The 72089-nt window shown below is 46.8% G+C and overlaps 1 protein-coding gene across 1 annotated transcript; it reads right to left on the bottom strand.

Moving 5' to 3' along the window:
- Positions 1-14847: 14847 nt before the first annotated feature.
- On the bottom strand, positions 14848-20434 carry LOC144892728 (uncharacterized). Its single transcript, XM_078781050.1, has 3 exons — positions 20404-20434; positions 15980-16056; positions 14848-15841 (listed from the first exon to the last, which is right to left on the bottom strand). The coding sequence occupies exons 1-3, from the start codon at positions 20432-20434 to the stop codon at positions 14993-14995; spliced, it is 957 nt and encodes a 318-aa protein (XP_078637176.1). The 3' UTR covers positions 14848-14992.
- Between the last annotated feature and the right edge of the window lie 51655 nt (positions 20435-72089).

The following is a 72089-nucleotide window of genomic DNA, read 5'->3' as shown; positions in this document are numbered from 1 at the left end:
AACGAAAAGGGCTACCACAGCATTCAATATCTTGCGTTTGAAAATTGTATGTAATATCTATAACTGTAAACTGTGAAATAAAAATCTCAATGAAAATGTATGTAAAAACAGTAAACGTGTCTGTAAGAAAACAAACAAACCTAAACTGATATCTAGCATCAGGTCGGTGATGCTTGCCTATAATCAAAAAGCTTGTATTTATTATACTATTCCACCCACTCACTACGGGAGCGGCAGGGCCATTGCTCTTTGGGGTAATTAGATTACAGTAGATATATGGTCGGGTTTCAAGAACAAAGGATGTGTGTTCATTTACCAATTTTTTCGTGGAGAGATCACCAAGTGGTTTAAGCATTCGAGCAAGCACTCCATTCAAAACCATTAAGGAACGGCTGGCTTGGCAAGCACTAGCTAGCTGCTTGGCAAAGGAGCACAACCTGGACTTCCTCCCTTTCAGTTTCATGTTAAACAGCAGGAGCGAGTTTCAAAAATTTGCTTCGAAAAACGCAACGGTAGGGGTGGGAAGGGTCATATTATTAACTCCATGGAGTTTGCTTGCATGGAGTCATTATTATTAACTCCATCACAATGGAGTTTGCCCACTCCTCCATGCAGAATTCTTTCAGCTGTGCGATGTTTGAGGGGTTTCTTGCATGCACAGCTCGTTTCAAATCCCCCTCACAACATCTCGATGGGATTTAGATCCGGGCTTTGACTTGGCCATTCCAGAACCCTCCATTTATTTCTTTTCAGCCATTCCTTGGTGGATTTACTGGTATGTTTAAGGTCATTGTCATGTTGCAAGGTGTACCTTTGGTTGAGCTTCAACTTTCCGACAGATCGCCTCACGTTATCCTCAAGCACCCTCTGGTAAAATGAAGAATTCATAGTGGATTCTATGATGGTGAACTGCCCAGGCCCTGATGCAGCAAAGCTGCCCCAAACCATAATATTTCCACCATCATGCTTTACAGTTGGTATCAGATTATTGTGGTTAAATGCTGTCTTTGGTTTTCGCCAAAAATGTCTTCTGGTACTGTGGCCAAATAGCTCTACCTTTGATTCATCTGTCCAGAGCACATTGTTCCAGAAGTGCTGGTCTTTGCCTCGGTGTTCATTGCCAAACTTTAGTCTTGCCCTGATGTTCTTTCTGGGCAGCAAAGGTTTCCTCCTGGCACACCTCCCATGTAGATCAAATTTGTGCACCCTCTTTCTAATTGTAGACTCGTGCACTTTGACATAAACAGTGGCAAGAGCTACCTGTAGGTCCCGTGATGACATTCTTGGGTTCTTAGAGACTTCTTTCAGCATCTTGCGGTCTGCTCTCGGGCTGAACTTGCTGGGGCGGGCTGGCCTGAACAAGTTGGCAGTTGTTTGGAATCTTCTCCACTTGTAAATGATCTTCCGGACAGTCGAATGATTGATTTCAAATTGTTTGGAGGTCTTTTTAAATCCCTTCCCAGACTTGTAGGCATCTTTAATCTTCTTTCTGAAGGCCTCAGAGAGCTCTTTTGATCTAGGCATGGTGACGCTGCACACTTCAACAACAAAGAGCAAACCAAACTAAATGTCTGAGGTTTAAATAAGACAGGTTCCTCCAAGATGCTCTCTAACGATGTTCTAATCATTTGCACCTGAGCTGGTGCACCTGATTCTAATTTAAGGTATTTGAAGTAGTGATAAATGTAGGGGTGTACTCACTTTTTTCACATGCGAAATTTGCATTTATGTTTATTTAAATTATACAATGGACTACAAAATGTAAATGTTTCATGATATTTGTTATATTATATCACCTTTATCTATCAATATTGTTGAAATTAAGATCAAATAGCTGTATGTTGAAAAATGTTGAAAAAGCCAAAACTTTACATGGGGTGTACTTACTTTTTCACGTGACTGTATATACACACACACATACCGAACATCTAGCACCTCTTAACTGAATGACCATGAACTCTTCTGCCACACCAGAACTTAGTGTGAGGATCCTGACCAAGAGGGGTGAGCTGTTGCAGATACACCCTGCCCAGGCACCCGATACACAGTTAATCATGAATATATATATATACGTATTCATGATTTTTATAAAGCTTCTGATGTATCGTCCTTCATTCTATTTGTTGATGATTACAGCCTTTTTTTCTTGATTTGTTGATGATTACGGTTTGAGAAAGGTTCACGTACGGGTTTGAAAGATGGTCAACAATGTTTCCAACTTCTTCTTCCTCATTCTGGCCCCTTTCTTGTATAATTTCTCAGATGGATGAGCTGCCTATGTTGTGTAGTTATAAGGTCAAATGCATTAAGCGTTATTTTGAGTGTCAGGGGCTAAGACTCTTTCTTGTGTGACACTCAATCTCCTGTAAATACGTGCCTTTCAACAGAGACCTGTTATTTCCAATACTGCTCAGTGTCTAATTTCCCCATTGCTTCGACATAGTATGGCATTAGTAGATGGGAGGTTGTACCACATTAATTTGCTTTGGTCAGACTCAGCGATCTCCTACTTACTGTTTCTCTCAACTGTACCTAATTGATAGATAAAGGTGGTGCGTTGAGAGCACCGTTCCCCATCTGGGATAACTAAATCAGTGTGATTGTGATTAAATATGAAGAAGATTCGATGGAATGGCCCTGAGAAAATAATATAACGGGTTGTAGAGTAAAGGAGGAGTTTTTTTTTCGTATCTCTCTTTTGTGAGCGGACGCTCGACAAAGGTATGACTGGGAATGAATTATTTGCTTGCTTATCGGTAATGAAATGCTGGTAAAATAAATGAATTATTATTATTATTATAATATTATTCTTTATCCTGTGCTTATAGAGTAAGTGGAGATCGATTTCAATAAAGCCTCATATCTGGGAAACGAGGTCTCGGCTTGATTTCATAACAGTGATTGTAATGAGAGATTTGGGCGCTGATACCCTACCAGGTTTAGTCACCTTAGACTGCGTCCGTGGTTGCTTAGGTTGGGAAATGGGTCCGAGAGAGGCTCAGCGTGACCTGGCCGGCTGGCATACCCATAACAATAGAATTCAAAATGGTACCTAGTGGTAGGTGCATCTAATCAGTGATTTTTAAAAGGTGGTGAAAGCTTTACCATGGTCATCAATAGTTGATGTATGGTATTCGATACGAGTCAGTTATATACTCTTAGGCAGGTATATCTCAATGTTGCTGAACGGTAATAATGAATGGACATACCAGGCAGAGCTAAAAGCATGCCCATAACTTCTATAAACAGCACACAGTCCACGTTAGTTTGCTTTCTCATATTCACACAATGCTTTATACCGCACGTCCATTTGAGTGTTCCTGTATTCCACCTTCTCATTCTTCCTGACAATCTTCATCCGGAGTTGTTCTCCTTGTTTGGAGAAACGTGCGTGTAACGAGATACAGAAATGGCACGAAATGGCACCCGGATTACAAGAGGGAAAATCCGAAACACCTGCACATCTCCTTCCCTGGAAAATTGGGCCTGAGAGTGAATTACCATAAATCCAGGCATTGTGGAATAAGTGGGAATTCAGCGAAACTGCTATAACGGCTCAAACAAATGGGTTAAAGCCTATACATTGGACAAAGATTTATTCTCACGAATACAGCATTAGAATTTGATCTCTTCCAAGTTGTACGAATTACAGGAGATTTTCCTTGTATAGAAATGAGAGATCTCGGTTTAAATCGGTGGGAATTGATTGCACGTGCTGTTTGAGATGCTGTTTTTAATAAATTTTTACTTCATTGGAGGCAAAGAGAGCAATATCAGGTCGGTAATCAAATTCAGATGGTGTAAAGACATCAGAGGTTTTCCAGTATACTTGAGCAATATACGTTATAACGATGTGAGCAGAAAATAGGAATTATTAGTATTGTGTGGATTATGATATGATTGACGCACATATTACTATTACGGGGGATAATTGATGATGGATTTTGAACGAACCAAAGTTTCGGATATTTATTTGATTTTTCTAACTGACTCGATGGAAACAACAGTGCTCGATGATGTAATTTCTATTATTGTGTTGAATAATTACAGAGCTCGTTCTTTCTATCTATTCTATAAGAGAGCTATTTGTTTGTCTGTTTGTGTGTCTGTGTCGCCATTTTTCTCAGAGATGGCTGAACGGATCTTCGTCAAACTTTCAGAGGTTCATCAGTGGATGCTGCAGGGTGTTTTGGACAATAAAAAATGGGAAAAAAAGTTTGATTTTTTTTTTAAGGGGATTTCCCCTCCTTTTTAAATCGCTATATACTGCCTAAACCTTTTTGATTAATGACAGTTATATTCAAGTGTACATAAGTATAGATAAATACAAAGTAATTACAAGACATTAAAACACAAATAGACCTCTTATGGAGGTAGTCGAGATTGGTGGTACATCTTCTTATTCATGAATGACACCATAATTATAGATCTGCAAAACCTAACCCAGAAACATCAAGAGCACATTCACCAGCATCTATTCCATGAATCTATACGAAAAGAGAGCCGTCCGTCTGTCTGTCTGTCTAACTGCTTGTCGCCATTTTTCCTGGCTTTTCGAAATTGCTGAACTGCTTTTCGTCAAACTTTTAGAGGTTTATCAATGATTGCCGGGGAATGTTTCAGGCAAAAAGAAATTGAAAATTTAAGTTCGATTTTTTTTTGTGGGAGTAATATATATATATATATATATATATATATATATATATATATATATATATATATATAACTGTAAGAAATAGTAGAAACTCCAAAGTACGAGCAGGGCGTCTCATTTGTATTGAATAAATAATCGTTAGATTAAATAAGACGCGGACGTAGCTTCAGGACGTCGATCTTTAATTGTCGACAAGCTTTCGACCAACAAAGGTCTTCTTCTGAGTCAGCCCCAAGTTCAACGGAAGGATATATATATATATATATATATATATATATATATATATATATATATATATATATAAAAATATATACATATACAGTGTATATATATATATATATATATATATATATATATATATATATATATATATATATATATATATATATATATATATATATATATATATATGTTTCTTTTTTTTAAAGGTTAAAAAAATTGTTTTTTTAATATAAAAAAGATTTTAACAAAATTTGGGGGGGGGGGGGGGAAATAAAAAAATTGGCTCTATGGTGCCTGAGCCTTTGTAGATATGTGAAAGGTGATATTAAATTATCCCCCGTGTCAGCCGTGTGTGTGTCTGTCTGTCTGTGTGTGTGTGTGTGTGTGTGTGTGCGTGCGCGTGTGTATATGTGTGTGTTTGTGTTCGATATAATAATAATAATAATAATTCATTTATTTTGTATAGCGCTTTTCCAGAAGCCCAAAGGCGCTTTGACAGAGTGGAAAACATAATGCATAACAATACATGAAAACAACAATTGCAAAAAGACAAGAATCAAGAAAACAAACAGCAGCGATATACGGCATATATATAAGACAAGAATCAAAAAGACAAGACAAGAATCAATAGGGAAATATTTAAAGTCTTTTTTAAAGTCTTTTAAAGTCTTTAAAGATATAACAGTCTTTTCCCATTATTCAAAGAAAAATGTAGAGATGGTTTCTAATTATCATTTCTTATGATACTCCCTACCTTGTGTACATACTTTTTGGAGTAACATCCCTACATCCCTTTACGTTTAAAAAAAAAAACGTTTTTATTAAATATATATATTGTTGCGGATATGAGGATTGTTTTTTTTTTGTTGTTGTTGTAGTGTAAATTGTTGTAAAGATCACCCTTTGTAAATGTAATGATTCCTTGTAAATACCTCCGTAGTGTAAAGGTCAAAGGGCGTCTCGGTAGTTATTCCAAAAACACCACATTGCAGGACCCGATAAAACCCTTGTTCAGTAGCTTATATCTTATTATGTGTCTTAGGGTAAGGCTGTGTCTCCCATTAATTTAAATACTCCATTGCACCAAGTGAAATAAGAATAGGTCCCCTTTCATTTCATTTCAATGGCCAACTGCATTTTGGGCGGTTTTCTTCAACCACCATTGGCCACGAGGCAGGGTTGGGGAAGAAAGGCGTGTCTCCACCTCGTCATAGAGGGGAGGAGTGAGCCAGCCCCGAACAACCAACCGAGCACAAGGGGTTTGGTTTGAGAGGGCGGAGGAAGAGCGTTTGGGGGAGGTTCGCAAAGGTTGAGGGGCGGGGCCTATATAACCCGCCGCGGGGGCGTTCCCCAGGCAGATGAGCTTTTACAGAGGAGAGACGAGTACAAAGGAAAGAGCTGGGTCGTCAGAGCAAGAGTGAAAAGAGAGGTCCATGACAAGAGCTGAGTTGGTCGTCAGGGGTGGTCAGTGGTTGCGTTGAGTGGTTGCGTTGGAGAAAGAGTGGTTGGACAAAAGAAAGAGAGAGGAGAGAACCCGTCACGCCAGACCCCCCACCAGCGCGTCGGCTCTGACCGTGATCCGACCCGTGATCCCGCGCACATGACAGGATCGGTGGCATCAGCGGCCGTCGAGGTCCAGCCCGACGTCCCGTGCGGGATCAAGCTCCAGCCAGCTCCGTGCCGTCCTCCCCCTCCAGCCACACACCTCCTTCCAGCCAATCCACTCTGCAATTCCCCGTGTGAGTCGTCTTTGTTTGTTCTGTCCTGGGTAGGTAATTATATTAAGCTTGTATAAGGAATTCACTGTGTCACCTGCATCTCATGTCCCTGTACATAATCGTGACTGCTCCTTTTTGCTTGTGTGTGTAAATAGTAATAAATCCCGTTACTCTTCTGTACGTCTTCTTCCTCTTTGCATTCGGTCGCTTTCGAGTTTTCCAGATTGAGTAGCTGTGGCGCGATACGGCCAACGTTCAGGGTGAATCGGGTTTTAGTCGGGGAATAACTGTTCGGCCGCGGTTACACCACCGCTCGGTAAAAATAACATCTAATCCGCGGACCGTAACAATATATATATATATATATATTTATATGTATTTATATATTTTTATACATACACATGTATATCGCATATTAATATAACTGGCAGGATATCCAAGAGGTCCACACACACTTGCACTAAGCTGTCAATCCTGGGTTTGAATCTCGCCCCACCTATAAACTGTCTTCTCGTTTTGTACAAACAGAGTAATTCATCAATTTGTGCGCAGTCCCTTGGTGGATGTTAAACGGGCATCTCGTCTGCTAGCATTTAGTTGGTGGATGATAAAAATCGAATTTGTTGCCTTAGTGAAGAGTCGGAAAGCCATCACTGGCATCATGGTCAAATTCCAAATCCTGCCCTAATTTCTGCTGGGAAGGCAATGGTAAACACTGGCAAGAAGCTGCTTTGGCAGCAATGACACTCTTTGACTGACTGAACCATCAGTTTATGATAAAGGAACAGCTTATTTAAATGGGATGTTATATTTTGAACAGATCGGGAACATGTATCGAAAGACAAGACTTGTACTTTGTCTCTGAATTAATCCCGACCACACATGCACAGAGAGGAGTGAGATAATTTTTTCCGACCCTCTGGCTGCCTTGCAGTCAAACAAAATAGAAAATCATTCCAAACAGGAAACTTCCTATTTTGAAGGATGTCATAATGGACAAATAGAACAGGCTCAGATAACTAATGTAATGTGTTCGATGAGGTGATGCAATAGACACTGGGTAAAACGGCGGTATCTATATATATAAAACACAGTTTGTGTGTGTGTGTGTGTGTGTGTGTGTAATGTTACCGATAGACTCCTAAACGGAGAGGCTCACGTGCTTGATATTTGGCATAGACATGACCATTGAGCCTGGGAAGAACATGGCCGACCTAAAAAAAAATATTTCATAATATTTGTTTACCATATTTTTACCTCAGCGCATTTCAGCGAGGAATATTATGCACGGAATCTGAGGTGGTGGCAGAGCAGCGCGCTGATTCGCTCAGAGCGATCACGTGATGTTCCTTGCCGCCGCAGTTACGCGTTCGCACGTATTTCAGAGCGAAAAGCGATTGCGTTTTTTCACATTTCAGCGAGGAAAATTGCCATTCACACCACATCGGTTTTTTTTTCTTTCATCTTTACGAGATCCATATTTTTTATTCATATTTACCTCAGCGCATTTCAGCGAGAAATATTACACACGGAATCTGAGCAGGTGGCAGAGCAGCGCGCTGATTCGCTAAGAGCGATCATGTGATGTTCCTTGCCGCCATAAACTCACAGTTACGCGTTCGCACGTAATTCACATGTTCAAAACAAACGAGATCCGCGAAGCGAGTTGGTCGAGTCGTGCTAACGAAGATGGCGACATGGCGGCTTCACTTTTCACGGAGTATGAGCGTTCTATATATTTTCAATTCAGTGCGCCCGACTCGCTCACGTACTTGATTTGTGGCATAGACATGTCCATTGGGCCTTCACGGTGTAATTTGTGCCAGGCTTTTGTCCGAGTGAGCTTGAGTCGAGAGGGTGAATGTACGGGTTGGGAATGTACGGGTCTCCCTTCCCCCGCCCGGCAACGCCGGTACTGGAGGGCGTCACAGGATCGGTGAGTCTCCAAAATCCGCTTCGTGCTGTTGCGAAGATGCAGGACGATGTCGCGATTGTTGTGCTGCTCTCCGACCATGAGAACTGCAACGTCATTGTTGACTGGCCCTCCCCTTCCCTCCCTCTTCCCCCTCCCCCCTCCCCCCTCCCCTCCCCCTCCCTTCCCCCTCCACCCTACCCCTCCCCTTCCTTTTCCCCCTCCCCTCTCCCCTACCCCTTTCCCTTCCCCCCTTCCCCGCCCCCCTCCCCCTCCCCCTCCCACTCCCCCTACCCCCTCCCCCCTCACTGATGCGTGAGCACTTCTCCACCTTCATTGAAAATCTCTGCTGGAATTCCAAAAGCTACTGCTGCTTCGTTGCTCTTCAGACTTTTAATTGCCTTCTTGACCTTGTTCATGGTGGGAAGCTCTCTAAGGGGTGCCTAGACTGGATGTTTGTGGATGGAATTTAGGGCATCTCCATCAACTATTGTATCGCAATCTAGAAGTTCTGGGAAGTCCTCTTCCCATTGAGCATTGATGGAATTCTGGCCATGAAGGGAAATCTGCCTAAATCTACCCAAAGGAAATCTGCCCTTCTTCCAAAGGATTTTATTTGTGCTTTATGCTGGGCAGCCTTAAACAGCTTTTTTCTCTTTTAAGCCACATGCCTCATGCATATCGGCAAAAAGCTGTATCTCATTCGCCTTGTCTGACCACCACTCGTTCTTTAAGTTTATTGTTGTTGTACTCAGGAATGGTTACTACGCCAAGGTAAAATCCACCTTCCGACTTCAACAAGGATAATAATACTATCATTTTTGCCATTATTTTCAGGTTCAACCTCAACCACCATTACTACTGAGACTAGAGAGCTCGTAGAACACCTTACCCAGCACAGTCCTGAGAAACAGGGACATGGGCAGGGTTTGTGAACGGCAAATTTGATTGGTCAGGATGACGTAAAATTTGTGTCATATTTTGTTGTAAGACTGCTAAACAGAAAGGTTTGCCAAAAGTGCCAAAAAGGTGACTTGTGTTCTCTAGTGTTTGAAAATCTAATATTCTAATTCAATTGAAATAAATTATAGTCTTAAAAGGTTGTATAATCTTCTTTTTTTTTGGAAGTTTACCGCCATCTTTTACTCCATCTTATTTAAGACGTTACAATAATTATTATCCATGCCTGCGGTTTGTGTCCTTTATGACGTCCTTAAAAACATTAGGTTTCGTGTTTGGAATGACTTCCAATTTTGTTGGAATGCCAGACAGGTGGACAGAGTAAAAAGGGTTATATCACTCCCTTCAATCCCACTCCTCCCTCCAGGTCTTTAAAACAGCTGTTCACCACCATCTCTTATCTTCCCCCATCCAAAACCTTGATCTTTTCTACCCCCGTTAAAACACCCCAAATCTGCCTCTTTATTAATTTGTGCTTTATGCTGGGCAGCCTTAAACAGCTTTTTTCTCTTTTAAGCCACATGCCTCATGCATATCGGCAAAAAGCTGTATCTCATTTTAGCCCAACTTCTTTCCTGAAATTCCTCGCAGTGTTCATGTGTTTGGTTTACCTCTCCCACCCCACCTCCATCCCACGCCTCCTCCCCCCAAGCCCTCTCCCTCCCACAGATCTCCCGATGTCCCTGCTCTCAAATATTGTACTTGTGTGCTTCACCCTCTCTCCCCATCTTGTCTCCCGCTCCCTTTATTTCGTCTTATGTATCCGTTTGTTTTTTTGTGATTAATGTTAGCTCTTCCACGAGCCTCGATCTTGTATACGAAAAAAAGAAGAAAAAAGTCACTCCTCTATGCATGCGCGAACAGGACAAATACAGAGCCAAAATACTGCTATTATGTTCCGATTAGTGTTCAAAATATAACATTCAATTAAATTAAAGTTGTTCCTTTATCATAAACTGACGCTTGAAGACAGACAGACAAACTGAACAATTGTTTAACCTCACTTTTCGCCTCATGTGCGTAAGGTAATAAAAGTGGTATTCGGTTATTTGAAGCAATATATTTTGAAGAAATGTCATTTTCTTATCGATCCCTCGTCAATGGCCACTCAATTTCTTGACTCAAACCACTTTGCAGCTGTTTCCAATATTCTCCCAATATTTCATGAAACTCACACACTCATCTGAATTGTTGAAGTCAACCCTGCCTCCCATTAATGACGTCATATGCGTTTCAGTCATCGAACCGACTATCCACCACACACGTTACCGAGTCACAGCGTTCTTTAGCCAGTCGGTCTCTACTGAAGGCTTGAGAGAATGTTCACACATTGTCCACCCCTTGTTGATCCTGCATAATTGTAACTGTAGTAAGAGCTGCCATCTTTTTTCCTAACTCACAATCCCTGCCAGTAGTTATGACAGGTCTCTCTCGAGACGAGTCCCCAATCCAGCTCGAGATTCGCGATTGATCAAGGAAAGAAAACTCAGTCAATGACATTGTCTGTATCACTTTTACATGCCTTTCTCCAGGTCTTCCAACTATACATTTATCTCATGCATTTTACTCGTTCAGGAAAGCTTAATGTGTTTCTACTTCGTCTTAGACTTTGATGCAAGACTAAACGGTTGGACCTAGGCCACACGTCATCAAATAACACTACTTTGAAAGGAGTCCAAAAAGCCATCATCTTACGAAATACAATCCGCTTCCACAAACTCAGTTTTGTTGACTGTCTTGACATTCACCTCACTTTCATGAATGTGTGTGTGTGTGTGTGTGTGTGTGTGTGTGTGTGTGTGTGTGTGTGTGTGTGTGTGTGTGTGTGTGTGTGTACATACACATATAAACATAATAAAATAAGATAAATTAAAAATATTTTATAAAATCAAAAAGTTTTAAATAAGTTTATATATTAAAAATATTTTTTTATAAGATTGGGGCGGTTGTGATTATGAATGTTCCAAAAGAAAGAGGCACATCAACCAAAAAAGTAACTCAATCTATTCTGCGAATCAAGTAATAAGCAAAAGCAGATCCGGTTTCACCCGCATCCCAGTAGGCTTCCTCAGGCCACTGTGTCAGCTTCCAAAGTCAATGCAATTAAAGAAATATAACAAGCTTAGTTCGAGGAGTCCTACTTGACATTGTGAATAGTAAATGGATATTCCAAACCGAAAATAATCAAAAATGGCAGAGCGGAAGGAGGCAGACACGCTTGGGCAATGTGTGCTGCCTTATTACCCGGGACTTTCAAGATAATATTCTTACGGACGCGGTTAAAGATGTTATATTTGCCGAGCGGAGGCTCCGCGACCGAACAGTTATTCCCCGTTTCTAAAACCCGATTTACCCCCAAACTTTGGCCGGATCGCGCCACCGCTATTCAATCGGGAAAACTCTAAAGCGACCGAATGCAAAGAGGAAGAAGACGTACAGAAGAGTAACTGGGTTTATTATTTACACATATAAGCAAGAAGAAAGCAGTCACGTTTATTTACAGGCACATGAGACGCAGGTGACACAGTGAAATGTTTAGCTTATACAAGCTTAATTACCTACCCAGGACAGAACAAACAAAGACGACTCACACGGGGAATGATGACAGGAATTGGCTGGAAGGAGAGGAAAGTCCACTGGGTCCGGCAGCACGATCCGCACGTTGGGCAGCCACCGTTCCTTCACGGCCCTGCTCCGAACTGCCGTCCAGGTCCCTAAGCGGTTGGCGAGCATTGTTGCTGCTGCTGCTGTAGACGCTGCCGCTCGCGAGCAAGGTGACGAATAGCAGGCTTGGTGCTTCCTTGGATGATCTCTGCTTGTTGGACCTCACAACTCAGCTCTTTCTTGGACCCTCTCTCTTCTCAGCTCATCTGCCTTGGACCTTTTTGCGACTCTCCTAAAAGCTCCTCTCCTTTCTCAGCCCATCTCATGTCTCTCCCTCCTTGTCTCAACTGCTTGGACTCCCTCTCGTCTGCCTTGGGAACGCCCCGCCGGCGGGTTATATAGGCCCCGCCCCTCAACCTTTTCGAACCTCCCCCAAACGTTCTCTCTCCGCCCTCTCAAGCCAAACCCCTGGCTCCTGGTTGGTCGAGTGGGGCTGGCTCACTCCTCCCCTCTATGACGAGGTGGAGACACGCCTTTCTTCTCCGACCCTGCCTCGTGGTCAATGGCGGCAATTGGAGGGGAGGTAATTGCCAATCGACGAAAGGGGGAATGGAGGTTTTGGGAATGGGAATGAAGGGAATCTATCTCTTTCACTGGTGCAATGGAGTATTTCAATTAATGGGAGACACAGCCTTACCCTAAAACACATAAAAAGATATAACTATCGAACAGGGGTATTCTATGATTGGCTGACGTGTATGCTTTTGGACTAACTAGGGCATGCCCGTACTATTATTCACAACACCGGCTTCGCCGGCTATTAAGTTAGCTTTATCGTGGCGTTTATCCAAAGAAGAAGATTTATCGTGGCGTTTTTCCAAAGACGCTTTGAATAACAAAATTAATGCTAATCGCATATTATTAATGTTATGACAAACCAATATTAATACAATATTAATAATGTCCCACTTACGCCAAGGCGTTTTTCCTGCAGTGAAAACGTGTATAAATCTATAATCAGATACAATCGAGACAGTAAGTCGGCACTTTCGTAAGGCCGGAAGTGAAGTCTTCACTGTCCGGAAGTTCGCATATCGCAGTGACGATTATTCGCCATTTAGTGTTAATGCCCAAGTATTCAATTAGCGCCAACGTATTTTGGCTTTTTGCAATTTAATCGCAAGGAAAAGTAGAAAGAGAAGAGAGAAAAAAATGAAAAGGCAAAACATTCCAAACCGCGAGGGAAAACACCACGGCACGTCGACACAACAACGTGTCCTGTGATTGGCCGTACGTGGCTGCCAGTAGCTGTCCAAAAAAAAAAACTTTCACCGTCCGGCGACTGAATTTTAGGGGAAAAATAAAACGCTCTTCACTTTCACGTGATCGTGCGTGGGGGAAAAAACAACGCCCTTCGCTCTGACTGAATTGGGACAATGTTTTTATCTCGCTCGCTCTCGCTATCTCGCTCGCTCTCTCGCTCGCTGCTCTCTGATTGGTTGAATCGTTTTTTGGACATAGCTCGGTAACTACTTGTCCGATTAATTTCAAACCTTGAAAAGGCACATCCTCGGGTCCCCAGCAATATACCTGGCAAGTTTCAAGTATATCGGACTGGTAGTTGTCGAGAAACAGCGGTCACAGACAAACACACAGACATACACACATACACACACACACACACACACACAGAGAGATTACTGGAATTATAGATAGATTATGGGACGCCCTTTGACCTTTACACAACTCCGGAGGCAGGAGGCGCAGAATAAACAATAATAATAATAAAGCACACAATAAAAAAAATACAGTCCTCATATCCGCAACAATATTTTGGCAAGATAGTACACAGTGTACGGATTGGTGTAACATACAAGCCTCTACGCACCATCCTTAATGTCATTTCAATTACCTAAAGACAGGATATCAACTGATGATAGATCAGTAATTTACCATTCATCATGGAGAGACTGTGACCAACTTTACATGCACATGATACAGCAATTTGGTTTGGGAAGGAGACCTAAATGGTGGTAGGACGTCATTGCCTGAAATCTGGCCAAAAATTAGACTTGGATGGGACCCGTGACCAAGACATGACGTCCAACAAACTACATTGATTTTTACAAGAGGCATGGCACGTCAAGAACCAAGAGGGTGGCCCTAGCTGGGGAGACTGTGGCAAAAGCTTGTTGGTGTAAATGGAAAAACCTGTTGGTGCAAAAACTGGATGCTGAACAAGGTGAATAAAAAGTAACAATGCTTAATCCCCAACACCAGCACACACTTACAGAACTCAACTGAACCTCAACAAATCATGCAAGTCACACGTCACCAGGTCTAACCTGGACATGAAGAGAGCCATGTACATACCCCAGGAACAAAAACAAGAATGAACACACATTTTTACACACCCTAATTAGTCTAGTAGGAAGACTAGGTCCCCCTGCACCCCCCGGAGATATACTTCTAATCAGTGTTTCTAGATTGGAAAAAATGTGTAGAAAATGACTAGCTATGGCCCCAAGCTGAAAAAATGTCCCACATACCATTTTTATGCAAATTACTGCTGCCATTATCAAAAAAACGATTTTTGACATATCTCAGCCAATATTGCAGATAATTGAAAAATGAAGGTGTCTAGACCCATGTTTTGAAGGGCATAGATCATGATAGAACTATTCATAACATGATTACATGTGTCTATGGTATACTAGTATGCTAATTAGTGCTTTATTTACAAAATAATCACAGTTTTACGAAATAATAGACTCATATTAAGGTCCGTCTACACAGACGTTAACACAAAGTTTTATTTTTCTAAATATTACAACTGTCAAAATAGTCCTAGCACTCAATGTGACCACTCTTCTCTTGCTTGTTTTAGATAAACATCATTAGCATTAGTGATTCTACACTGAGTCAGTCATCATCATTTTCATCGAAATCGTCAGAGTCAAACTCTTCTTCTCCTTCCTCTTCCTCCTCCTCTTCGTGCTCTCCTGTGTTCAGAAGATCCACCAGTGAGGTTGGTAGGATGGGACCACTGGACCACATTGGTTTCAACAGTCCTTCATCAGTCCTTATCCATCCTTGCTCCTCATAAGGTTTTGGCTTTTCGATGATAGGTTGATCGGCTCTTTTGTACAATGCTACGCGGTGGTTCACACGCTGGATGTGCGGCTTCAGGGCAGACTGGCATGGAGGAAGGCGAGCCAGATCAACCTTGGACTTGGATGTGAGGGTCTTGTCCTCTCCCACCATTTTTCGTAGCAGCTTGGCACGGACAATGTCCACTGATGACTCGCGACTCTGGCCGTACATCACACAGGTGAATTTTTCTAACTGCCTCTCCACCTCAGGGTTGGCATCCCAGTTGTCACCCAGTTCACCGAATGCCCTGTGAAACCTGGGATTCTTCTCCAGCTTTTTCAAGGGCCCGACTTTTCCCTTCCCTTTGAAGGCACTGGTGCAGTCTTCTCCGCTGAACACATAGTACCCCAGGAGAGTGGCACAGTAGTCCTCTCCCAGGGATTCTGCCAGCTCAGAGACGTTGACAAGTTGGCGATGCTTCCCTGACCCTGTATCCAGGTACACCGTCAGCTTGATGTTGTGGGCATGGTGGAGCAGGATCAGGAGGATGTCTGTGTCCGGTGTTCTGACTACAGCGTTCTTGTATCCGATGGTAGCAGCATGATGGAGGTACAGAACCACCCTGGTATCAGTCTCTTCCTGGTTGCTGTAGATCGTGGGGAGTTCACGTACCTCGACCTGAAACACAAAAAGGCACCGCATTTCAATCACCAGTCACTGCCAGTTTCAGATCTAGACAAACATCACAGGTAATCACCTTTTTTTCAGGAAAAATTACAAATTGAATCGCCATTCACGAAGGGCTTTCAATTTTACCTTGCCATTCGTTGAGGCAAGTTGGTGGGCCTTCCCCTCCACGATCAGCACAGGTAACTTCCATTTTCCATCTGACACTGCACGGCACAGATCTTGTCCAATGGAGAAGACCAGACGCTTCACCTTTTCTGTCTCGATGCCCTCCTTGCCAGTCATTAGCACGCTGAGAAAGCGGACAAGGTCTGGAGGTAGGATGTCTTCAGGATTGAGCTCCATGTCTTCAGCTGTTGGTGGCCATGGTTGGTCTTTACACTCTCTGAAAGCCTGTAGAATACCCTGGCGAAGTTGGAGGGCAACATTTTGGTTCTTGTTTGTGCTTCCGAGTGTGAATGCTCGTGCGAGAGCATTGGAAACTGTTATGTTTGAGCTGTGCACAAGCCAGAAAGAAATGACATCACATTTGTCATGATCAACCTTCGTGAAGTGGATATGCTCCTTGATTGGGTCATTCTGTAGGCGTTTCAGTAGTTTCTCTGACCGATAATTTGAGTTCTCATATCCATTCAGTTTCAGTTCCTCGACATAGAGCAAGCGCAAGGAAGAAAGCTGTAGAACTTTATTCTGCTGGATGACCTGGGTTTGAATGTGTTCCAGTACTGAGTTGAATGCCTTTTCATGGGCGGCTGACATGCAAGCCTGCTCCTTTGGTGCTTCGGCTCTGTGAATCGCACGCTCATAGTTGTAGAATGCTGTGCGGAAAGCTTTAAAACATGACGGATGGTGTTTGGCCTCACATGCAAAGAGGTCTTTGTTTTTCACCTTTCGATGGAGTCGATAGAGACCCATTTTCTCAGCCCGTGTTTCGATTTGCTCCCATGCATTTTCTTTGTTTTTAAAGGATGGGAAGGTTGTAGGCCTCTCAGTATTGCGATGAGCATCTTTGGTCTCAACTTTCTCACAAAATATACACTCTGGCGGGAAGATGGGTTCAGCAGAACCTCCTGGTTTACGAGGAGAGTGATGCCATGATGAGGTTGATGGCCCTGGTTCTGTATCATCTCCCAGACGATGAAAGTGGCGGACAAAGTGCTTATAACACTTGCTGTGATATCCTACTCTTTCTAGGTCATCAGGAAGAGTTGCCGGGATCTGATCACATACTGATTGCATACGACATGGGGAGTCATGCGGTTGGTTGAGACGTCTATCCCGGATCTTTTGAAGCAGTTGCAGTTTTTCTGAAGCAGATCCTTTAATTTTACGGAGGGGCGTGAAATCCCCATGATCAGACATGGATGGTACATGAAGGATGCATGTAGGAGGAGAGCTTTGGGCTGCAGGTTCTACACTCCGTTTTCTTTTGGGCATGCTTGCTGTCGATGTCTACCATCACTGTTAAATGACAAATAAGAAATCACGAATGATGTTAAAAGTGCCTGTGAAAGGAGGCTCTGAGTTTTCAGTGAGGTAACAGAGGTTCTGAGTCATGTTCTACACTAGGGTACTTTTTAGCTGACTAAACCATGTTTAGTGGCATCAAAAGTGCTAATAGCTAAAACATCTAAATTCTTCCACACTAACGTTAGCTATCTAGGCCAATGAAACATTGTGCTAAGTTACTGTAGCTAGCTCAGCTGTCGTGCCTCTTTCTGGTTCAATTCATATACAGAAGTCAACAGATATGTCTCATGTTTGGCATTAACAAAAGTTTAAGTTACACCGACATTAGGAACATACTGTACATAGATGAGGCTAGCTTTAACGTTAGCTAACATGGTGCTAGCTGGCTCAGCTGTTATTCTGCCTGTTTATGATTTCATGCAGAAACTGAAGTCAAGAGTGTGAGTAACATTATAGTTAGCATCTTACCTGGCTAGATTGGAGGATGAATACCAAGAACAACACACAGATGGAATGGAAGACTGAACTTTCAACTGAGGTATTCAATAACATCAACGTTACCAATTGATACGAGCGCGCGACATTACCAATTGATACGAGCGCGCGAGCGCGCATGTTACATGGATGGAAATGTAAAATGGCAGCTATAGCAGCACTAATTTGGATCTCTAGTCTGTCATTTCTGCACTGTGATTGGATAACATAAAAAAATATGTTTGGGAGTTAACAGCAGGAGTTGGTAGATTTTACGTGGGCTGGGTGAGAAACCTTTAAATAAGCAAGTGAAAATCTCTCGCAATACAAAGTCAATGGTGGGAAGAAAAGTTGAGTGGTACCAATGTTACTGCCAATGTCCCGCCCCTATGCAAGACTCAGGAGCATCTTGTTGACATTTAACCTTGAAAATACCTGGGTTTAGACCCCTTATGTACCATGTTAAGTTATCTGCAGTATTAACGTATCCTTATCATTTGTAAAACTGATTATTTTGTAATTACAGCATTAATATGCATACTAGTATACCATAGACACATGTAATCATGTTATGAATAGTTCTATCATGATCTATGCCCTTCAAAACATGGGTCTAGACACCTTCATTTTTCAATTATCTGCAATATTGGCTGAGATATGTCAAAAATCGTTTTTTTGATAATGGCAGCAGTAATTTGCATAAAAATGGTATGTGGGACATTTTTTCAGCTTGGGGCCATAGCTAGTCATTTTCTACACATTTTTTCCAATCTAGAAACACTGATTAGAAGTATATCTCCGGGGGGTGCAGGGGGACCTAGTCTTCCTACTAGACTAAATACAAATAACACCAGATCATAAGTGAATAAAAAGAACAGAACGGAACAGAACAAAAAGAACATATTGATGATGTGATTGCCATTTTTGTTTAAGGTTGGCATGACAAAAAAAAATCCTCAAATGACCCTTCACATCGGCACAGGACTGGACACAAGCTGCACACCTCACAAATAAAAGGGGGACATATGCTGAGGCTTGGGGTCTATTGGCCTGAGTAAGCCCATTGGGAAGCGGATTAAATGTTGCCTGACACTGGATCTGCTCTTGACAGATATACAGTCGTTCTTTTATGTTGGATGCACCTTTTTATTTTCTTTAAAATCAATACATATATATATATTGTTGCGGATCTGCCGCCGCCCTTCTCCGCTTACCAAGGGGGGATTAGTCCCCTTGTCTTTGACTGACCTGGCGCGACCCAGGACCAAATACGTCCCTTCTGGACAGCGCGAAATAGGGTTTCAGGACCAAACTGGCTGTTACCTAAGTACTCGCGCTGCCCTGGAAGCGAGGAAATAAGCCCCGCACGAACCACGTTTGTTGGTGATACGCCGAGCGGTTGCGTACACGTGATTCGCGCTATTATTAATTACTAGACCCCAATTCAAGCGGTTCTTATTCGTACCACGCTTAGTCAATGGAGAAATCACAGGTACGATTGAATCAGAAGGAAGAACACAATTTATTTACACTATAAATCGAAGAAGAAAAGGGGACACAGCGCAGCCTTATTTAATACCCAGGACAAACGGGCCAGTCTCACACACACACTCACACGGGGATTGCTGGTGGGCAGGTTGATGTTCACCAGCGCATCCAGGGATGGCTTCCGTGCAGCTCACTCTCCGGTCCCCGTCCCTTGGAGATGGAAGTAGGTGAAGGCAGGAGCTCGCCGCGTGTCGTCTGAATGGAGCGGGTTATCACGGGGCGAATGGTAGGGAGCGGACTTTGGCGCGGCTGGCGGTTATTCACTTGCGGCTATGGCCACGCTTACTCGCGTGGCTGGAAATGCACTATATGCGTTACCGGCACGTCTGGCTGCGCCCGCGTACTTTGTACAGTTCAACGCCTCTTCTTCTCTCTCTCTGCACAAGTCCTCAAACAACGCGTGTATCCTCTGCAAGTCCTTCGCAAACAAGTGTTCCCGCGCTAGTCCTTTACGAGCAAGTCCCTCCCAACAAGTCCTTTAGCTCCCTCTCTGCAAGTCCTTTAACGCTCTCCACTTGCAAGTCCTTTAATGCTCTCCACTTGCGAGTCTTTTAACGCTCTCCACTTGCGAGTCCTTTAACGCTCTCCACTTGCGAGTCCTTTAACGCTCTCCACTTGCGAGTCCTTTGCAATCAAGTGTTCCCGCACTGGTCGCCTCGAACCATGCCGATCGCCTTTCCCGCCAAGGCGCGGCACCGACCATACAGGGCGGGGACCGGCACGAATCGTGCACGCCACCGCGGCAACGATCCCCGCCGGTCCCCGCAGCACACAAAGAACACCATGCACCGAGGGCTCGTGTCGGCTATACGTCGCACTACGCGCTAACCCCCCAGTCTGGGTCGATGCCCGAGTCGCATTTTCACACCCACACGCGACCCGCTCCTCTCTCGCACAACGCGGAACTCCAGTGCCTCTCATACATTCCCTGCATTCCGTTACTGCACTCGCTCGTGCATTCTGTTCTCTTGCACACTCAGGTGCGCACCACTCAGGTGCACTCAAGCCGTTCACACACTCCATTATCACACACCCTCACGCACATCCTGGCGCTCTCATACCACTCGCACACTCCATTACACACTCGGCCATTGCACACCCTCAAGTACACCCCTCCGTTACGTACTCCGTAACAACCACGGGTGTGCACTCTCTTGGTACACACCCAATCACACGCTCTCGTGTACATCCTCTCTCACTCTCGGCCATCGCACACTCAGTTTCACACTCGGTTTCACACTCTTCCCACATACACTCCGTTATACACTCGCGCTTCGGTGCCGTTCGCACACGCGCGCCATTCACTCTCACACATCGCACCACGGACCTTACACGAGCGCCCGGGTTACGTCGCGATCCCTAGCGCGCCAAAAATCTTTTCGCGCCAAACATTTTCGTGCCATACACGCTCCTACTCACCTTAAGGACCTTCTTCTCCGGCTTTCCCACCAACACCTGTAAACTCTCATTGGGGTTAGGGAGCACGACATCACGATACAAATCCAGACTTTGAGTGCATTCCATCTCAATCTCCGATTTAATTTCTGATTCTGTCTTAGTGGGGCAGCTTAGGTAGTGGATGGGGACATGCCGGATAAAAGCACCAACATTTTATCAGGCAATCTTCAGGGTCCCAGCTATGATTCTATAACCGGTGCCAAGCGATACGACCACTGTTATTTGAAATCTTTTAATATTTTTGAATTTTATTTTTGAAAATTTTGGGAAAATTTTATTTTGGGGTTTTTGTAAAAGAAATGTTTTTATTGCAGAAATGAGAATCTTTTCCGAACATTTTGGTGTAATTGTTTTTAAAATCGAACATCTAGAAGTATTTTAAAACAATATTTGTAAATTAGGTGTCTCGGGTGCAATTCCTCAGCATCTAAGCTTCAATTCTAGAACCGGCGCCAAACGATCCGAACAGCAAGATGCATGCACAATAGACATTTATATATTTATATTTAATTACATGCATATTATATTAAATCTGCTATATGTTGAAATTATATCTGCTATATGTTGCAGGGCAAAAGAAGAGGTGGTCAAGGGAGATTGTATAGCCTGGTCCGCCTACCATGCCTCGTTTCAAAACAGTCCTGCTCAAGAAGTAGAAGCTGCCATCACTCAACTTCTGCCTCTCTTCAATGAGAAGGCAGCCACACCTGCAATGATCAAGCATGGATGGATGTCATCCGTGAATCTACACAGTTCCTGAACCCTGGACAGATTCCAATAATAGCAATGGATGCTCCGCTGTATGCGCTTGCCAAGTTCATTCAGTGGCACTGGCCTACCACACACGGTGAAGACCAGTATGTTGTCATGTTCGGCGGTCTCCACCTGGAGATGGCGGTGTGGAAGACACTTGGAGACTACCTAGACGGATCTGGATGGGCGACAGCAATAAACCAGGCAGGCATAGCCTCTGCTGGCACAGCTGAATCCTTCCTGAAGGCATCACACCTGACGAGAACCAGGCATGCCCACCAAGTCAGCGCTCTAGCACTCTCCAAGCTGCAAAATTATGCCTACCTGAAGGGAGCTGCTGGTGCAGCAACTGAAGATAGGACAGAAGAGGACTGGAAACAAAGCATGATCACGAAGAGTCCAACCTTTCAGTACTGGGACACCATCCTGAGGATTGAGCTCCTGGGACTCACCTTCGTTCGCGCTCACAGAGAAAGAGACTTTCCCCTGTATGTCGAGTCTCTGAAAGCCCTGGCACCATGGTTCTTCGCACTTGACCACCATAATTATGCCAGATGGGTCCCGATCCACATCCGCGACATGGAGAGCCTCCCTCCAACAATCGAAGAGGAGTTTATTGTCAGAGGCAACTGGGTTGTTCAGAAGACAGCCAGAAGGTTCTCCAGCATTCCGATCGACCAAGCCCATGAACAAAATAATGAGCTTGTGAAGGGCCCTGGAGGAGCAGTCGGCCTCACTGAAAACCCACCAGCCTTCAAGAAGTGGATGATCGCCGGACCTGCGCAGGCACGCATTCTCACTGAGTTTGAGCGGGAGTACACTGCCATCTCAGAAGATGAACGCCAGCACCACGAAGAAGGTTTGTCTGCGCAGAAGACATTTCACGAGCAAACACTGGGCCTTATTCAAGTTATCAACGAGATGAGCAACCCCTTCCTAGATGAAGGAAGCGAGCTGATTGCACTCGACACGCGGGATGTGATTGAAGAATCTGTGGCCAACACTGTGCATACCATAGAAGAAGTGGGAAAGGCTCAGTACGACAGCTACAACAAGGCTATCATCACTGAACGAAGGCAGTCCATCCATGAGCCTGTGAAGAGGAAGTCATTGCCTCTCTTCAGGTCACCATCCAAGGGGAAGAGGAAGCAGTCAGAGGATGTTTCCCTGTTGAAAGATGTGTGTCCCTCTTCTCTCGTCTGAACATAGTTGCTCAGAACAGGGATACAGATATGGGAACCTTCTTCCAGCATGAAAATCATCCGCACCCCCCTTCTCTATCTGAAAGAGGAAAACTGCGCCAAGGAAAGAAGTCAGACCTCATTGGTATCCTTGTGCAAGAACCACAAAACTCTGCAAGAACCATTTCCAAATTCAGGAAATGCACCCGAGACACCTAATTTTCAAATATTGTTTTAAAATACTTCTAGATGTTCGATTTTAAAAACAATTACACCAAAATGTTCGGAAAAGATTCTCATTTCTGCAATAAAAACATTTCTTTTCCAAAAAGCCCCAAAAATTTCAAAAACAAATTTCACAAATAATAAAAATTTTCAAATAAGAGTGGTCGTATCGCTTTGCGCCGGTTATAGAATCATAGCTGGGACCCTGACGATTGCCTGATAAAATTTTGGTGCTTTTATCCGGCATGTCCCCATCCCTTTGAAATTCGGTGCTAAGCTGCCCCACTATCTCTGCCGTCTCTTCGGCCCCAATTTCAAATATAATCATTTCATTGTCCTCGACGACCGCCGGCGCCAATAAAATTCCATTTTCCAACTCGGCGACCGTCGGCTTTTCCACACCCCGAGTCGCGATTTATATCCCCTCAGTCAACTTGGCTGCGCTCTGCCCAAGCTCGCTTTCCCTGTGATCCTCACACCACGTTACTTTGTCGCGTCCCTTTGTGACCTCTTCGCTCAACTTGCGTCTTATGTCCTTCCCTGCCTCTTTTATTTCCTTTTTCGACGCCACCCTCATTTTTCTCAATTCGTTCTTTTGGGTGTCCATTTTGCTTTCCAGCCCCTTTTTCACACCTTCCAATTCCCAGGTGGATTTGTCCCCCATTTCTTTCAATTGGTCCCCCATTTCTTTCAATTGGCCACCCATTTTTTCCCTCTCCTGGGTGGATTTGTCACACTGGGCATCCAATTTGTTTTCCAACCGCTCGCCCATTGCATCCATTTTATGCTCCGCCTTGATCATATAGGCCCTCATTTGTGCCATAAATAATTGGAAGTCCCCTGGCCCCGTGGGCTCGGCACTGGCCACCACGTGCGAGGCACCGCCATTTTCTTCCCGTACGGCCGGCCCCTCATCAATGTGCTCCCCTTCTTCCCATTCTTCCCGGGGGTCCTGGGTTATCGATTCTAACTCCTCAACAGATACCTCCTCTTCTACGGCCACAGGCATCCGATCGCTTTGGCTAGCCATGGCACGAATTAAATTTGGACCTTAAAAACTAAATTTTGGTCGCTCGTAATTTGGAGTGCGTTAAGCGCACTTCGGGCCCTATCCCACTCCTGACACCAATTGTTGTGGCCAATTTTACAATTGGTGTCCAAAATCTGGTCCAAAAACTTTCGTCCCAGGTTCCAAATCCCACTCCTGACACCAATTGTTGCAGAACTGTCGCCGACCTTCTCCCCTTACCAAGGGGGGATTAGTCCCCTTGTCTTTGACTGACCTGGCGCGACCCGGGACCTATTACGTCCCTTCCGGACAGTGCGAAATAGGGTTTCAGGACCAAATTCGCTGTTACTTAAGTACTCACGCTGCCCTGGAAGTGAGGAAATAAGCCCCACACGAACCACGTGTGTTGGTGATATGCCGAGCAGGTGCATACACGTGATTCACGCTATTATTAATTACTAGAGCCCGATTCAAGCGGTTCTTATTCGTACCACGCTTAGTCAATGGATAAATCACAGGTACGATCGAATCAGAAGGAAGAAAAGAATTTATTTACACTATACAATGGTAGAAGAAAAGGGGACACAGAGCAGCCTTATACAGTCTTACTTAATACCCAGGACAAATGGGCCCGTCTCACACACACACTCACACGGGGATTGCTGGTGGGCAGGTTGATGGTCACCAGCGCATCCAGGGATGGCTTCTGTGCAGCTCACTCTCCGGTCCCCGGCACGTCCCTTGGAGATGGAAGTAGGTGAAGGCAGGAGCTCGCCACGTGTCGTCTGTACAGAGCGGGTTATCACGGGGCGAATGGTGGGGAGCGGACTTTGGCGCGGCTGGCAGTTATTCTCTTGCGGCTATGGCCGCGCTTACTCACGTGGCTGGAAATGCGCTATATGCGTAACCGGCGAGTCTGGCTGCGCCCGCGTACTTTGTACAGTTCAACGCCTCTTCTTCTCTCTCTCTGCGCAAGCCCTCAAACAACACGCGTATCCTCTGCAAGTCCTTCCCAATCAAGTATTCCCGCGCTTGTCCTTTATGAGCAGGTCCCTCCCAACAAGTCCTTTAGCTCCCTCTCTGCAAGTCCTTTAACGCTCTCCACTTGGGAGTCCTTTAACGCTCTCCACTTGCGAGTCTTTTAACGCTCTCCACTTGCGAGTCCTTTGCAATCAAGTGTTCCCGCGCTATTCCTTTAATGCTCTCCACTTGCGAGTATATTGCAACGCGCTTATCCTCTGCCAGTCCTTTACGAGCAAGTCCCTCCCAACAAGTTCTTTGCAAAAACCCTTCAAGTCCTTTTGAGGGCTTTTCGCATGGGCTTTTATAGACCCGCCCTGCGAACCCTCTGGAACTCACCAGACGCTCTTCACCACGCCCTCTCACGCCATCCGCTCGAGCTCTGATTGGCTGGTGGCTCTTACTGTCAACGCCTCGCCACTCCCGACCTCAACGCCACCCCCACCTTTTTAGGCCTACTTCGTGTTACTCGACTCGTGGTCAGCCGAATGGGACGCGGGCTCGATTACGCCCATAGAGGTAGAATTGGAGGTTGGACGCAAAATGAATGTAATGGCCTAAAAATCTCAAAACCGCAGCAATATATATATATATATAAATACATATCTCCTTTCCAAACTATATATATATATATATATATATATATATATATACATATATATATTGTTACAGACGCGGCTTTTAGATGTTATATGGACCGAGCGGTGGTGTATTTAACCGCGTCCGAACAGTTACTCCCCGATTAAAACCCGATTTCACCCGACGTTGACCAGATCGCCCCACGGATATTCAATCGGGAAATCTCTAAAGCGATCGCAAGAGAATGAAAAAGAAGAAGAAGAATACGGAGGAAGAACAGATTTATTATACACACACAAGCAATATTTTAGAGCGACCAATATTATTTACGGCAATAGATGGAAAAGAGCAGTCACACAGTGCATTGTTAACTTATTCTATTTCATTTACTTAATCCCCAAGACAAACGAGTAGGACAGGACGTTCACACTCACACGGTGGATATTGCAGGAAGGAATAGCTGAGGTGGACGCGTGGAGGAAGGCAAGGTCGGAGGCCGCAGCACCCCTCGCGGTTTTGGCGGGAAAACCTCCGTCGCGTATCCGCGGCCGTCACGCGCTGGCTCGGCACACCTGCTCCTCTTCCTGGGGTGGAGCCGTCTCCCTCCGTTCAGCGCGTCTCTCCAACGACAGGGGGGTTTTGCAGGCAGGCAGGTAGGTAGGTAGGTAGGGCTTGCGGTGGATTGCGCTCCTCTTCCAGGTCATCCCCCAGCGTATCTCTCAAGGCCTCTCTCCAGTCATCTCTCATCTGCTAAAGCAGTCCCCTGCAGTCGCTTTTATCACCTCCAGCGAAATCAAGCCGCCGACTCCGAGGGCGCGCCTACCGGGTCACTCACCGCGGTGTTGATTGGCTGTTAGGGCTGGTTCACTCCTTGCTTCTTATGACGAGGTGGAGACACGCCTTTCTTCCCCAACCTTACCTCGTGGCCAATGGTGGTTTGAAGAAAACCAGCCAAAATGCGGAAGGCAATTGGAAGGGAGGTTTTGGGGAAATTGGAAGGGCCTACGCTTATTTTGTTTGATACAATGCAAAGTCAATCTAGTGGAAAACACATACTTAGCCTACATGGAATAAGGAAATACACTATTTAAAAGATATATCGTGACCTGCGTGTATGTTCTATGAAATTAATTAGGAGGACGGCTGCGACCATTATTTACATTACCAGGATGTTACCATACCAAAACCATACTCTTCACATCCGTTACCCTTCCTCCAAAATTGTTACACTCCTCAAACCCCGTTACACTTCTCAAAACCCGTTACACTTCTCAAAATCGTTACACTGCACCCTCCTTTCTTCAGGCACGTCCTCGGGCCTACTAGACTTAACTGAGTGTGACATGTAGGTGTAATTCCCTCTACAATTAACCTGACCCTGAGTGTGACAATTTTAAAACACAAATAAGTATGTCCCCCTATTGCATTGCATCCTGTCTAACTGACTCAAGCCCACAGCTAACCGAATTACGGAATTATTCTGAAACTATACATTTACGGTGGGGAGCATTATTTACAATGACGTGATTTCTTATTTACAACGCAACCCAGGACCTGTGTTTTTCTCTTTTTTTTTTTTTTCTTTTTAGGGAACAAGAAAAAGAAATTCCTGTTGGGAGGGAGGAGACAGCACGCATTGCATCGATGCACCAGTACCAATACCACCAAAGCACCCAAAAGCACCCAAACACCACAAAGCACCCAAAAACACCATCCGGTGCGGTTACCATGGTTCATAATAAACACAACAAAACAACTGGTGGTGGTCTTCTCTTTCTCTGCTGGGCCGATGTTCTTCCCGACGTCTTCAGGCTTCATGCGGCCTATTTGGACATAATAAAAAGCACAACTTGTGTCCATTTTTATTTAGGGCCTCAGGGGCCAACTAAGGGTGGTCCACCTCTTTGGCATAGGTGCCACCTTACCGAGGTCCGCAAGCAAGATTCCCTGGCCACTATGGCCGGTTTCCAACAGAGGTGCCCTGCCCCAGAACCTGGAGTCCATCAAGTGGTACTTGGCCGCAGAACAGCGGTCCATAAAGTGGTACATCAACGCAATGCATGCTGGTTCTGGGAATCTCGGGCGCACAATGGCCACCTCACGCACGCTCCCATCGGCACCCAATGGCGCACAGGTCATGTGGGAGACAAAAGAAAGACAATTGAGCGAGGGGTAAGGTCACAAGGGTACACGTCAATAAGGCAATGCAAGGTGAAATGCGTACGGAGGCCGAAGTGAGAAAGCTCGTCCCTACCGTACGTCACCCCCCTGTCACCTACCCTACCCTTGTTCCCACCCCATATGTACAAAAATCTACACATTTACAAATTCGTCACTACTGTCACGTCTTCCCCATATTTCCCCTATACCAAATTCGTCTCCACAATCCCGTTACTTCAAAATTTGCCATCACCAATTCATCATCAATCCTCATAAGGAGGGAGAGATGGAATCACGCACAATGTCACACCCACGTCATGATGCGTCTCACAATCCAAACATTTGCATCATAAAAAATAATCAAAACATGGCATGGTGTGGAGTACCTGTCACCTCAGGTGAGTGGATGCAGATGGTGTGAGGAGATCCTTCATCCTAACTATCCTCTAAATGATTTTAACACACTTTACACTACCCGGGGTCTTTCCCTGCCAATTCATTGGCCAACTTACACTATGGGTTCTAATAACCAATTCCCATTGGCCAAACTGTGGTGCTCCTCAATTTTTGGGGTCTCACTCCCCCGATTCATCTCCCGGTGCTCTAGCACAATTTCTGGGCTGCGACGTGTACCTCTCCCAACAGGTCTACCCACCTGCACACCTCCACCACTGTAGTTGCCACCCGAGCTTACCTAGCTCCTCACCCTAACCTATCTAACTGGGGGCAGCCCCTCTCCTGGCTCTGTCACCCCTTGGTGCCCTCTGGCACTGGGCTACCCGGGTCCGTCCTCCGGATCCTCGGGCCCCATCCACACAACTACTACCGGCTCCCAGAGCCCACCTGCGGCCTCACCTGGCCGACATCCTTACAGTGGTGGAGTGCCCAAACCAACTACACACACTAACAGGCTACACGCCCAGCCATTTCCACAACACCAACGCACCCATCCACATACCATTCTGTCACCCGCACCACAGATGCCAATATCCAACTACAATTTACCTATACCCTCTACCTAACACTTACACTACCCGCCCCGGGTATCCGTGATGGGGGTCCACTCTTCCCCCATTCACACCTTCGCACCATCCACTCCACTCCACAATTTCCACCATACTCACTCCACGACCATCCATTCCAATACTCCATACCATTTATTCCATACACCTGCCCTCCATTCACCTGTCGTTGCACACCTGTGCAATCTCACCTGGTGCCACCTGCACCCTCCTTTCTTCCTGGACCACTTGGTCATCACAATACACAATCACCATCACTCACTCATACACTGCTCCATCCACCTGTTCAGTTGCACACCTGTGCAATCACACCTGTTCAATCACTCCCACACACGGCATCATCTCAGCTAACTCCTCCCCTCTGAAACTTGCGCTTCCCAGTCGTCCCTTTAAACTATTGCGCTCCCACGTCATTATCAACCACACTAACCTACCTGCGTCCCCACTACAGGTATCAGTCACTAACTAACCTTATCGTTACCTAAGGTCATCTTCGCTAGATCCCTATCATTATCCAAGCCCTCCCTGGCTCGTTTTCACTGCCATAAACCCCATAATCTATAGCGCATTTGCCCCACTGGTGAGGGATGACAGAGTTGCCATCCCCCCCCCAGCGGGGCATCTCCTACTACCATCCCCCCAGTCCTCTGACGCTACGAGCCCCCGTCGCAAGAGGTACTGGGTCCTGCCTCGGCATCTAGAGCCGAGGCGATCCATGAGGGCGCCTGCTCGCCGGCATAAGGTCTTATCCGGTCGGCATGGACGATCCGAGGGGGGGTCCGTGGCCCCATTTTGATCTTAATGACCACGTCACAGATTTGCGACAGGACGACTCCTGGGCCTTGCCAGGGGGAGGTGAGTTTTGGGCACCTTCCCTTCCGCCTCCGGGGATTAAAGAACCAAATCTTCATCCCCGGAGCGTATTGACTCCCCTGGCTCCGGTCGTCGTACCTGCGCTTCATCTTGGCCCCCGCCAGATGGAGCTGGCGGCGGGCGAAGGCATGGACCCGCTCCATGCCTTCCTCCAGGTGACGTGCGTACCCCTCCCTCGGCGGTGTATCCGTGGTGTCTGGCACGGGACCGCATAGCAAGTCGGCGGGAGCCCGTAACTCCCGCCCATACATAAGCAACGCTGGACTGCATGCGGTGGCCCCGTGCTGGCTAGTTCGGTAGGCCATCAACAGGTACGGGAGATGTTCGTCCCAGTCATCCTGACGGGTGGTGGTGAACAATGCCAGTTGTTGGATCAATGTTCGATTGAACCTTTCCACCATCCCGTCAGATTGTGGCCGCAAGGGCGTGGTCCTGGTTTTCCGAATTGACAGGAGTCTGCACACATCTTTTAGCAATTGGCTTTCAAAATTTCGACCCTGATCGGTGTGCAGCTCCTGTGGAATCCCGTGCCGACATACAAATCCTTCTACGAAGGCCTGTGCTACCACCCCTGCTTCTTGGTTGGGGAGGGCATAGGCCTCCGGCCACTTGGTGAAATAGTCCATTACAACGAGGATATACTTATTACCTTGGCGGGTGCGGGGCAGCGGTCCTAGAATATCCATAGCCACCCGCTCAAGGGGGGCCCCCACCTGATGTAATTGAAGGGGGGCCCTCATCCTCCGTGCTGGTCCCTTTTTGGCAGAACAGGCGTCGCATCTCCGACACCAGTCCTGTATGTCACGCCCCATATTCACCCAATAGAACCTCCGGCGGACCCGAGATATTGTCTTTGTCCTGCCCAAATGGCCGCCGGAGCGGGTACCATGCACCTGTTGCAATATGACGTTCTTGAATTTGTCAGGGACTATCACCAGCCAGGAAGTTCTATCAGAGGGAACCTCCACCCACTTGCGATATAAGATGTTGCCTTTCAACTCCAGGGTCTGCCACTGAGCCCAATATGCCTTTGTTTGCGCCCCGAGGGGGGTGACCTCTTCCCCCTTTGGCCTTTGCCCCAATTTGACCCATTGGAACACCGGCCCCAGAACAGGATCCTCCTGCTGGGCCGTGCTCCAAGCCAACTCTCCAAATTCCTCGTCCGCGGTTAGTGGCAAAATTGGCCCTCTCACCCGGGTTGCCCGGACGACGAGAATCGGGGCGGAATCGCCCAATTGCTCCCTCTCCTCGTGTCTCGCACAAAATTTACAGTTTTCCCCCAGACAAGGACGCCGAGAGAGTGCGTCCGCATTACCATGGGCCTTCCCGGCCCTATGGGCCACATCAAAATCGTACTGCTGCAACTTTTCCAACCACCTTGCAATTTGGCCCTCCGGTTCCTTGAACCGAAGGAGCCATTGCAAGGAGGAATGGTCAGTTCTAACCAAAAATTTCCGCCCGTACAGGTACGGGTGGAAATGGTTCATGGCAGCCAGCATGGCCAATAACTCTTTGCGAGTGACGCAATAATTTCGCTCGGGCCTACTTAAGGCCCGACTATAGTAACCAATCACTCTCTCCACGCCCTCCTGTGTCTGGGACAAAACTGCGCCCAATCCTTCCTGGCTCGCATCCGTGTCCAGGGTAAATGCCCCGTTACTAGTGGGGTAAGCTAGAAGGGGTGCGGATGTTAGACACCCCTTCAATTTCTGGAAGGCCTCGTGGCACTCCGGTGTCCAATTAAATCGCGTCCCCTTCTCCGTAAGCCGGTGGAGGGGACGGGCCAACTCCGCAAATTTCGCCACAAAGCGCCGGTAGTAGGAGCAGAGTCCCAAAAATCCCCGCACCTCTTTGATGGTACATGGTGCGGGCCACTCCTCTACCGCTTTAATTTTGTCTGGGTCCGTTTTTACCCCCTCGCGGCCGATCACGTGACCTAGATAGGCCACCTCTCTTGCAAACAAAGTGCACTTACTCGGGTTCAGCTTCAACCCTGCCTGTCTGAGGCACCCGAACACCTGGTCCAAATTCGCTACTGCCTGGGGGAACGTTTGGGCATGTACCAGGACGTCATCCAGGTACACCAGGCATGATTGCCATGGCATGCCGCCTAGTACATGCTCCATCAATCTTTCAAAGGTGGCGGGGGCGTTACACAAACCAAACGGCATCACAGTAAACTGGTACAGTCCCTTACCTGTGGAAAATGCCGTTTTCTCCTTCCCTGCCCTATCCATCTCCACCTGCCAATACCCACTCTTGAGGTCCAAAGTTGTGAACCAATTTGAGCCCGCAACGGCATCGAGGGTGTCATCAATCCTTGGCAGGGGATATGAGTCCTTGAGTGTCACGTTGTTTAGCTGGCGATAGTCCACGCAGAACCGCGTGGTCCCATCCTTCTTTTTGACCAGCACAACAGGTGACATCCAAGGACTTCCCGAGGGCTCGATCACGCCTGCGTCGAGCATTTTTTCAACCTGCTCGTCAGCTTCCGCCCTCTTGCTCCAAGGGAGCCGTCGGGCGGCCTGACGAATAGGCCGGGCCTCACCGGTGTGGATCTGATGTTTCACCAGGCCCGTACGTCCAATATCCTCGGTGGACAGGGAGAAGAGGTCCAAATGGGACCCAACCAGTTTGTGTAAGGCCTCCCTCTGGGTACCTCCCAACTCTATGCTACTACGATTTACCATCTCGCAAATGGAATCGGGCCAATTCCTAGAACTTATTGAAGGCTCCCCCTGGGGCCGGCTCGGCTGGACGTTCTCGCCCCTCACTGACGCGACTTCTCTAACTGGGGTGCAGCCAGCTACCTTCGTGCCCCTCACTATAGTGCGTGGTTCTGTGCTAATATTAATTACTCGGACGGCCACCACCGGCCCGTCCGTTTTTACAAGGGTACGGCCCACGATTAAACCAGGTACGGATAGCGCTGCCACCGGTTCGACCAGGCCGCAGGATTCCTGCCATGTCGGGCGAGCTGACCATCGGGCCGGCACTACGGCCTCGGCCCCCGGAGGGATGGTCACGGCCTCAGGAGCCTCCAGCTCCACCCTCTCGGCCGTGCTCACCCCCTCCAATGGTAGCTCTTCCACTCCCCATCGCAGGATCCCCCGACTCAAGTCGATTTTACAACCGCTGGCAGTCAACAAATCCAACCCTATTAAGCATGGGTCGCACACCTCCGCCACCCAAACCTCTATCTCTTGCTTTACCGATCCCAACTTGAGGGTCACAAAACCACGCCCTATGATCGGAGCCGTTGCCCCGGTAGCCAACTGCAAACTATGATTTTCCAGACGCTGGATTTTACCCCAGCCGTCTGCACTCGAATTAAGGACCACGGGGCTGATGATCGTGGCGCTGGCTCCCGTGTCCACCACGGCGTCTACCCCCACGCCGGCAATTTTGCACCGAATTGTCAAACTACCCGTCCCAATTTGGCCACAATGAATGACCTGTCGCGTCAACGAGGGCTTCTCTCCATCCCCTACTGCCGAACACCGCCCTGCATGCCCGGCACGTTCTAGTTTCCCGGGCCCTGGCGGGGGGGTGTCTGTGGTCGGCTAGGCCGATCGATACTAGGCGGAGTTGAGGGCATCGGTTGGCGGGAAACGTCCCGGCGCGGAGCTCGACACTCCCACGCACGGTGACCCATCCGAGCACAGTTATAGCACCTCACCTGGTAAGGTGCTTGCCTCCGGTATTCCAAATTCCCCCCCCTGTATGTCCGAATTGGGGTACTCTGTCGGGGACTACCGGGTGCCACCGCTGGGGCCGCCTGCCATGGTCCAGGTCCCGCCAGGCGCCGATCCACTAACCTCTGGACCATGCTTTCCAGATCAGGGCCCCCGTCGGGGGCGGGCCCCCTTGGGGGGCCGCCCCCCATCACGGGCCCCATCTGACGCACCGCCACTGCATGGCGCTCGCCTCCCCGGGCCAGGGGCCTCGCTGCTTCCCAACGGGCTGCAGCGTCGGCCGCCTGACTCATGGTCTGCGGGCGCCACATGGCGAGCTGTTGTCGGAGCTCCAGATCCGGAAGGGCCTGAATAAAATGATCCAGCGCCAGGCTTTCCTGGGAACTCGCTGCCATGTCTGCGTGTGCAATCCCTACTGCGCGGCGAATATCGTGAGCAAGTTCCCCGATGGTCTCCTGGGGCTTGCGTTTACGCTGCGCAAGTTGAGCTTTAACAAGCTCGCTTTGCTGCTCGATACCGAAACGGTTAATTAAAGCCGCACGGAGAGCTGGCAGGGTGAGAGCACCCGGTGGTAAAGCTGTCAGCACCTCCGCCGCCGCACCGCGCAGTGCCCCCACCAGGTGTACTCCACCTTCGTCCGGATTCCAACCGTTGCCTTTACACACATACTCAAACTGCGCCAGGTACGCCCTCAAATCACTCTTGCCGTCATACGGCGCGAGTGGGACCTTGTGGGCGCCCGAAGGTCGGACCCCGCGCGTCACTCCTTGCGGGATCAACGCGGGACCAAACCGCTCGGGCTCCCACAGTACGCTATTCCCGGGGGGCTCCCGCGCATCCCCCGTCCCTCCAAACACTACCCCTCCCGGTGTCGATGCCTGGGTCGCCCCTCCGCAACCCGCTACCCATGCCATACCCCCACAGCCTTGCTCACCAGCACCCCCCTCACTTCCCATAGCCAAACCTCCTTGCACACCTCTTCTGTCCATACACTCCGGACCAGTCATACATCTTACCATTGGTCCCTCACGAACACCCGGGTCTACACCACCCCCCAAGCCGACTGAATCTCCCCTCACATCATGTACATTGCCACTCACCTCCGTACCTCGTCGCACCTCCTCTGCCACCTGCAAACTTTTTATTTGGTTAGTGAGCACCGCATCATGATTTGAACACAGACCTTGTACATATTCCATGACTTCCTCCTTTATCTCCCTCTTAGCTTCCCTCCGTCTCTTCTTAATTTCACTCACCCCTTCTTCCACCTCCTCTAATTTTTCCTTTACCTCTTTCAGCTCCCGGTGCGCCCCCTCGATTTCTTCCTCCATTGCTACTTTAACCGTTTCTATGTGCGTCCTTACCTCCCGGTCCTTCGTCTCCATTACTTCTGTCACCTCTTCCAACCTCTTCGTCAATCCCTCATGTACCATTTGACATTCCTTTTGTGTCGCTATTAATTCATTTTTAATGTCCTTTTGTGTTGCTTTTAAACCCCCGATGATTGCAGTGTTCTTTTCCACTTGGTCCGCTAGTTCTTTTTGTCCCACCGTCAGCTGTTCTACTCCTTTCGTCAGGTCTTCTATTCCCCCCTGTAACTTTACCGTATTATTTCTCACCTCTTTCTCGATACGCTTTTCGCCTCGCTTTACCTCCTCGCGTAGCCCCGAGACCTCCTCACTCACCCCTCGTCGTATTTCCTCCATCTGGTTCCCCATCTGTTCGATTTCCCGGGCGGATTGTTCCCCTATTTCCCGCAATTTGTCCTCCATCCTATTTTCTAACCCCATTAACCCATTTTTCACCCCCTCTAACTGATTCTCTTGAGCGGCCATTCTGTTTTCTACCCCCATTAACCCATTTTTCACCCCTTCTATCCCGTTGTCTAACCCCCCAAATTTCTTGTCTAACTCCTCAAAATTATTGTCTAACTTCCCAAATTTAGCTTCTAGCCGTTCCCCCATTTCCCCCATTTTGCCCCCCATTGCCCCCATTTGGCCCTCTAATCGCTCACTATTAGCCCTCGCTTCGTCCCTCATTTTGTCCATAAGGGCCCCCATTTTTCTGCTTTCCATTTTCTCACTATCGTTATTTTTCTGCATTTCCACCATGAATTGGGTCATGAAGGCTTGCATTTGGGTCGCGCTCATTGGTTCCGCGACCGTGGCCTCCTCAACCACGTGCGCGAGGGCGCCATTTTGTGCGTCTGAAACCTCCGCAACCACATTGCCATTTTTCTCCTCCTCCCTTTCCTCCACATACATTTCCCCGAGGTCCTGGGTCGATTCCACCCTGTCTATCTCTCCCACCGACATCCGATCGCCTTGATTGTCCATGGCGCGATCTCCAACTTCGGGTTTTGCTTTATAAAACAAAATAAATTTCGGCAGCTTGTAATTTTGAGCGCGTTAAGCGCGCTTCGGGTCCGATCTCCCTCCTCGACACCAATTGTTACTCTAATAGTACAATTGGTGTTCCAAAATTTGGGCCTAACAAATTTAGTCCCAGGTTCGAATCCAACTCCTCGACACCAATTGTTACAGACGCGGCTTTTAGATGTTATATGGACCGAGCGGTGGTGTATTTAACCGCGTCCGAACAGTTACTCCCCGATTAAAACCCGATTTCACCCGACGTTGACCAGATCGCCCCACGGATATTCAATCGGGAAATCTCTAAAGCGATCGCAAGAGAATGAAAAAGAAGAAGAAGAATACGGAGGAAGAACAGATTTATTATACACACACAAGCAATATTTTAGAGCGACCAATATTATTTACGGCAATAGATGGAAAAGAGCAGTCACACAGTGCATTGTTAACTTATTCTATTTCATTTACTTAATCCCCAAGACAAACGAGTAGGACAGGACGTTCACACTCACACGGTGGATATTGCAGGAAGGAATAGCTGAGGTGGACGCGTGGAGGAAGGCAAGGTCGGAGGCCGCAGCACCCCTCGCGGTTTTGGCGGGAAAACCTCCGTCGCGTATCCGCGGCCGTCACGCGCTGGCTCGGCACACCTGCTCCTCTTCCTGGGGTGGAGCCGTCTCCCTCCGTTCAGCGCGTCTCTCCAACGACAGGGGGGTTTTGCAGGCAGGCAGGTAGGTAGGTAGGTAGGGCTTGCGGTGGATTGCGCTCCTCTTCCAGGTCATCCCCCAGCGTATCTCTCAAGGCCTCTCTCCAGTCATCTCTCATCTGCTAAAGCAGTCCCCTGCAGTCGCTTTTATCACCTCCAGCGAAATCAAGCCGCCGACTCCGAGGGCGCGCCTACCGGGTCACTCACCGCGGTGTTGATTGGCTGTTAGGGCTGGTTCACTCCTTGCTTCTTATGACGAGGTGGAGACACGCCTTTCTTCCCCAACCTTACCTCGTGGCCAATGGTGGTTTGAAGAAAACCAGCCAAAATGCGGAAGGCAATTGGAAGGGAGGTTTTGGGGAAATTGGAAGGGCCTACGCTTATTTTGTTTGATACAATGCAAAGTCAATCTAGTGGAAAACACATACTTAGCCTACATGGAATAAGGAAATACACTATTTAAAAGATATATCGTGACCTGCGTGTATGTTCTATGAAATTAATTAGGAGGACGGCTGCGACCATTATTTACATTACCAGGATGTTACCATACCAAAACCATACTCTTCACATCCGTTACCCTTCCTCCAAAATTGTTACACTCCTCAAACCCCGTTACACTTCTCAAAACCCGTTACACTTCTCAAAATCGTTACAATATATATATATATAAATATATATATATATATATATATATATATATATATATATATATATATATATATATATATATATATTGCTGCGGTTTTGAGATTGGCACATTGAAGGCATTAAAGGTTAAAGGTTTTCCCCCCATAGTTAGTCACACGAGCAACATGTAGGCCCATTTGTAGTATAGTTATGTCTTAGTATGTGTAAGAATAGGCCATTTCCCCTCTTAGTACCTGCGCAGTGTAAAGACAGGAGAGTAGGCCCCATTCATTTTGCGTCCACCCTCCAATTCTACCTCTATGGGCGTAATCCATCCCGCGCCACATTTGGCTGCCCACGAGTCGAGTAACACGAGGTAGGCCTAAAAAGATGGGGGCGGCGTTGAGGTCGGGAGCGGCAGAGGCGATGACGGTAAGAGCCACCAGCCAATCAGAGCTCGAGCGGAATGGCGTGAGAGGGCGTGGTGAAGCGCGTCTGGTGAGTTCCAGAAGGTTCGCGGGGCGGGTTTATATAAGCCCATGCGAAAAGCCCTCGAAAGGACTTGTACGCCAGGACTTACAAGCAGGACTAGTGCGGGAACACTTGATCAAGATGGACTTGGTCGAAGGACTAGTGCGGGAACACTCGATCGAGAAGGACTTGGTCGAAGGATGAGTGCGGGAACACTTGATTGAGAAGGACTTGTTGGGAGGGACTTGCTCGTAGAGGACTTGCAGAGGATACGCGTGTTGAACAGGACTTGTACCAGTGGCGAAAGGACTTGCGCAGAGAGAGACAGAGAAGAAGAGGCGTTGAACCATACAAGTACGTGGGTGCAGCCAGACGCGCCGGTAACGCATATAGCGCATTTCGGCCACGCGAGTGAACGCGGCCATAGCCGCAAGTGAATGACCGCCAGTCACGCCAAAGTCCGCTCCCTACCATTCACCCCGTGATAACCCGCTCCGTTCAGGCGACACGCGGCGAGCTCCTGCCTTCACCTACTTCCATGTCCAAGGGACGTGCCGGGGACCAGAGAGAGAGCTGCACGGAAGCCATCCCTAGACGCGCTGGCGAACATCAACCTGCCCACCAGAAATTCCCGTGTGAGTGTGTGTGTGAGACGGGCCCGTTTGTCCTATGTATTAAGTAAGACTGTATAAGGCTGCTCTGTGTCCCCTTTTCTTCTACCACTGTATAGTGTAAATAAATTCTGTTCTTCCTTCTGATTCGATCGTACCTGTGATTTCTCCATTGACTAAGCGTGGTACAAATAAGATCCGCTTGAATCGGGGTCTAGTAATTAATAATAGCGCGAATCACGTGTACGCAAACCGCTCGGCATATCATCAACACACGTGGTTCGTGCTGGGCTTATTTCCTCGCTTCCAGGGCAGCGTTAGTACTTAGGTAACAGCGAACTTGGTCCTGCAACCCTATTTAGCACTGTCCGGAAGGGACGTAATAGGTCCCGGGTCGCGCCAGGTCAGTCAAGACAAGGGGACTAATCCCCCCCTTGCTAAGGGGAGAAGGCCGGCAGCAGATCCGCAACAATTGGTGTCAGGAGTGGGATAGGACCCGAAGTGCGCTTAACGCACTCCAAATTACGAGCGACCGAAATTTAGTTTTGTAACATCCAAATTAAATTCGTGCCATGGCTAGCCAAAGTGGTCGAATGCCGGTGGGGGTAGAAATAAATGAGGAATTGATAACCCAGGACCCACGGGAAGAATTGGAAGAAGAAGAGGACATTGATGAGGGGCCGGCAGTACGGGAAGAAAATGGCGGCACCTCGCACATGGCGGCGAGAGCCGAGCCCGCGGTGCCAGTGGGTTAGGACCTGTATGTACTCGTAGAGCAACTACGAGCATCTATAGAAATGCAGAGGGACGAAGCAAGGCGTGACAGGGACAAATCCACCTGGGAAAGGAAAGAATTGGGGGACAAAACCACCCGGGAAATGAAAGACGGGTTAAATAAATTGGAAAACAAAATGGGTGGGAAATTGAAAGAATTGGGGAAAAATCCACCGAGGCTTTTAAAAAATGGGTGATGAATTGGAAAACAAAATGGGTGACCAATTGAAGGAAATGGGGGATAAATCAAGCAAAGACATAATAAAATGGGTGAGCAATTGGAAGAGGTGAAAAAGGGGCTGGAAGGCAAAATGGACGCCTGAAAGAACTAATTGAGAAAAATGAGGGTGGCGTCGAAAAAGGAAACGAAAGAGACAGGGAAGGACATAAGACGCAAGTTGAGCAAAGAGGTCGCAAAGGGACATGACAGGGTAACGCGATGTGAGGAATGCGTGGAGAGCGTGGTAGAGCAGAGTGCAGTTAAGTTGACTGAGGGGGTAGAAATCACGACTCGGGGTGTCGAAGAGCCGATGGCTGTCAAATTGAATAGAGGAATGTCGGGAGCGCCGGGGAAGGTCGAATTGGAAGACGAAATTTTATTGGCGCCGGCGGTCGTCGAGGACAATGAAATGATTATAATTGAAATTGGGGCCGAAGAGACGGCAGAGTTAGAGATTAAATCGAGGGAAGTGATGGAATATGTGCAAAGTCCGTGTTCGCATTGTGATGTCGTGCTTGCTAATCCCAATAAAGGTTTGCAGGTGCTGGCGGAGAAGAGGGTCCTTAAGGTGAGTAGGAGCGTGTATGGCGCGAAAATGTTTGGCGTGAAAAGATTTTTGGCGCGCTTGGGATCGCGACGTAACCCGGGCGCTCGTGGAAGGTCCGTGGTGCGATGTGTGAGGGTGAATGGTGCGCGTGTGCGAACGGCACCGAAGCGCGAGTGTATAACGGAGTGTATGTGGGAAGAGTGTGAAACCGAGTGTGAAACCGAGTGTGAAACAGAGTGTGCGATGGCCAAAGAGAGTGTGCGAGAATGCACACCAGAGTGTGTGGTAGAGAGTGTGCAGGAGTGCACACCAGAGCACGTGATTGGGTGTGTACCGGGAGAGTGCACACCCGTGGTTGTTACTGAGTGTGTAACAAAAGAGTGTGTGCAAGGGTGTGCGATGGCCAAGTGTGTAACGGAGTGTGTGAGTGGTACGAGTGCACCGGAGTGTACGGGAAACGAGTGCGCACCGGACCGTGTGCGGGGAACGAATGCTGTAATAGAATGCAGGGAGTGTATGGGAGGCGCTGGAGTGCCTCGGTGTGCGAGTAAGGAGCGGTTCGCGTGTGGGTGTGAGAATGCGGCTCAAGCATCGACCCAGACCGGGGGGTTAGCGCGTAGTGCGACGGATAGCTGACGCGAGCCCTCGGTGCGTGGGGTGCTTTGTGTGCAGCGGAGATCGGCAGGGATCGTTGCTGCGGCGGCGTGCATGATTCGTGCCGGGCCCCGCCCTGTATGGTTGGTGCCGCGCCTTGGTGGGAAAGACGATCGGCACGGTTCGAGGGGGGGTAGGAGAGGTCGGAGCTTCGCCCCCTGGCGGGCGCGGTGCTCCGACCGTGGATGGTTGGGCCATCATGCAGGGGACCGAAAGGCTCTGCGCAGGGATGGCGCCTGGAACCTAGGCCCCAGCATGCCTCCTCCCCTGAATCAAAAATGCCGGACGGACCCAACCTACAGGAGACAAACCACCCGCATGCATCCCTCGGCTTTTCGAAGCCGAGCTGTGAAAATGTATTTCCACACCGAGAGGCTCAAGTGGAGTGGACGAATGGCGATAGTGTTGGTGAATGGTGCCCGGTGTGGGGGGATGGTCGTTTTACCATCCCTCGTGGGGCAAATGAGCAGTAGAATATGGGGTGGCAGTGTAAACTAGCCGAAGGCGGCCTGGGATAATTGTTAGGGATTTAGAAATGACGATAGGGACGAGATTTAAGTATTGACTTTGGTACAGGTAGAGGGGATGTAGGGAGATTAGAAGGATGATAATGACGAGGGAGTGCTTAGTGCAAGGGAAGACGGGAAGCACGAGTATTAGAGAGAAGTACTTAGTTAGATGATGCTGTGTGTGTGTGTAGTAGCGTGGAGAAATTGTGTGTGTGGATGAGCTTGAGCAAATGAGGAATTGAATGGGAATCACGGTGTGGATGAGCTTGAGATTGAGGCGCAAATGAGGCATTGTTCGGGGATGACCAGAGGTGGTGTGTGAGTGGTGTATTGAGGACAATGGATTTGTGTTGAGTGAATTGACTTCCAGGGTGTGCAAGTGGAGAAAATGTGTAAGAGCACAAGAGATGTGCAAGAGAGCTTGGTGTGTGGAATAAATGGTGAGAATATGTGGTGTGGAAGGATTGGTGTGTGGAATAAATGGTGTGGAATACATGGTGCGAAGGAGTGAATGGGGGAAGATGGACCCCTTCACGGATACCCGGGGAGGGTAGTTTAAAAGTCAGGTAGAGGGTCTCGGTAAATTATTGGATATTGACATCTGTGGTGCAGGAAGTGCTTGGATGGGTGCATGAGTCTGTGGAATGGCTGGGCATGTGGTCTTTGTTGGTGCATATGGATATTGGAGCACTCCGCCACTTGTAGTCTGTCGGCCAGGTGAGGCCGCAGGTAGGCTCTGGGAGCCAGTCAGAGTAGTCTTCAGTGGGGCCCGAGGATCCGGGAGAAGGACCCGGGTAGCCCAATGCCAGAGAGGGCATCAGATTGGTGAGAGAGCCAGGAGGGGCCTTATCCGATTTAGGGTAGTCAAGGACTCAGAGGAGCAAGGAGCTCGGAGGAGCACCCGGTGGTGCAAGGAGCAAGGTAAGCTCGGGTGGCGACTTCAGAGGCGGAGTTGCGCAGGTAGTTGGACCTGCTAGTGGAGCCACACAACCCAGCCCCGAAATTGTGCAAAGGCACAGATAGAAAAATTGGGGAGTGAGACCCAAATTGGATGGCATCACAGGATGGTCAATGGGAATTGGTTTTTAGAACCACATAGTGTAACGATGGCCAATTTAATTGGCAGGGCAAGACCCCGGGTAGTGTAACCGAGTTAATGTTATTAGAGGATAGGTAGGATGAGAAATCTCTTTGCACCATCCACATCCACTCACCAAGGGAGATGGAACTCCACACCAGGTTTTGTGAACGATTTGAGTGGGTGAGACGCATCTCGACATGATTAGACATTGTGTGTAATTCCATCTCTTCCTTCTTGGGAGGGATTGGAAGACGAATTTTGTATAGAGGGGAATATGGGAGACAAGACGTAGAGACGGATTGGTAAATTGTAAATACAGGGAGGGGCGAGGGTAGTGTAAGCTGACATGGGGGGGGGGGGTGGGTGGTACGGACAGTAGGACGAGCTTACTCTGCTCGCTCTCCCACGCCCCTCATGTTGCATTGCCTTGTATTGATGTGTACCCTTGTGTCCTTTCCTTTGCTAACTGTGCTTTGTCTTCCTCCCCACCCGTGGACCCATTTTGGAGGGGAAGTGTGCAGGAACACTGAACTGTGCAGCTGAAACTGGCTACACCTGTGCGGCACCCCTGCTGCATTTTGCTGCATCACAATACACATTATGGACCACACGTTCTGTGGCCTTGCCTTTTTTGCTGAGCAGTAATTTGCTGCAAACTTACCTTGCACCTGTGGACCACTGGTTTTAAGTGGCGTCAATGTCACGCAGTCGGACCACATGAGATTGGCCCTGCTGGCAATAAAAACGGACACGGTTTGTACGTGGTATTCTGGTGTGCCAGGAAAGAAGAACCTTTAAGATTTTTATTCTTGCACACCGAAAATGAAGCATGAAGCAAGAAGATGCAGCTAAGCAGCCAATGTGACATTTAAATATGACATTTAAAATGTGAACTTTTGGTGAAATGTGTATTGGTTGTTACATGCTCCTCCCCGACCGTACTGGTCCGGACACGGTACACCGTGTACCTCCGAGCCCCGAGAGGAGTCACGGCAGAAAATGTGTTATTCTGTATGTCAAAGATCAATGGTGAAGCCACACCAATTGTTACCAACAAACAAATATTGTATTAAGATCACACAAGAACAACAGTACAACAATAATAGTAATCAAAAGTACAATCAATATATATCCTATGATGGTACTGTTGTAGAAATCATTCAAGTCCAGAACTTTAGTCCATCTGTTGGTTTAATTCCATTAAGACCTTTCACATCATTCTGCAAATACAGGGATGCGATAGAAATAAGGTTTGGCATCACATAGGTCAATCCATAATATAGTTCAATGAAAGCAAGCGTAATATTCTATGCGGTATGTACCGGTAGCGAGTCTACTAGTCAATGTAGCATGTCACAGGAGAAGTCGCCTAGAGCAACGGCTGCATCGGGTCTTATAGCCGCGCCCCCCCCCCCCCCTAGCGGTGTCAGCGAGCAGCGAGCATCACCTGGGTTCAGCATTAATACGATTTCACTACATTCTCCCCACCGTTAGAATTACACTGCCGTGCGGCTAGAATCGAGCGAGGCGTCAGCATTAACTGGGTGCGGAATAATGGCATCAGTCGGCCCAACCGTACCGGTCCGGACGGCGAATTTGCCTGCCAGCACGTGTCCGAAATTCCCCGGGTACGGCATCACGTAACCCAGAGACCCCGGCGTCGGAGTAGCTGCTGGAGTCAGGTGACGAAGGGGGTACCACCAAGCCTTCAGGCAAGGGTGGCTGTGGCGAAGGGAGGGCCGGCAGACGTTCAGTGACGGAAGTGTCGGAAGAGTCCATAGTCTCATAGATTGGCTCGTCCGATTCCTTATAAGGGTCGGTGACCCCGCATGGGGCAAGATGGCGTACGGAGACAGTGGACTCACGCCCATCTGCCGTCATCACACGTGCATGCTCGGGATTAGCCTGGAGTATCTGCACTTTGTCCACTAAGGGGTCGTACTTGCTCGTGCGGACCGCCCGTTTGAGATAGGCCGGCCCGGGCTCAGCGAGCCAACTGGGTAATGACCGGACACACCCCGAGCTCCTCGGGTGGTGGAAAAGTCTCTCGTGGGGAGTCTGGTTGGTGGCCGTACATAGGAGAGCCCTAATCGAGTTCAGCGCCGCAGGTAGCAACCAAGCCCATTTGTCGAGGCCCCGGCCGAGGGTCCGGAGGTTGAGCACGACGGCCCTCCATATAATCCCGTTGAAGCGTTCGATCTGCCCATTCGCTTGGGGTCTGTACGGCGTGGTATAACTAGAAGCGACGTTATTTTGGAGCAAGTAGCCACGCACTTCCTGAGACAAAAAGACCGCACCTCGATCAGTATGCACATAGGCCGGGTACCCAAACATGGAGAACAAATTCTGCAGGCATCGCATTACCGTGGCAGCCGTCATATCCACGCACGTATAAGCAAAAGGAAATCGCGAGTACTCATCGACGATAGTGAGCAGATAGCGAGAGCTACTCGACACCGGCAACGGGCCCTTTAAATCCATCGCCAACCTTTCCCACGGCCTCGTAGCCCTAACCAGCGTCCCCATGGGAGGGTTATAGAAATGCGGTTTTATTTCTGCGCATATAGCGCAGTCGCGACAGATACAGCGGATATCGTCAATCGAGTACGGTAGATTGCCACGTCGCACAAAATGAGCGAAACGCGTCATGCCCGGATGCCCCGCAGTTTCGTGCAAAGCGCGTAGGCCCTCTAGAGTGACGATACCCGCGCATGTAACTGGTCTCGATAAGGCGTCGGCGACCTGGTTATCCTTCCCCGGGCGGTATTTGATAGTGTAGCAGAAGTCGGCAAGCTCTATACGCCAGCGAGTGATTTTCTCATTCTTAATGCGCTGGGCGTGTAAGGTGTCGTACATGAACGCAACACTTTGTTGGTCCGTGATGATTTTAAAGCATCGTCCGAGTAAGTACGGGCGCCATCGCCGAATCGACTCGACGATCGCGTACGCTTCCTTTTCGACAGACGAATGTCTCCGCTCAGCGGAGGTAAGAGTCCGTGAAAAGAAAGCCACCGGGCGCCCACCTTGGGAGAGGGTCGCCGCTATGGCATGATCCGAGGCATCACTTTCTAAGACGAAAGTTCCGCTCTCGTCGATCGTCGCCACAGCGGCACTGGCGATGTCGGCCTTAAGGCCTCCAAAGGCCGCCAAAGCGTCCGGACGCAGAGGGGATGTGTCGCAGGCCACAAGTGGGCGAAGTTTCACGGAGAAATTTTGGACCCACTTAGAGTAATGGGCGAATATCCCGAGAGCGCGCTTCAGGGACGCCCGATCGCTGGGAGGGGCCATATCGAGCAGAGGTCGCAGACGCTCCTTATCCGGAGCGACAGAGCCATGGGTCACGGTGTACCCCAGAAGATCTATCTTGCGTAGGGAGTATTGACACTTAGCCTCATTCATGGTTAAGCGATACCTCTGCGTGACCTTGAGGAAGCACTTCAGATTAGCATCATGGTGCCCTTGGTCATACCCACAAACCGTAAGATTGTCTAGATAGACGAAAACATCGGTCAAGTTCTCCCTCGCAATGAGGTCATCCATGGCCCTCTGGAAACAGAAGACCCCATTCATCACCCCAAAAGGCAATCGAGTAAACTGGTACAACCGTTGCCCCGACTCAAAAGCGGTATAGATACGATCTGCCCTAGAGATAGGGACCTGATGATATGCACTACGGAGATCGAGAGTGCTGTAGACCGAGTATGGGCCACCTGTCGCACCAGCGCGTCCATCCCCGGAAAGGGGTAGGCATCCAGCTGTGTAAAACGGTTAATCGTTTGGGAATAGTCGATTACCATGCATCTGCGGTGTGCTTCGCTTCACACCACTAAGACCTGGGCCCGCCACGGCGACCGGCTGGGTTCTATGATGCCGTCTTTCAAGAGCTGAGCCGTCTCTCCCGCAATGAATTGCATGTCTGCTCGAGAGTAGCGCCGTGATTTTACCGCTACAGGTGTACAGTCAGAGGTGAAATTGGGGAACAGCGAAAGTGGCTGGATGTCCATTCAAAATCGCCGTTTGACGAGTATGGGCCTCCGTAGTCTTGCCATTCAAACTCGTCGTTTGACGAGTATGGGCCTCCGTAGTCTTGCCATTCGAAATCACCGTTTGAAGAGTATGGGCCTCCGTAGTCTTGCCATTCAAAATCGCCGTTTGACGAGTATGGGCCTCCGTAGCCTTGCCATTCAAAATCGCCGTTTGACGAGTATGGGCCTCCGTAGGGGTTTGGCGAGGCCCCAAAGCCCCTCGCGTTGCCCGGAGTCTAGTCAAGGACGCACGTTCCGTGTCCGATTGAGGATGAGACTGTTGTGGCTGTTCGGTGTCTCTCGCCAAGGTCGATTGGGCGACCAGGGGCCCGCAAGGAGGGGCACTGCCCATCAAAGCCGGGTAAGGCACCGTGTTCCGTGCTCGGCCCATAGGCTCTGCAATAAGCCCATTCAAGGTCGCGCGCGGCCGCGAACCACGTGCGGTTTTCCGGCACACTTTTGCATAGTGCCCCTTTTGCGAGCACAAATGGCATATTGCGTCCCGAGCCAGACACACTGACCGGAGATGTCGTTGACCCCCACAGAAGTAGCATGTGGCTCCGCGTAAGGCCTTGGGCCTGGTCGTAGCGGCAGCCGTCAGGATCCCCGGATCCTCTGCCGGGGCATCCTGGAGTTCCGTGAGCGGATCCGCTCCCGGTTCCTCGGCGGTAGCACTCTCCGGCCGTGCGTGTAGCGAGGTCCCCGCCAAGAGGCGCGTGCGATCATAGTCGTTCGACTGCAGCCGCGCTTCGGTATATACTTTTCCTTGTTCTAGAGCCGCCGTGAAGGTCAGGTCGGTCTTCTCCAAGAGCTTGAGCCTGAGGTCCTGAGAGGAGACTCCGGAGACGAAAGTATCTAGGAGAAGGTCATCTTGAACCTGCTCGTGAGTCCGTGGCTCTTGGGTGCTGTCTAGCAGGAGTTGCCGGAGCTCCTGGGCATAGTGATCCATCGACTCGTTTGGTTGCTGGCGTCGTGATGACAGCAAATGCCGAGCATATATCACGCTCTTTTGCTTTATGTACAATCGCTTGAGCTCCGCAACAGCGAGGTCATACGTCGCACATCGCGCAATACTGTTGTACACCTTGTAGTCGACTCTGGACTGGAGCGCTGCTAGCTTCGCGGCAGCTGTCGGCTCAGTGTCCTGGTCAGCGAACTGATTCTCCAAAGTTTTCAACCAGTGAGTCAGTTGCAAACCAGCATCCGGGGCTTGCGGGTCGGCGCAGAACTGCGACACCACCAGCATCTTGTTCCCCGCCATGTCCGTAGATTTTAATGGAATTGAATTAAGTGTTGTAGTAATCATTCAAGTCCACAACTTTAGTCCATCTGTTGGTTTAATTCCATTAAGACCTTTGACATCATTCTGCAAATACAGGGATGCAATAGAAATAAGGTTTGGCATCACATAGGTCAATCCATAATATAGTTCAATGAAAGCAAGCGTAATATTATATGCGGTACGTACCGGTAGCGAGTCTACTAGTCAATGTAACATGTCACAGGAGAAGTCGCCTAGAGCAACGGCTGCATCGGGTCTTATAGCCGCGCCCCCCCTAGCGGTGTCAGCGAGCAGCGAGCATCACCTGGGTTCAGCATTAATACGATTTCACTACAGGTACCATCAGTTTCGAAACATATAACTCACTGTGCTCCAAGTGAGTGAACCAAGAACATTCCCAATGTCTCTTTCCCTGCTTCAAACCAAAGTTGATTCCGGTTTCAAGCCGAAGTCGATCCTGGCTTCAAGCCAAAGTCGATCCGCTCCAGCGATCGTCAGAACGATGTCCAATCGAGACCAGTATCTCGTTCGGATGATAATCACAGTGACGCGGCCAAAGCTGCGTGAAGGCGCCCTCAAGGTGACTGGGAAATCCAAAGGCGCCCTACAGGCGACTGGGAAATCACACCCTCGGGTATGGACGTTTCCCGGCTCACAGTCGGCGAACCTCAGATTTACCTTCCAAAAGCCGCATTGCACACACACACACCAGATAAACGTCTGAAAGCGGTGAGAATAACTGAAGCGAAGCAAAGAAAAACCTTGCGCATCGCGCAAAGCGCATGAGTCAAAATGGCCGACGGCCCATTCTCGAGACGTTACAGCCCTTCGATGATTCTCTTTGGAATCAATCGCAAAACCTGACACGCAGGTTGATCTGTCACAGCGATAACAACTCTGTCGCAGGAATCCCTTTCGTGGGAAATCCAAAAGTTTGCTAGTGACCTCCGTTCGCTAGCGTTGGCTCAAACCCTCAACGCCACTCGGCTTCTTCCCCGATTCACTCGCTCCGCCTTCTTTTTCTCCTCTTCCTCTTCTTCTTCATCCGGTTCCGGTTTCATTTAAAACATTAACCTTTTTACCTTTTGACAATAATAATTGCTATTTCCCTCAAACAACAATAATAATAATACATGGAATCAAAAATGTTTACAGTGGATGAAAACCACAACAACGGAAGTGACGAATCCGTAACATGGTGCATTGGTGCATTGCTGTGTTTCTCCCCTCCAAACTTCTTTCCACAAAAAGAACAGGTCCTGGGTTATAGAAAAGTAAATAATTAGGTTTAGTGTTGTAAATAAGATGCTACCCACCGGCTTTTGTTTAGTTTCAAAACAATTCCACAATTCGGTTAGCTGTGGGTGTGATTCGGTTAGAGTTAGTTACAAAACGCAGTAGGTGGGACATATCTAGTGTTGTAAAACTGTCACACACAGGGAGTTAGATTAAATGTTAGAGGGGAACCACATCTAAGTGTCACACCTAATTTAAAAACTAGTCCCAAACGTTTCTCAAAACCGGTCATTCTCACTTGTGTGGGTTCGACTCGGGGACGAGTCTGGCAAGGGAGGGGCGCAGTGCTGCGGTTTTGAGATTGGCACATTGAAGGCATTAAAGGTTAAAGGTTTGCCCCCCATAGTTAGTCACACGAGCAACATGTAGGCCCATTTGTAGTATAGTTATGTCTTAGTATGTGTAAGAATAGGCCATTTCCCCTCTTAGTACCTGCGTTGTGTAAAGACAGGAGAGTAGGCCCCATTCATTTTGCGTCCACCCTCCAATTCTACCTCTATGGGTGTAATCCATCCCGCGCCCCATTTGGCTGCCCACTAGTCGAGTAACACGAGGTAGGCCTAAAAATGTGGGGGCGGCGTTGAGGTCGGGAGCGGCAGCGGCGATGACGGTAAAAGCCACCAGCCAATTAGAGCTTGAGCGGCATGGCGTGAGAGGGCGTGGTGAAGAGCGTCTGGTGAGTTCCAGAAGGTTCGCGGGGCGGGTCTATATAAGCCCATGCGAAAAGCCCTCGAAAGGACTTGCACGCCAGGACTTACAAGCAGGACTAGCGCAGGAACACTTGATCGAGAAGGACTTGTTGGGAGGGACTTGCTCGTAGAGGACTTGCAGAGGATACGCGCGTTGAACAGGACTTGAACCAGTGGCGAAAGGACTTGCGCAGAGAGAGAGAAGAAGAGGCGTTGAACCATACAAGTACGCGGGCGCAGCCAGACGCACCGGTAACGCATATAGCGCATTTTGTCCATGCGAGTGAATGCGGCCAGAGCCGCAAGTGAATGACCGCAGGCCACACCAAAGTCCGCTCCCTACCATTCGCCCCGTGATAACCCGCTCCGTTCAGGTGACACGCGGCACGCTCCTGCCTTCACCTACTTCCATCTCCAAGGGACGTGCCGGGGACCGGAGAGAGAGCTGCACGGAAGCCATCCCTGGACGCGCTGGTGAACATCAACCTGCCCACCAGCAATCCCCGTGTGAGTGTGTGTGTGAGACGGGCCCGTTTGTCCTGGGTATTCAGTAAGACTGTATAAGGCTGCTCTGTGTCCCCTTTTCTTCTGCCATTGTATAGTGTAAATAAATTCTGTTCTTCCTTCTGATTCGATTGTACCTGTGATTTCTCCATTGACTAAGCGTGGTACGAATAAGAACCGCTTGAATCGGGGTCTAGTAATTAATAATAGCGCGAATCACGTGTACGCAAACCGCTTGGCATATCATCAACACAAGTGGTTCGTGCGGGGCTTATTTCCTCACTTCCAGGGCAGCGTTAGTACTTAGATAACAGCGAACTTGGTCCTGCAACCCTATTTAGCGCTGTCCGGAAGGGACGTAATAGGTCCCGGGTCGCGCCAGGTCAGTCAAGACAAGGGGACTAATCCCCCCTTGGTAAGGGGAGAAGGCCGGCGGCAGATCCGCAACAACATATATGTATATATCCCCTTTAAAAAATAAATAAATATATATATATATATATATATGCATCTCCCTCTGCAACCCCTTTCAAAATTTTCACATTTTGTTGTGTTACAGCCTGAATTTAAAATGGATTAAGTTGAGATTTTTTGTCACTCATTTACATATAATACCCCATAATATCAAAGTGGAGTTTTCTTTTAGAATGTTTTGAAATAAACATATATATGCATATACACAAATGCAGATACACACATATATATATATATATATATATATATATATATATATATATATATATATATATGTATGTATATATATATATATATATATATATATATATATATATATATATATACATATACATACATACATATGAACTGGCTAACTCCATTGAAGGACAAAAGGAGCTTCAATACAGTGTCATACCGCATTTTGGTAGGTTGTCGATCTTTTGTTGAGTGCTATCATGGTCACCATGAGTTTATAGCCTTGAGACCTGAAGCTCGTTCGGGCAAGAATTTGGAATTTACCTAGGGTGCCAGCAATAATGTGCCTACCTTGTCTAAAAGACACTGTGGGATCTTAACAACCACCAGCAATGAATGCGAGCAGACAGTGTTTGGCTTAACATCCATTTGAGCTATAAACGAGAGACATTGCAATCATTAATAACGAGAATAATGCGACTGTGTTGCCAATATGCCTCCGCATCGTCCCACAACGGGTAGATGCCATCACTCTGCATATGTATGGGCAGGGGATCACGTTTGTGAAGTTTTGTGTTGATCGGATAAGGTTCGTTTATCTATCCAAGATGGCTGCCAAACCACGTGACCTATGGCATCATCATTTTCAAGCTATATGCAACAGTGCGGTTAGATGATGTTTGTAAAATTTCACATCGATGTGGTGAGCGGTTTCAGAGATATAATTATTTAATATTTTCCTTCAATCCAAAATGGCTGCCAAACCATGTGACCTATGATGTCATAAATTAAATATTTCAATATAAATGGGTCATAGATCATGTGCATGCAATTTCAGATTTTTGGGATAAGGAATTCGATAAAAACATTTTTGGCTGGTATACCACTTCACCTATGATATCATCATTATCATGTTTTTGTTCCCTATTGGGAGTACTTGACGATGTGCCAAGTTTCAAATTTTTCCATTCAGTGGTTTCTGAGAAATATTTTTTTAATTATTTGCTTTTAATCCAAGGTGACGGCCATACCACGTGACCTATGACATCACAATTATCACAAAATCATTCTGCATGGGTGCCACTCCTACCCTGAAAGTATCGTCTCAATCGGACATATGGTTGCTGAGAAAAACGAGGTTTAGCCCGGACAGACGGACGGATGCACGTACGTACGGACGGACGAACGGACAACCCGAAAACATAATGCCTCCGGCAAAAAAGCCTTGCCTGCAGATCGGGAATCAAAAATAGACAAGACATTGTAACTCAATATATTTTTCAAAGTAGTCTCCTGATATTTTGTCCCATCAATGTGGTAGTGCCATGATACCACCTGAGTAGAAATATTTTCAGGTAAAGGTCTGCAGGTCTTGAGTCACATGCTTTGATGTCCTCATCATTTATATTTATATTTCCACGCAGATGTTCCTTGAGTGGTCCAGAAAGACAGGAATCGCAAGGTGGCAATTGTGGACTGTAATATAATATTTAAGATTTACACCGCATTTCCACTTGAGTGAAAGTGATCACTTTTGCAGTTTATCAGAGTGAACATTATCATGCAGTAATATTAGATCCAATGCAGCATACGTGTACATTGTCTGCTTATTGCTGGACTCACTTCGTTGAGTGGACATGTGTCTGTAGTACTGCCAATTGCTGGATTTCCCACGACGTCCAAGAAATTCCACATTATTTTTTACCGTTAAGGTCCCAAAACACCTTTCTTATAAGCTTTCCGGGTAATGGATGAACATTGAATATTTATGGTGGTGGGGACGAAGAATGTCTCCACTCCGTGCTGGCTCGCTTTGACTCTTCTTTGGATAAAATGATTAACTCAGGTTTCATCATATGGCACAGTCTTCAAGAATTTATCTCCTTCCCTCTGATTCGGAATTATTTAATTACAATTCATAACAAGGCTCAACATCTTCTTTTTGTATACCAAGTTGTGGTTCGTATAATAGCTAACACATATAGCATATAATAAAGGGAGCGAAAGACAAAAGGTGGGGGAGAGAGTGGATCACAACAACAGTAGAGAACAGGGACATCGGGAGATTTGTGGGAGAGGGCTGGGGCGGGGTACACGGGATAAATAAGATGGACACTACAAGGACTTTCAGGAATATATGACATTTGATTGTAATAAGTATATATATATTGTTACATATTTATGGGAATGTATGTGAAGTACTATTCAGGTCTTTGCTTATCAATGTGTAGTCGATTAAGGGTTGTTGTGGTTTGAGGGTCAGGAGCCCTTCTGGAAAAAGAGACCGGAAACGGAAGAGGAAAAAGACACGAGGTCGAGAGAAGCGACGAGTATTCTTCTTCCTCGCCCCGCTCCGACGAGAGGTGGGATCGATATTGAGCCGTGTGGAAAAGCGGCGTTCCCGAGCCCGTCTGGCGAGAGGAGTTACCGGGACGGATACCTGCCCGGTGGAGACGTCAAGCTGCCGTGTGGCCGTGCACCGACCCAGCGTCTGGCACCGTTCGCGGCACCGTCTACAAAGACGCGTACGGGTCGCACGTTGGGGCCTAACACGCGCTGCCAGCGGCGTGTGGCTTTTGCCTGCTGTACAGTACCCGCTTCGCGTGGCCAAGAAGGGGCTACAACCTTGGTTCCCGGTACGATACATGCCCGGTGGAGAAACGTCTACCCGGGGTTCGTTCAACCGCCCGAGTGCGGCGAAGCCGACCATTATCTTGGTCAGGAGGGGCCCAGAGACATTATGAGGGACAGAGACCAAAGGGGATCGTGAGTACAAAAGGGGACGCACGTATGTAAGATGGCCATCTTAATCATCTAGGGGGATTGATTGTTGAGTGTGAATTGTGTATGGTGGATTGCTCGGGGGATATATCCTTGATTGTATCATTGAAATTGTATGGTATCATTACCATTGAAATATATCATTGAAAATCCGTTTTCTCTTGGATGGAATTCCTAGGGATTGCGTTGCGAAAGCGCATATATAATAGCACTGTCTGGCGAAGTTCCTCTCACGGTCCGGGGGTCACCGTGACCAGGTAGTCACCGAGGGGACCACGTAACAGAATTGGGGGCTCGTCCAAATTACGATTTGCGGATTCGCAATTGGGTCTACGTCCGGGATTTAAAATTGTATAAAATAATAAAATAATATTTTTATTCATTCAAATTTATTAATTAAGTATTAATTGGTAAATTTTTGGGGAAATTGGGGTAAAGTCTTGGGTGAAGGTTAACAGGTGTTAACGATAGTCACCATGGCGTTTGTGGCACAGAACTTTGCGGTAACACCGAGTGAGGCACAGTTCCGAGCGTTACTAAAGTCGGACCTCTTGAAATTGGCCAAACATTTTAACTTGGAGGTCCGAACTAATTTGAGGAAGGCAGAGTTGCAGGCCACGGTGATACAATCTATGGTGGGATTAGGAACATGGGACGAGTTAGCCTGGGAGAGGCTACCCGAAGAACCAGAAGATGTTGAGCTCCGGAAACTGGAGTTGCAATTACGGAGCCAGGAACGGATCAAAGAAGAAGAAAGGAAAGCAGAAAAGGAAAGAGCAGAAGAGGAAAGGAAAGCAGAAGCGAGGAGAGAAGAGAAACAAGCAGAGGAAAGGAGAGTGGAACGAGAACTCCACGAAAGGTTAAAAGAAGAAGAAAGGAAAGCAGAAAAGGAAAGAGCAGAAGAAGAAAGGAAAGCAGAAGAGAGGAGAGAAGAGAAACAAGCAGAGGAGAGGAGAGCTGCAAGGGAACTCGAAGCAGAGGAGAGAAAAGCAGAAAGGGAATTAAAGGAACGTGACATGGAGCTTCGGCAGGAAATTAAATTCAAGGAGCTGGAGTTAATGAGAGAACGGGGAGAGGCACCACCCTTGCTGACGGGGTCGACACCTAACCAGAAAACCTGGGATGTGGGCAGACATGTGAGGCTGGTTCCACCGTTCAGTGAAAAGGAAGTCGCGAAATTTTTTCCACACTTTGAGAAAGTGGCTCGACAATTAAACTGGCCGGAGGAGGCCTGGACCATACTAGTGCAAAGTGTGCTGGTGGGAAAAGCTCAAGAGATTTATTCGGCGCTACCAATGGACCAATGTGCAGATTATGAGGTACTGAAGAAGCACATCCTCAAAGCCTATGAGTTGGTTCCGGAAGCTTACAGGCAAAAATTCAGGAATGCCAGGAAGAGGGAGAGTGAGACCCATGTGGAGTTTGCCAGAGTGAAAGAAAACATGTTTGATCGGTGGTGTGAGTCAAAAGGAGTCGGGAAAGACTTCGAAACATTGCGTGACTTGATCCTGGTGGAGGAATTTCAGCAGTGTGTCCACGAGGACATCAAAGAGTACCTGCAGGAAAAGAAAGTACCAAAGTTGTGGGACGCAGCCACCATGGCAGATGATTATGCCTTAACCCACCGAATAGGGGTCCACGAACCTAACTCCTCGCCTAGATCTCCGCAGGGGAGGTGGGGAACAGCAGGTGCGGAGAACGACAATACATGGCGGCGGCCTCGAGAGGATTATGGGGACAACGCGGATACCCCACCTGTTCGAAATCAGAGGGATGCGGGCCCAAGACAAACTTATATTTCGGGGGGCCCGAGGCAGACCACGAGTTTTTCCTCCGGGCCTACTTGCGCTTTTTGCAAGAAACCTGGACACTTGATGTCCAGTTGTTACCGCATGAAAAGGGAAGACCCAGAGCGGAGTCCGACTATTACGACTCCAAATGCAATGGCCATTGTGAGAAATCGCCATCAAAAGGGTTACCAACCATTTATTTCAGAGGGGTTTGTGTCACTGGATGGAGCCTCGACTAACCGGAGACCGGTTAGGATATTGAGGGACACAGGAGCACATCAATCTTTAATGCTTGAAGGCATTTTGCCATGGTCCGAGGAGACGGCAACGGGGGATAGTGTTCGTTTACAGGGGATCGGGGGCGGTGTTAGTGCTCCACTTCATGTCATCCATTTGGAGTCCGATTTGGTGTCAGGACCGGTCACCGTCGGTTTACAAGCCACACTTCCTGTAGAGGGTGTATCTGTGGTTATCGGGAATGATTTGGCCGGGGGTCAAGTTTATGGTAACCTGAGGGTTGGTAAAGAGCCCAGCAGGGAAAATAACACCACACCAGCTCGGGATGGCGACAAAAGTACCAAGTTATTTGTAGGGGGACTGAACTTCAAAACAGAGGAAGAAGTTCTGACCTCTGTCTTCAACAGATATGGGCCGCTGGTGGAAGTGCGGTTGGTAAGAGACAGGGAAACGCAACAGTCAAGAGGGTTCGGCTTTGTCACGTTTGCAAGCACAAAAGACGCCAGAGAGGCAGAGAAGAATTGGAATGGCAAGGATTTGGAGGGTCGGACCATAACAGTAGGGAAGGCATTTCGTAGGCGTCGAGAGGTCTACAGGAGAGTACAACTGGGCGGTAGTTTTGGTGGTGGCCGCAATCAATATTATTATGGAGGCTCCCTGAGTTACGGCAGCTCCCGAAGGAAGGATTGTCAAAGTAGTGGCCGAGAAGGAGACCGCTATTCATGGGACTACAGTGACAAGCGGTCCCACCATAATTATTAGGGAAGTTCTGAAAAGCTGAAGCACTGAATGCGGCGGAGCCGCCGAGCCAAGATTCCTACACGGATTAACCGTGAACGCCACGTTCCCAAAGGCGTCCATGTAGTGAACTTTCATGCACGGACTAACCGTGAACTCCACGTTCCTCAAGGCGCCCATGTAGAGAACTTTCCTGCACGGACTAACCGTGAACTCCACGTTCCTAAAGGCATCCATGTAGTGAATACTCGGCTTGGCCTCCCGGAAAAAGTGCTATCGAGTTGCTTAACTTTGGATCTTTGATCAACCCCTTAACCTTCATTCACAAGAAACTGACAGTCAAAGTCAGAGGGTCATGAGATGGAGTTTGGCTTGGCAGGAGTCCAACGGGAAATTGAACATGTAAAGGGCAGGGACAATGTCGTTGCTGGTGCTTTGTCCAGAGTGAATTACCTTTGAAAATCTCTGGGGGTTGTGTGAAATTTTGTTGCTTTATTTTTAAGTGATAACTGTGCCCGGGGGGAACTGATAATGTGGGGGGGGGGGGGTTGAGTTATCTGGTTTGTTTATCCAAGTTGGCCGGCAAAGAAAGTTTTCGCTGGGTTCAAACTTTCTTTCTTGAAGGGGGGGAGTGTTACATATTTATGGGAATGTATGTGAAGTACTATTCAGGTCTTTGCTTATCAATGTGTAGTCGATTAAGGGTTGTTGTGGTTTGAGGGTCAGGAGCCCTTCTGGAAAAAGAGACCGGAAACGGAAGAGGAAAAAGACACGAGGTCGAGAGAAGCGATGAGTATTCTTCTTCCTCGCCCCGCTCCGACGAGAGGTGGGATCGATATTGAGCCGTGTGGAAAAGCGGCGTTCCCAAGCCCGTCTGGCGAGAGGAGTTACCGGGACGGATACCTGCCCGGTGGAGACGTCAAGCTGCCGTGTGGCCGTGCACCGACCCAGCGTCTGGCACCGTTCGCGGCACCGTCTACAAAGACGCGTACGGGTCGCACGTTGGGGCCTAACACGCGCTGCCAGCGGCGTGTGGCTTTTGCCTGCTGTACAGTACCCGCTTCGCGTGGCCAAGAAGGGGCTACAACCTCGGTTCCCGGTACGATACATGCCTGGTGGAGAAACGTCTACCCGGGGTTCGTTCAACCGCCCGAGTGCGGCGAAGCCGACCATCATCTTGGTCAGGAGGGGCCCAGAGACATTGTGAGGGACAGAGACCAAAGGGGGTCGTGAGTACAAAAGGGGACGCACGTATGTAAGATGGCCATCTTAATCATCTAGGGGGATTGATTGTTGAGTGTGAATTGTGTATGGTGGATTGCTCGGGGGATATATCCTTGATTGTATCATTGAAATTGTATGGTATCATTACCATTGAAATATATCATTGAAAATCCGTTTTCTCTTGGGTGGAATTCCTAGGGATTGCGTTGCGAAAGCGCATATATAATACCACTGTCTGGCGAAGTTCCTCTCACGGTCCGGGGGTCACCGTGACCAGGTAGTCACCGAGGGGACCACGTAACAATATATATATATATATATATATATATATATATATATATATATATATATATGTGTCAGAATTTTGAACGAGGTACAAATCCCAAAAAACACACATTGATTGCTTTAAACCTATATAACTTTGTCCCAAATGTTCTGAATTAGTACATTTAGGTGTCATCTTGTAGAACACAATCACGGCTTTCAGAAAATGTATAGCTTTATATCCTTTTTATCAATTATCTACATGTTATAAGCCTCTGAACCTCAAAAAATGGTGAAAAAGGGCATTTTTAAAGTATTTCGTTACCCTTCAAAGCCATGCATTCATTATAAAAGCCTTTTTCAAATACTTTTCACAGCTGGAATAAAAGTAGATCTATATAACTACTCTACTGAATGTGTTTTTGTGTTACTCATGTCAGTTCCTGAGTCACAGCTCCTCCTCATATAGGATGAAGCAGATGAACCGTAACGTAAGAGATATTTATATAAGCCCTGTTTTACACATATCAGGGTGTTCCATAGTTCTTCTTTAGGGCGCAACAAACAGCACTTATACGTATGTATTAACTCTGTAAAAATCATTGACCTCCTTTGTTTCTCTGAGATACAACAAGCTTGAGTGTGAATTTAGAAACCATAACGGTCTCTTACATTACGCACCGGTCATGCTCCCGGTACGCCAGGTAAGTGCATATCGAAGTGAAATATACCATCAGACCATCACATTAGCTTGAATTATATGCCATTTCAAAAGATCGGGACGCTCCTGGTGCGTTAAGTACGCAAAACTAGCCGAAACAGCATCTTCGGGAAGAAGAGCGTTCCTCCATAACGTAAGAGACCGAAAACTTGTGGCGTGAAATGCCGACATACGGGTACTTCCTGTTACCCGGCGTTTACATCCGGGTATTCAGCGAGTTACTCGCCGCGCGAAACAGGAAGTTTGGCGAAAGTTAGTCGTCGGTCTGGCCGGAGAAATCCAAAAAAATATCATACGTGAGATCGGCGTTGGACCCCTTGGTCTCGTAAGTACTTGTCCAGGATGCCATAGATCCTCAAGGCCTGGTTTATTTTGAGATTAATTCGTAGGAACATGTGAAAGTACTTGCCAAAATCGCCGTGAGTCGTTCTCGTTTCATGGCCGCCAATGGCGTGCGAGTTTGTACAGCGTCACGTACGAGACCCGTAAATCGTAACATACGAGAGGTTTATCGGAACATTAAACAAAGACCCGCAGTCCCGCATAAGCTTTGTACATGTCTTAATTATTGTATTCAACAAGAATATATGTTGTATTTGGTTGTAATGAGCTGTGTTGGATGACTGCCAACTGGTTTTGATGGGTGTCACATCAAGATCTTGCTGTCAGTCCCTCTAAATTTGGTGTCAATTTTCAGTTCATCATTGACTGTAGTACTTCATACATGTCCATATTTACAAATATCATTTGGAAACAAACGATCCATAGCCTGAGAGTGCTTTGAGTGTATTTATGAGCTGTTTCATGATGTATTTTTGGATTTAGGGGCCTAATATTGTATTTCTCCGATAACGGTCTCTTACGTGACGCCACGATATAAAATCTCTTATGACAGTGTCAATTGTATTGCCATGCGAGTCTTTTCCCATCCGAGGATGCCATCCGATATTGCCATCCGATATTGCCATCTCGGTATTGCCATCCGAGTCTTTTCCCATCCGTATTGCCATCCGAGTCTATTGCCATCCGAGTCGAGTTTGAGATGTTTGAGTGGGTATTTAAATAGCTTGAATGCAAAGTAGGAGAAAAAAAGTACACATGACAAGTGGACTGCTATTTTGTATATAAAAAAGGTATGATTAGTACTTTATTGCAAGTTTCGTTTGCTGGAGGAACAATATCCTTCTGATTTTTGATGGTTGTATGGAAATAAATCCATTTTGTTAGTAGCTAGAATGATTTGTTGGCTTGTGGTATTACCATAACGTAAGAGAGATTTATTTCTCAATTGATATTGAGCTATTTTCAAGACACAACCATAGATTACGCGGACGCCCAAACTGCAAATTTTCCAGTTAATTAACACATGTATTGTAGAGTACCTGAGTGCTTTTTGGAGGTTCTATTAAGTATATTTGCAAAATGACAGAAACTTGTCAAGAGTGCAATTTAAAAAACACAGGTTTGGGTGAAAACAACTGAAAAATAGCCAATATTTGTCGGTACATAAACCAGCATACATTTTGAGTAAGGAACTTGAAACTTAAAACACAAGTAGATATATGTCTTGCCTATGTTTGGTACTTTGCTTATATGTTTAAATGCAGAAATGAAGCATTTGTGACGGAATGTTTACAAAGAGACCTTATTTTGGTCTCTTACATTATGCTAACAAGGAAGGGAAACTTTGACCATGAATAAAAACGGAACCTCTGGGCCGATCGGTGTCAGTTTGGCTGCGTTTGATAGCCCAGGTTTAGGGCTTTAAGGATGTCAAGGTGATTTTTAGCTATTCCCCCCAAAAAAAATTTGACCCCTGGGAGGCCCAAATGTACCTCGTACAAAATTCCGACCCATATATATATATATATATATATATATATATATATATATATATATATATATATAGATATACGTACATACATATATATATATATAAAATAATAAAATATATTAATGATATAATAATAAAATATATAATAGTAATAATAATAATAATATAAATAAATAATGTAATAATATAATAATATCATATATAATATAGAATAATATCATATAATAATATAATATAAAATATATAATAATAATAATAATAATATAAATAAAAATAATCTATATCTCTTTGTCTACCCCTTTAGAGGCCATTTTTCCCCACAGAGCAGGGGTTGGCCTTTATCAGGCACCGTGGTCCCCTTTTTTGAAGCAATGTTTTATGGCTGGATGCCCTTCCTGCCACCAACCCTGGTAGTCGCCTCTTGTGACACACAGGGAATCACCAGTGAACTGGTACTCAATTTGCGACACACAGGGAATCACCAGTGAACTGGTACTCAATTTGCCGACCTCGGAAGGATGACAGGCTGAGTCAACCCCCACCCCCCAGCATTGATTCAGTGATGGGCCAGGATTCAAACTCAGGATCCCAGGATCCAAAGCCGGCATCCTAACCACTGAGCCAACACCAGGTGTGGTCTAACAAAATGTAATAATAATAATAATGTAAAAATATAATAATAATAATATATAATATAGAATAATATAATATAAAACTAGCAAGGGTACCCACCCTATGGGCGGGGCAAGGGCAGGGACTTAATCAACGCGAGCTGATGACTCGCGCTTACTGGGAATTCCTCGTTCGTGGGACGCTGTCTCAAGCCCCAGTCCCCATCACAGATGGGGCTCAGCGGTTTACCCGAGCATGACGGCGAAGGGCAAGGTACACACTGGCCCGTCCAGTGTATCGCGCGTGAGGCCCCGGACATCGAAGGACATTAAACATTCATTAAACGTTCATTAAAGGATTACGAAACGAAAAACATTACGAAATTACGGATTGCACGTATATGTGAATTGTGATTGTGTTTCATTGTGATGTTTGTGCGGCGACGGGCGGTGTGTACAAAGGGCAGGGACTTAATCAACGCGAGCTGATGAGTCGCGCTTATTGGGAATTCCTCATTTGTGGGACACTGTTCAAAGCCCCACTCCCCATCACAGATGGGGCTCAGCGGTTTACCCGAGCATGACGGCGAAGGGCAAGGTACACGCTGGCCCGTCCAGTCTAGCGCGTGTGCGGCCCCGGACATCGAAGGGCATTAAACATTCATTAAACATTAAACGTTCATTAAAGGATTACGAAACGAAAAACATTACGAAATTACATTCACACCGTCACGTCAAACACTACCGTGAACACATACATCGTCACAACATCGTCACAATGAGAACATCGTCACAATGAACGTTATGCAAACGCGAATGTTATGCGGGAGTCCAAACCTGAGAATGCTGGAGACCAAAGCTGAAATTGGGAAAACTAAATAGCCTATTTTACATCCCATATTTTACTCCCAGGGATCCCAGGATTACCCACCCAAAATATCTTTGCGATCGGTTCAGCAGTTTTTACGGTACCTTCGAACAGACAGACGGACATTTGGTGAATTATAGTAAGATATATAACAATAATAATATAAATAAATAATGTAATAATATAATAATAATGTAATAATATAATAATAATGTAATAATATAATAATAATGTAATATAATAATAATAACAATAATAATAGTAATATATATATATATATATATAGATGACATTTGATTTGTTTTTTTGGGAGGGGTACAACACCTACCCTAGGGTTAATAAAGCATAAAGTTATTAAAAAGAAAATGTTTTTTTTTAAAGTAATGCATATATATAACGCCTCGTACACGTTTTGGCCCATCTTGGGATAGTATACCGAGTATCCCCTCACAGAACATTATGAATTCCCAGCATACGTAAAACGCATTGTCGGTTCGACGTTTAAAAACACTCACCGAGAAAATACACCTTCCAACATACACACAGAAGCGGCTTCATAATTGAGGCTTATGTGCACGAGTTTACGGGCCAACGAACAAGGCAGGTAATATGCTTTTCCCTGCTGCTGCAGAATCATTGGCCAACAAAAACAAGATTTATTGAAAATAATCCCGTGATCGCAACATTGACGTAGGTGGTCCGAATGTAATTAGACAGCGAATCGCCACTATGAGTCGAGGACAAGTATTCCGTGATTACGTCACCATACAACTGCTAGAGTTGGTTTTTAACAGTTTGTTTGCAATTAATTAATTAATTACTTTTTGTCGCAGTAATAAGCTGCGTCGGACGAAGCTGTAGGGTGTTGTACAATATCTAATGGTTCATCGTGTGGTTATATGGATTGGCTGAAGGATTATCTCGTTCAGACCAGCTAACGTTTTTCCGGATGTTTTGTGATGTCGAGACCACTGCCCTCGTATCTTATTCCTGTGACGTCGACCACACCCAGAACCTCAAACGAACGTTGTCAAACAAAGTTTACTTTTCTTTGTGCGTGACACAAATTTCGAGGCGTTTGTACATATTTTATTTCGAAGAAATTATCTCGAAACTTTTGCATAACATCTATTTTGACACACGTTAAAAAGTGACGATAATGTACAAAAATTTGACGTCATCATACGAAAGAATCTTTTGCCTTTTTTGCGTCATCGTCGACTCATCACGCATATAGAGTTGAAGTTATTTGAACAAATTCCGTTTTGACAAATTTATGAAAACCCCAAGTTTATAAATGACAAATTTCTTAAAATTTCCCTCAAAGCCCTCTCCCTCCCACAGATCTCCCGATGTCCCTGCTCTCCATCTTGTCTCCCGCTCCCTTTATCATATGTTTTATGTGTCAGTTTGTCTTTTTGTGATCAATTTTAGCTCTTACACGAGCCTCGAATTTGTATTTAAAAAAAAAAAAACTATTGTCCGAAAAACAGCTGATTTGGCATTGCTCCGGAGATAGTTATTGGGAAGACTCACTTGAGGAATAATTAAGGTCACATTCAGACCTTGCTTTTGGGATTTGTACACTTGCGTCACAATCATGTCCTCCTTGATGGGCTGCGAGTTGAAACAGCTGTTGTCGAGATTCACCGGTCAAACCTTTGTGGTGCCGAGGAATGTCACATCTCGGAAATAATAAACAGCATTCTACTTTCATCATTAAGAAAAGTTGTGTCATTGATTCAAGATGTGCTGCGGAATGTAACACGTGGCACAACACACAACAGTGAGGAGTTAAACATCAGAGTTTGGAAACGAGATGTGGAGGCATTCCGCTGCAATCCGTGATGTGCACCAGAGTGGAACTTCCTATCACGAATGACACAAAGAATGTGTCTCGAGTTATTTTCCATCGAAAACATTGTTCCTGCTCTCCAAGGATGTTTATCCACCTTGAAATAAATGGCATCGATCATTGCTTGATTGATTAATAGCTTGGAGGTTGGTGCTCCTGCAGCCCTTGTTAGTAAGATGTTGTAGTCTCTATTTTTGCTGTGTGTAAATATTCAAACAGGTTCCGAGGGAGAGGGGGAGAAAGAGAGAGAAAGGATCAAAGCAAACCTAATTCATGGGAGACTGTCTGCACTTTTCAGTGATGCATTTCGTTCATGTAACTTTTTGTGTTTAAATTCAGGTGCAGGAGTTCAATCCTGGCCATTCATTGGTGAAAGATGTTGAGCATTCTCGCGAACTGTGCAGTCATTCAACCAACAATAAATGTGGTGAATAACTAATTTTGGAGAACATTATGTATACTGGCATCACCATCCGTGAAGGAGTGCCTCGACCCACCTTCGGTGAGCATTATAAGGTGGTGAGATTTCCACGAAGTGATACTTTCTTCTGGAACACACTGTATACCTGAAAATTACTTTTGGCCCATACTGCAATCATATTTACCTTGCTGGACCACACTTTAAGGTTTTTGTGATGTAAAATGCCATGTGATTAATTTAGATGTTTTTGTCATGTACTGTACATATGGCCGAACCGAACGATCTTGCATTATTTATTTTACTGCGTTAATTTAATTAATTCTAACTTCACTGCTCACCACGGAACTTCAATTGGGCCAAATTAATGGAAGGAAACGGACACGGAAACAGATAGCTGAAACACGTTCTCTTACCTTTTAAACAGGTTTATTTATAATTAAACAGGGAAAAGGGTAACAGGACGCTATCAACAACAACGGGACGAACCATGCGTGTCACATGGACACAAAAAGGAAAATGGGGATATTCCAACGTGTATGTGCAATAATTGGTAATAAAACAATTCCTAACCCACTATGAGCGCCACCAATCACACACATGCAACACACAATTGTAGGCGAGACTTCCCTCATCTGATGCGTATGGTGAACGCAAGGCTCAACACAGATCACTTCAGGGACCAGGTGTGGGACGATTCTGAAGCCAACACAAGTACAATGAAGATGGTGCTTGGTGTAGAATCCAGTGATGATCCACCTCCTCCACCAGTCCTCGTGACCTCTGTCTTTTAAACAAGGCCTCCTGGATGGGCCTTTGGTCCTTTTCCTCCACCAACAAGGGGTGAAACCAGCTTCGGTCAATCAAAGACAAAGTGACACGTGGTCCACTCCAACAGTTTTACCTGTCCTTTCACACAAGGCTTTCTGCAACCAAACTCAACAATGAGGCCTTTTACTTCTTTGTCACTCAACCTCTCTTTATCCTCCTTCCTCAAGTGAGGATAAACTTCCTCCTGGGTGGAGTTCCCTGCTCTTGCCGTGCCGTCCCGCCCATGGGGGAGGCGCCTATAAAAATTAATGTAGATTGGACTTCAGTCTCCACAGTACATTATGCCACCATGGCTGACACACCCTGGCCAGACAGTTTGTGATGGCCAGACAGATTAATTTTTTTTTTATGTTGAAGGCTCCAGTCATGCACTATATATTCCTCATCGAGGCCAGGCCTTAAATAAAATAACAGCAAAAAGATAAATGAAAGAGAGAGAATGTAAAGGTGAAGAGAGAAACTGAGTAAAAAAAAGTGAATGATGAAAGTGTATGATGTTTGTTTGCAAGAATGAGAGATGAAAGCAAGCCCGGTAGCTGTAGTTTGAGTGAGACAGAAAGTAAGACCAGCAATCCTGACACGGAGAGTGTAAGATGGTTCTGGTCACCACTTTAATGCTCCTAAGTCAGAACGGTAGTACTACCTGAAGCGGTTGCTGCCTACAACCGACAACATAAAAACGGTCCAACCAGATAGATGTTTCTTATGAGACACCATCACCTTACTGGATGGCCTTCGGCTCCTGAAGAGAGCTCATCCGCCCTTTAACAGGTATTGTTTTCAGTCCTGCAGGTTGTCACAGTCACCCTCCCCACTGGCAAGCCGGTGAGGGTAGTCAGTTTAATCGACGACTACCTGACCACGGGTCAGGTAGCACTGGGTTACCAAACAAACAGATGGCCAACCAGATGTGTGTCTCTCTCATGAGAAGTTCTCGCCTACTAGCCCCACATACTACATGAGGTGTTCACGCCCACATTTATATGGTCTTCCCTGTCTATAAAATACATACGCTTCCTCCTCAGCGTCACATGGAACAAACGACTTAACCTGAAAGGACACGATTACATGTCAATCTAACCACGACTCGAAACACATCAACCATACTACACTTACCTCGATCTAACTATGGATACCCCTTTCCACGTAACAATACATATATATATATATAGTTATGGTTTTGAGTCTGTAAAGTGAGCCTAATAAAGGTTAAAGTCTGTCCCCCATAGATAGCCACACAAACAACATGTAGCCTCATTTGTAGTATAGTTATTTCTTAGTATGTGTGAGAATAGGCCCTTTCCAGTGTTAATTCTGCATTGTGTAAAGCCAGGAAAATAGGCCATACTGCCACCGATCATCCTACGTCCGTAACCTCAATACAGTTTGTTAACGTTGGTTCATATTGGGCGAGTTCACACGAGGCAGGCAGAGGAGGATCGGGGTGGAGTCGAGGCGGAGCAGCAGGAGCGATGACGGTAAGCATGAGCCGCCATTCAGAGCTCAGAGGCGGTGGCGTCAGAGGGCATGGTGAGAAGAGTCTGGTGAGTTCCAGAAGGTTCGATGGGCGTACCTATATAACCCACTGCGCAAATCCCTCGACAGGACAGAAGTGGAGGACTCGCTGGGAGAGAGAAAGAGATTAAACAGGACTTGCAGAGGAGGACTAGCGCTGGAGAACCCAAAGGACTGCAGCAGAGAGAGAGAGAGAGAGAGAGAGAGAGAGGACTGAAGCGGAGGACTTGCCGGGAGAGAGGAAGACATTAAAGAGAACTTACAGCCAGAATTGCGCAGTGCTTGATGAGCTTGATGCGCCTTGCCACACTTGCATGAGAACGGCTGAGTAACCGCCCTTTGCCGCAAAAGTCCGCCCTTTGCCGTAAAAGTCTGCCCCTTGCCGTTCCGCCCGATATATCACCTTTGTTCGAGAGACGCGCTACGAGTCCATGTCTTCGCCGATCACCATCTTCGCGGGACGCACGTGGACAACGGAGAGCCGGACGGGGCCGAGCTGGACGACCACATCGGCGCGTTGGTGAACATCGACATCTGCAATCCCCTGTGCGAGTGTGAGTGAGAGTGAGACGGGCCCATTGTACCAGGGATAAGTAAGACTGTCTAAGCTTGCTCTGTGTCTCTTCGTCCTGAACTGTAAATACGTGTGGGAATCATTAAACCCATCTATTCTTCCTTTCTTCTTGATTCGATAGTTTCTGTGATTTCTCCAATTGACTAAGCATGGCACGAATGAGATCGCTCCAATCGGGTTCCACTAGTTGAGACTGCGCGGATCACGTGCACGCAAACCGCTCGGCGTACTCCAACCTCACGTGGTTCGTGCGAGGCTTGCTACCTCGTTTCCATGGCAGCGCGAGTACTTAGGGACAAGCGAGAATTTGGTCCCGAAACCCTATTTTGCGCTCGCTCAGAAAGGACGTTTCAGGTCTCGGTTCCGCCAGACCAGTAAAAACAAGAGGATTAATCCCCCCTTGATAAGGGGAAGAAAGCCGGCGAGAGAACCGTAACAATATATATATATGTTGGAACCCATCTGTGGATCGGTCCCATCGGCCGATGGGTCTGACCCATCTGTGGATGCACGAGAAATGACAATGCAGACCCATCGGCCGATGGGTCTGCGCCATCTGCGGATGTGTTGTTCACCTTGAAGGAATGTGTATGCATCAATGGTGGATGAGTATGTTTATTTGAACCTAAAAATAAGCAAGTGATGTCATAAATGTTTATAAAGCAGTCCGTGACATGTGGTTTGTCGATAACCGTTTGTCGATAAGATAAAAATAAGATAATATTTTTAGGTTCAAATAAACATACTCATCCACCATTGATGCATACACATTCCTTCAAGGTGAACAACACATCCGCAGATGGCGCAGACCCATCGGCCGATGGATCTGCATTGTCATTTCTCGTGCATCCACAGATGGGTCAGACCCATCGGCCGATGGGACCGATCCACAGATGGGTTCCAACATATACAGTCACGTGAAAAAGTAAGTACACCCCATGTATAGTTTTTACTTTTTCAACATATTTTAACATACAGCTATTTGATCTTCATTTAAACAATATTGATAGATAAAGGTGATATAATATAACAAATATCATGAAACATTTACATTTTGTAGTCCATTGTATCTATATAATAATAGCGTAAGGACTCGACTTTGTTATCCCTTTTACACCGCACCCAGTGACCCGATGCCCACGGCACTAATGGATTTACGATCTACGAACCGCGCTCTTTGTTTATCACGTACAGCCATACTCGAAAAATCTGAATTAGCCGACGTTGGAGCCCAAAAGCATCCGATTAACTACCGATACGACGCCATCGTATTGGCGTCTGCTGGGCGAAGGCGAAGCAAGCCGTCCGCTGATTGGACAGGCGAAGGCGAAACCAAGCCGTCCACTGAGTGGACAATCCAGAGCATGCATTTGTGGCGGTGTCGGCGATCGTTGTTCATATATGCACTCTTCATTCTCATCTTTCTTCCTAACTCTTACTCGGACAAGCAAATTCCCTATGCCATCCATAATGGTACACTCTATCCATACACCACATCCTCCCTTCCGTGGATGTTCCACGGGTTTCGGCTAGTAATTTAAATAAACATAAATGCAAATTTCTCATGTGGAAAAAGTAAGTACTCCCCTCCATTTATCACTACTTCAAATACGTAAAATTAGAATCAAGTGCACCAGCTCAGGTTCAAATGATTATAACATCGTTAGAGAGGATCTTCGAGGAACCCGTCTTATTTAAAACTCAGATATTTAGTTTGATTTGCTCTTTGTTGTTGAAGTGTGCGGCGTCACCATGCCTAGATCAAAAGAGCTCTCTGAGACCTTCAGAAAGAAGGTTATAGATGCCTACGAGTCTGGGAAGGGATTAAAGAAGATCTCCAAACAATTTGAAATCAATCATTCAACTGTCTGGAAGATCATATACAAGTTGAGAAGATTCCAACCAACTGCCAAGTTGCTCAGGCCAGGCCGCCCCAGCAAGTTCAGCCCGAGAGCAGACCGCAAGATGCTGAAAGAAGTCTCTAAGAACACCAGAATGTCGTCACGGGACCTACATGTAGCTCTTGCCACTGTTGATGCCAAAGTGCACGATTCTACCATTAGAAAGAGGCTGCACAAATTTGATCTACATGGGAGGTGTGCCAAGAGGAAACCTTTGCTATCGAGAAAGAACATCAGGGCAATACTAAAGTTTGTCAATGAACACCAAGGCAAAGACCAGCAATTCTGGAACAATGTGCTCTGGACAGATGAGTCAAAGGTAGAGCTATTTGGCCACAGTACCAGAAGACATATTTGGCGAAAACCAAAGACAGCATTTGACCACAAGAACCTGATACCAACTGTAAAGTATGGTGGAGGAAATATTATGGTTTGGGGCAGCTTTGCTGCATCAGGGCCTGGGCAGCTCACCATCATAGAATCCACTATGAATTCTTCATTGTACCAGAGGGTGCTTGAGGATAATGTGAGGCCATCTGTCGGAAAGTTGAAGCTCAACCGAAGGTGGACCTTGCAACATGACAACGACTCTAAACATACCAGTAAATCCACCAAGGAATGGCTGAAAAATAAAGAAATGGAGGGTTGGCCAAGTCAAAGCCCGGATCTAAATCCCATCGAGATGTTGTGGGGGGATTTGAAACGAGCTGTGCATGCAAGAAACCCCTCAAACATCGCACAGCTGAAAGAATTCTGCATGGAGGAGTGGGCAAAAATTTCTCCCAGTCAATGTCAGAGACTGGTAGACAGTTATAAGAAACGCCTACTTGAGGTTGTTTCTGCCAAAGGGGGCAATACCACCTATTAGAGCCAAGGGTGTACTTACTTTTTCCACATGCGAAATTTGCATTTATGTTTATTTAAATTATACAATGGACTACAAAATGTAAATGTTTCATGATATTTGTTATATTATATCACCTTTATCTATCAATATTGTTGAAATGAAGATCAAATAGCTGTATGTTGAAATATGTTGAAAAGTCAAAACTTTACATGGGGTGTGCTTACTTTTTCACGTGAAGTCGAATGTCAAGTCGACAATGTGAAGCCTGACCAGCCGGATGTGAATGTAAAGTCGAAATTCAACATTTCAATCGAATGTCAAGCCTGACCAGCCGGATGGTGAAAGATTTGGACAAAAAAACTTCCCTGGCTGACCACACCCAATAAGGTGGGAGTAATTAAGGAATTAAAGTAGTCGTAGTAGTAGGAATTTTCCAACTAAGTTTTTGCATTTCAACCTGAGCTGAAACATTCAAAATGATTTTGTTTCTTTACTTACGTCATGGAGGAAGGTTGTCACACGCCCCTCATCCGCGTTAACATCCGTGGGATATGATACAAGCTTTGAACAGTTTCGTGTGCAAACACTGCTAAACTAAATGGTTTCCTCTAAGGTCGTGTTTTGGTGTGGTGCACTCGGGTGCCTTGCATCCTGTTCGAAAGTCTTGCTATCAGCCAGGGGGCTATGCTCAGATTAACGGCTCAGGGCCTTTGAACAAGAAAGAACGCATTCTTTAACGAGGGATGAAAGAGCTTCCAGGAAACTCGACTCTGTGTGACACTCTCGCCCTGATAATGGCTCCATTGTGACGTTCACAAGAATTGTCTGATCGGTAAAGGGGTTTCCCTGTCTGTGTTTGTTCTGCATAAAATGGATAAACCAGACCGGCCGGTGGTTCACGTCCAACGATGCTAATGTCTGTATAGAATGTCGATGACGCATAAAGCTGTAAAGAGCTGTCATTATTTCAAAGATTTTGCTCATCCGTCTATTTCGCTCATTAATGCTGCATGAGGATTAATCCACTCTCTCATTATAATTTGACTACCTACCGGCCAGAACCTTACCCAATTTGGAGTGGAGCATGATCAAAGATTCCATGCAAATCAAAATCGATCAATATGATCAACATAGTTAAAGTGTTGGGACATTGAAGACAAATTGTGGGTAATGACGTCATCGGTGACCGCACCTGTGAATATCTCGTGATCTTGCCACATTGTTGTGCTTTACATATTCCAAGGAGACTTGTCTAACGAACTTCTGGACATCGCACAAGTCTTCAGACTGAAATGTACTTTCGTCTCTACCGATTATGACGGCACATGTGATGTCGATTATGATATTGTAGTGATTATTTACATGTGAGGTTGAACATTTGGCACGGTGGTGGGGTTAGGGCTACTTTTAAAACTATTTTATTCGATTCAGAAATGTCATATCTATTATCTAGTATAGGAACATTCAAGCAACAAAATCGTTTCTTTAAGCAACTGCATCTCTTAAAGGGGTTACTCTTTCCTTTCAAAGTTGGTGTGCATGTGTATAAATGTGTGTGTGTGTCTCTGTATCTGTGTGTCTCTGTGTCTATGTGTATCTCTGTGTGTCTCTGTGTGTCTCTCTGTGTCTCTCTGTCTGTGGGTATATATATATATATATATATATATATATATATATATATATATATATATACATACAGTGCATTCAGAAAGTATTCAGACCCCTTCACTTTTTTCACATTTTGTTATGTTGCAGCCTTATGCTGAAATAGTTTAAATTCATTTTTTCCCTCATCAATCTACACTCAATACCCCATAATGACAAAGAGAAAACAGGATTTTAGAAAGTTTTGCAAATTTATTAAAAAGAAAAAACTGAAATATCACATTGACATAAGTATTCATACCCTTTGCTATGACACTTGGAATTTAGCTCAGGTGCCTCCCATTTCTGTTGATCATCTTTGAGATGTTTCTACACCTTGATTGGAGTCCACCTGTGGTAAATTCAATTGATTGGACATGATTTGGAAAGGCACACACCTGTCTATAGAAGGTCTCACACCTGACAATGCATATCAGAGCAAAGACCAAGCCGTGAGGTCGAAGGAACTGCCTGCAGAGCTCAGATGCAGGATTGTGTCGAGGCACAGATCTGGGGAAGCCTACAATAAACATGTCTGCAGCATTGAAGGTTCCCAAGAGCACAGTGGCCTCCATAATTCTTAAATGGAAGAAGTTTGGAACAACCAGGACTCTTCCTAGAGCTGGCCACCCGGCCAAACTGAGCAATCGGGGGAGAAGGGCCTTGGTAAGAGAGGTGACCAAGAACCCGATGATCACTCTGGCTGAGCTCCGGAGATCCTGTGTGGAGATGGGAGAAACATCCAGAAGGACAACCATCACTGCAACGCTCCACCGATCTGGGCTTTATGGCAGAGTGGCCAGACGGAAGCCTCTCCTCAGTGAAAGACACATGAAAGCCCGCTTGGAGTTTGCAAAAAAGCACCTAAAGGACTCTCAAACTGTGAGAAACAAGGTTCTGTGGTCTGGTGAAACCAAGATTGAACTGTTTGGCTTCCGTGTTGAACATGCAGAAGAACATGTCTTCAGGTTGGCCGCTCATTTGCAAAAAGGCAATACGTATGTATGCATATATGGCTCGCACGGGTGGTGGTAGCATGAGTGATGCGGGTCTGGGTTCAAGAAACCATGTTCTTCTGTATGTTCTACTCCAGCCAT

Source organism: Myxine glutinosa, chromosome 6 (assembly GCF_964187855.1).
Source record: "Myxine glutinosa chromosome 6, kmMyxGlut1.1, whole genome shotgun sequence".
Classification (NCBI taxonomy): Eukaryota; Metazoa; Chordata; class Myxini; order Myxiniformes; family Myxinidae; genus Myxine; species Myxine glutinosa.
This window is presented reverse-complemented; position numbering and strand designations above follow the sequence as displayed.

Coding starts and splice junctions, on each gene's coding strand:
- LOC144892728 (XM_078781050.1), bottom strand. CDS start 20,434: ATGGCCGAGTGTGTAATGGAGTGTGCGAGTG. Junction 16,057..20,403: donor TGTAATGGAGTGTGCGAGTG/GTATGAGAGCGC, acceptor TGTGCCGTGCAG/TGTCAGATGGAAAATGGAAG. Junction 15,842..15,979: donor TTGCCTCAACGAATGGCAAG/GTAAAATTGAAA, acceptor TTTGTGTTTCAG/GTCGAGGTACGTGAACTCCC.